This window comes from Zeus faber (assembly GCF_960531495.2).
Source record: "Zeus faber genome assembly, chromosome: 14".
Classification (NCBI taxonomy): Eukaryota; Metazoa; Chordata; class Actinopteri; order Zeiformes; family Zeidae; genus Zeus; species Zeus faber.
Window position 1 is genome coordinate 4,370,896 of NC_137200.1, and position 72,089 is coordinate 4,442,984.

The window sequence follows — 72,089 nt, forward strand, 5'->3', positions numbered from 1 at the left end:
AGAGGGGGACTCCTCGGTAGAGTTACATTCCGGTCGCTCCAACTCCAACCCTCTCTCCCGTCCTCTGCTCCCAGTTACCCTCTCGTGGGAGGATATAACACTCTCTTCCTCCGTTCTCATAGACTCCGGGGCGGATGCGCGTTTTCTCGACCAGGGACTAGCACGCCAGCTAGGGCTGACACCCGTTTCCCTCCCTGCACCGCTCGAGGTCAAGGGGCTGAACGGGTCACATCTGACCCGGATTACCCACCAGACAGTCCCCCTAAAGCTGCTACTCTCCGGCAACCACCGTGAGTCCTTGAGGTTCTTCCTCATAGATTCCCCACTGAATCCCGTGGTTCTGGGGTACCCCTGGCTCCAAACCCACAACCCTCAGATGGACTGGCGCTCGGGCAGCGTGAGCTCCTGGAGAACACACCGTCATGCCCACTGCCTCCGCTCGGCCTCAACCCCGCCGCCGGACGCGCCGCCAGGGGACCAAGAGCCCTGACCTGTCCTCAGTTCCGTCGCAATATCTGGACCTGACCCCGGTCTTCAGCAAGCAGGGGGCGCTATCCTTACCACCTCATCGCCCCTACAACTGCGCAATCAACCTCCTGCCAGGCGCCCACCTCCCCTGCAGTCGCCTGTATAACGTCTCCCGGCCCAAACAGGAGGCCATGGAAACTTACATCCGCGACTCTCTCGCTGCCGGGATCATTCGCCCCTTGTCGTCTCCGCTAGGCGCAGGGTTCTTCTTTGTTGCTAAGAAGGACAAGACCCTCAGTCCTTGCATTGACTTCAGGGGACTTAACGACATCACTATCAAAGAGAAGTACCCCTTGCCCCTGATGGACTCAGTCTTCGTCCCCATCCAGGGTGCCACCCACTTTTCCAAGCTCGACCTCCGCAACGCTTACCACCTGGTCCGTATCCGCGAAGGGGACGAGTGGAAGACCGCATTCAACACCCCGCTCGGACACTTTGCGTATCTAGTAATGCCCTTTGGCCTGTCAAATGCCCCAGCGGTCTTCCAGGCCCTAATTAACGATGTCCTCCGGGACATGCTCAACTCATTTGTCTTTGTACCATGACGACATCTTGATTTTCTCCAAATCCCTCTCCGACCACGTAGAACATGTATGCCTGGTGCTGCAGCGCCTCCTGGAGAACTGTCTGTTTGTTAAGGCGGAAAAGTGTGTCTTCCATGTTCCGTCCATTTCCTTCCTGGGATTCATCATTGGCCGAGGGAGGCTGGAGATGGACCCCAAGAAGGTTGCCGCCGTGTTGGAGTGGCCAACCCCAGCCAATAGGAAGCAGCTCCAACGGTTCCTCGGGTTTGCAAACCTCTACTGGCGCTTCATCCGGAACTTCAGCCGCATCGCGCTCCCCTCTCAGCCCTCACCTCCACCGCAGTGGCCTTTAAGTGGACCCCCGAGGCCGCATTCCTCGACCTCAGGAGCCGCTTTTCCTTGGCCCCAGTCTTGGCCCAGCCCGACGCCAACCTCCAGTTCGTGGTAGAGGTGGACACTTCAGACACGGGGGAAGGAGCAGTATCTCAGCGCTCTCCAACCAACGGTAAGCTCCAGCCCTGTGCCCTTCTGTCCCGCAGACTCACCTCACCGAAGCGCAACTATGATGTGGGTAACCGGGAACTCCTGGCCGTCAAACTAGCCCTGGAGGAGTGGCGCCACTGGCTTGAGGGAGCGATCCACCCCTTCGTCGTCTGGACCGATCATAAGAACTTGGCCTATATCCGGACGGCGAAGCGGCTCAACCCCCGGCAGGGCAGGTGGGCGTTGTTTTTTGGCCGGTTTAACTTCTCTCTATCCTACTGCCCAGGAACCAAGAACACCAAACCTGACGCCCTGTCCCGTGTGTTCGCGCCAGAGGAGAAGACAGGGGATCCAGAACCCATCCTTCCACCCCTGTGCCTTGCCGCCACACACACCTGGGAGATCGAGTCCCTCGTCACCCAAGCGCAGGAACACCAGCCCGACCCAGGTACTGGACCCCCTAACCGCCTGTTCGTCCCTGACTCCGCACGCTCCCAGGTTCTGCAGTGAGCCCATGCCTCCCGCCTCAGCTGCCATCCCGGGATCACCCGCACCCTGGCCGTCGTCCGCCAGCGCTTCTGGTGGCTGACCCTGCTCCCTGACACCCGGTCCTTCGTCTCGGCCTGTCCCACCTGCGCCCGGTCCAAGACCTCCACCCGACCCGGCTCCGCCCTCCTCCGCCCAATACCCATCCCGACTCGTCCTATGTCCCACATCGCCCTGGACTTCGTCATTGGTCTTCGACCATCCCGGGGCAACACTACCATCCTCACGGTGGTGGACCGCTTTTCCAAGGTGGCCCACTTCCTCACCCTGCCCAAACTACCATCGGCAAGGAAGACCGCAGACCTGCTGGTGGCCAAGGTGTTCCGCCGCCATGGCATCCCGGCAGACGTGGTGTCGGACAGAGGACCCCAGTTCACCTCCCAGGTCTGGCGCGCCTCCGGCTCGGCCCTAGGGGCACAGGTCAGTCTCTCCTCCGGTTTCCACCCCCAGACCAACGGCCAGACGGCGCAAGCGAGGCCATGCTCCACTGCCTGACAACCACCAGCCCCACCTCCTGGAGCGACCAGCTGCCATGGGCCGAATACGCCCACAACACCCTTCCAATGCTCTCTGGGCTACCAACCCCCACTGTTCCCTGCCCAACAGGAGGTTGAAATCGCCATACCCTCCGTCCAGGCCCACATTGGTCGCTGCTGGAGGACGTGAAGGAGGGCCCGCTCTGCACTACTCCAGGCCTCTGCCAGGTCCCAGCGGCAGGCGAACCGGCACCGTGCGCCCGCACCCACGTCCCTGGACAGATGGTATGGCTCTCCACAAAGGACTTGCCCCTCAACGTGGTCTCCCGATACCTCGCTCCCCGGTATGTTGGACCCTTCCCCATTGTATCAATCATCAACCCCTGTGCCATACACCTCCGTCTCCCTCCCTCCCTCCATGTCCACCCTACCTTCCATGTATCCCAGCTTAAGCCGGTGGTTTCCAGCCCTCTCTCCCTCCCCGCCGAGGCCCCACCACCCCACCGCACCATCGGTCACCTGGCCTACACAGTGCGGCGCCTGCTGGATGTGGGGCGCCGAGGGAGGGGCTTCCACTACCTCGTGGACTGGGAGGGGTACAGTCCGGAGGAACACTCCTGGGTCCCCCGGAGACAGATCCTGGATGCCTCCCTCATCCGGGATTTCAATCGGACTCGCCCGTTCTGGTTCCAGGTGTCCGCCAAGGAAGCGTCCGTAGAGGGGGGGGTACTGTTAGGCCCACGGCCTCCCAGCACCACTAGAGGCCACTAGAGGCCACTCTTGCCCCATCTGCAGCTCCCTACTCGAGCCCAATTGCACACACCTGGGATCAATTACCTGCACAGTATTTAGTCTCAGCTTCCCAGCCATCCCTTGCCAGACCGTCAACCAGCTTAGCTTCCAAGTTTCAAGTTCCTTGCTCCTAGTGCTTGTTTCTAGTTCTTAGTTTATGTCTCGTTGTCTCGTCTTCCATTTACCTGCTTGTCTCCTCTCGTCAACCCAGTCTGTCTCTCCAAATCCAGCCAGCCCGGTTTACCTGCCTGTCTCCGCTCGTCGACCAAGGCTGCCCGTCCTTCTCCATCCAGCCTGGACCCCTTCTCCTGGTCGTCATTGTCCCTGCCCAGCCCTGCTCCATCCCTACCTGACCGGGTGCCCCTGGCCAGCTCCACCATCCAGGCTAATAAACATCCTTTGTCTGCCTTTCGTCTCCCTGTGTCGTGCGTTTGGGTCTCTCCTAGCTCTGGTCGTGACAATCTAATGTATTTGCTATCATATACATGACTGCACATCATTAGTAATGTCACTGATTTCATGACATTTTTTCCTTCTGAGTTTTCGAGACTTATTCGGAGGAAGGCACGGCATTAAAATTCTATTGCCTATTGTATTGGAAAATAAATGACTCTGTGTCCTGTTCGTGCACCAAGAAAGATCCCATGGTAATTCTTTGGATCTGTGTCAATACAGCTGACAGGCTCACAGAAGTTCAATTCCAAAACATTAAACTTTTGTCACGATTGATCCAAGGCAAACATCCTTTAAATAAGCAAGGGAATTAGTCCGTCATTAACCTTTTGCTTTGGCTTGCTTTTTGCCAATTTGTTCCCTGTGCATTTTACGTCAGCCAGGTCCATTTTTAAATTTCTAATTAATTCCCCTGAATTTAGACATTTTAAAGAACATTGAAGCATGGATATGCCAAATGACATAAATGATGAGGCAGACTAATTTGAAATTTCTCCACAACTTTTTATTTACCCTCATGGTCCTTCCTGTGTTGTTTGGCAGTTTCTTTCCCGGTCGCCATGAGCCCCTTGTTATTTTTTTTTTACGCTGTTAGAGTCTGCTGCTGGGAAATGGCGGTGGGCTGTTCTCACACCTCGCTTCAGCAGACAACCAAATGAGTCTGTCTCTATCTCCCCACATGCACTCCATGCTGAGTGCCCTCCGAGTGTGTGTGTGTGTGTGTCTGTGTGTGTCCCCTCATGTGCATGCATGACTGTGTATTCTCCTGCCTGAGTGCCGATGGGTGTCCTGACCACGGCGATGACCCTGATGCTGGCGTGTAAACACTGAGACAGACAGAGAGTGAGCGTGAGAGAGAGAGACCGACAGAGAGACAGAAAGAAAGAGACAGATAAAGCTCAAAGCCACAGTGCTTCCCTGAATTGTGTGATGTGAGGACACGTAGAGATGGAGAGTGAGAGAGAGAGACATAGACAGGAACTAGGGAGGGAGAAAAACAGAAAGAGGTTAACATCCCAGACCCAAATGTAAATTTAAATGCCTCACTTTTTCCGCATATTTTCACATCCGCCTGTCATCGCTCCGTGTCCGCGGGAAACTGTGTGCCTCTGATGCTAAGCTACTTTTTTTTTTTGTGAGACGTTGCTCGTTGTTTGTTGCTCTCTCCCCATGTCGGACCGGAGCCCCAGGTTGGTAATTGAGAAATATGATATGTCAAGTACAGTTAAGGTTCTTTTGGATTAACGCTACTTTTAAAACAAGTGACACTCAGTCCTGGAGGCAGAAAAATAAATAAATAAAAAAGAAAAAAGAAAGTCTGAGTCTCAGAGAGAGCGACAGAGAGAGGGAGAGGGAGAGAGAGGGAGGGGGGAGAGAGAGAGAGAGAAAGAAAGTGAGTGAAGGCGAGACGGGCTTGAACTCTCGGTGCAGTTAGGAGTCAAAGTTTTTGTGTGGAAGAAGTTTCACCGCCGTCTCTTGGGAGTCACGGTTTTCCTGATGAGGTAACACTTTTTTTTTCTCCTGGACACTCGGAGGGAGAGAGAGAGAGAGAGAGAGAGAGAGAGAGAGAGAGAGAAGAGGGGTCTGCCATGCGTGATTCTCCAGAGCGCTTTGCGCTTTACAGAGGCACCGGGAGGTCATTATCAAGGGAGCGAGAGAGAGAGAGAGAGAGAGAGTGAGATTTCTGTGGACTGGGCTTAAAAAATATTCCCAAATCCAACACGTTTTTGCCACTGCAGCTGTTCACTCCAACACTATGAAGTATATCAAAAGAACTATGCAGAACAACCGACTTTTTCTTCACTGCAATATTCGTCTTGAGTTAAGATAATTATATTATATTAAATGAGGAAGTTACAGTCGACCTCGGCTGTTTCTGAGTTGCTTCTTCTATGTGATGTTAACCTTGATTTCCCATCTCAGGGCTCAGGCAAGCTCAGAGAACTCTGGTCTTAATTAACCCTTTCTCGTCTGATTTCGCAACTAATCACAACAAATAGGAATAATCTTTATTTATTTATTTATTGTTATCAGATGATTATTATTGTTCGTATCATTATTATTATTATTATTATTATTATTAGTAGTAGTAGTAGTAGTAGTTGCAGTAGTAGTATTATTATTATTATTAATAATAATAATAATAATAATAATAATAATAATAATAATAATAATGGTAATAATAATGTGTTTATTTTAGATTTATTTATTTGTTTATGTATGTATTTATTTATTGCATTAACAAAACCCAGACATTGCTACCTTGACCAAGAGCAGCCAAATAACTTGAAAAAACCTTTCTTGAAGGAAAATTAGATTTTTCCAGATAAGTGTTCTTTTGTGGCTTTTCAAAACCAAGTTTGACTTTTAAAAAGTAGATAAATGTTAAACCGTGGAGTTAAATATTCCCGTTAGATAACATGGGGAAACACAGTTCACTTACCGAGACGCTGAACAGCGCGAACGCCGATCGATCGTTTCCTTTAAAGCCGTCCAGGTGAAGATCATTCCTCCATACTCCATTTGATGTGAAGTCACAACATGAAACTGTTTTGATTTCAAGCTTTAAATTGTACTACTTTTACACACACACGGAGTCATCATTGTGGCTGTGTGCATATACCAACAAAGAAGTCATGCTGACGTCACTTCCATAAACAAGCCGAGGATCCCGTTTCACTTGTTTGTGAAAACTTTAGTCTCCGGGTTGTTATGGATCTGGAGAAGCAGGTGGAGGAAGATCTAAATCATATCGCGGACCTTAATCTGACCAGTGCGATAGATCAAAGTCAGTGTAAGCAGCGTGTGCTGGACTTCATTTTCCACGATGATAGTCAGTTCTCCGACAGCGATGCTGAATCTGATACAGTTGTTATCCCGGACTTGGAGAACATTTCAAACAGCGGGTTTCAACCTGAATGTTACAATGAAACAGAATATTTTGAAGAACCACCGGAGGAGACCGACGATACGACAGACGATACTTCTTCTGTTGTTGTTACAATGGAAGAAGTTGATGACATGATGTAGTCCATTGAGGTTGGTGATGCAGATTATGAACAAGTAGTAATGCACAAGATTCTCCAGTTTACCCGCAAATGCAGCAAAAAGAAAATGATAAGAGGCCCCAAACAGGCTCTCAGGGTGTAGCTAGGGTAGGGTTGGGGTTAGCCCCCATAATAACTCATATTATGGCATACACACATTTATATATTAAATGACACACCGAGGCTGATATACTGAGACTCAAATTATTGAGTTGGCAGAGAGTCCACTTTTCATACTCATAGGTAATTCCATTTTTATAAAATATGTATATTCTTACTGTTAAATAAAAGCCTAATTAAAAAACAAAAGCTGTTGTGTGTCGATGACGCTCTTCAACATTCCCTCAAAACACAAGAACAATGCAGAGATTGCCCCATTCAGCAGGGTGTCAAGTCCCCATTCAGCAGGGTGTCAAGTACCCATGTGGAAGTAGCTAGGCTGTGTTGGTCCTCCAACCATTTGCATTCCAGAAGCTGGCTGAATGAAGTGTGGAGAAGACTTTGAAGGTGATTATCTCAGAATCACAGTTTGCCACACCCTTGTAATTAAAAATGTTTCCTTGATTTGCACAAGTGACACCTTGTTTTGAAGCTCTGATTCTTCACTTTCAAATGATGCAAAAAAAAGAAAGTCAAAAGTCACCAAATGTACCTAAAGTCTGCGGTGGGTCACACATATTCAGCATCTACATTTAGGATATCAACGATCACTGTCCACTAGTTTATATCAGGCATATGAAAAAAACAAAAAGCATATTTATAACAATCAAAGATAATTTGTTTCAAGCATTTTGTTGAGTTTTGTGTTTCTTAATCTGCACCTGCCATTTTGCTATTTCTCTCACATACTGTATACCTTATTTCTGACAGACATGCAGTATAGAATAGATGTGGGATAAAAAGAAAAGTCACCAGATAAATTCAGTGGTTTACTGTAGCTCTCTCTCACCATCGGCCATAGAAGTAAATGATTTTCTGCTTTGAGATCTACTGGCACAAAGGTGAACTGGTAGAGCTTCAGACAGCATGGGGAAGCGGCATGTTTGATCAGCAAAGCTCAATTTGATTAGAAGTTTTCTGCTCTTTCAAACTGCAATGGTAAGGACAAAAGGTTGTGCAAAGTAATACAACCTTTACAAAAATAACACCCACATTGAGCTCCCACTTGGAATAATTTGGGAAAATGGGTCTGGTACAATATAAATCCGATATGGCTGATGCTTTGAATGACCATTTAATTTCCTCTTGTGAATTGTTGGACAAGTCATCTACAACTACTGTTTTTAATACAAGACTTTTTTTTTTTTTTTTTTTTTGCCAATGAGATTCCATGTGGAATCTCATTGGCAACCTTTCACCTTTCCTGGCCTGTCACATACTCAGATGTGTATAATGCATTGATATATTTCAGAATAAAAACATTTGGAATTAAAGTTTGAGCAATTTCTTCTGTCTCTTCGTGTCCTTTTGATTGCAATCACTTGTTCACATTTCTTATTTGACATATTCAATGTGGTAAAATCCTTCCTTCCTGCAAATCAGCTCAGGTCTTGCCACTGAATAAGCGTGGTGACACCAGTGAGCTAAATAATTACACTCCAATATCTAAGCTCTCCTGCCTGTCCAAAAGAATCAACAATCACTATGTCGCCCAAAACAACATTGTGCTGTACATTTTGTTCTTTGTTCGTGTTTTTTCAGGAGTTGAATGTATTGTCCCAATTGTAGCATCCAAGGAAATCAGGATTTTTATTTTTTTATATCATCAATAATTATTATATTATCAATATAACGTTATCACACAAACAACTCCCACATCTGATTATGACAAGTACCTGCCAATCTAAAACAAACCCAAAAACGTTATCTCATAATCTCTTACAATTATGAGCTTTCGCTGCTGCTAAATGCAAATTCAGGCACGGTCTGATTGATGGGTTTTGGCAGAGAGCTGCACGCCAGCATCTCTTTGTGACCGGGAAACTGAAGATGAATCTTTGTCTGCCCTGAAAGTAATATCTATCGGCGTGATATTAAACCATGGGGGCCTAAAAGCTAATAATATACACAGCCCTCGGCCTGTGTTAGTTAAAAGAGATAAGGAGATTAATCTCTGCCCCAGATCTCAACATAATTTCACAACAGCGCTGGCAAGAGGCCACTGGCATCAGGCAGTCAAAGAGTATCGGGAAGAAGCACCTAAAGAGGCCCTGAAGGGTCACCTTAGCATGTCTGCGGTGCCTTCATTTCTCTTTTGGCAGGTACAGGAACAAAGCATGCAGAAGAACGGAAGAACGGAGAATAAAGAATTAAACAGCCTCTATTGGCAATTTTCTTTTGGCAACCCAAAATTCTTCCCTGGCATTTCGTCTGTAAACTGTCCAACTGCACCATTCTTTCTCTTCTTTCCTCCTCTTCACGTTGTCTTTTTTCTTTCGATTTTTGTCTGGTCTTCTGCGGGTCCTTTCTGACTCTTTCCAACTCTCTTGAGCCTTCCGACCTGTTTTCTTTTCTTTTTTTTGGGCGGAGTGATTACAGGCCAAGCATCCCTCTAAATTTCCCCCTTTTCACTCTTTCCCCCCCATCTTCCTTCTCACTATTTGTTTTCGTCCTTCATGGGTCGCTGGGGCTTTATACCCCCCTCCTCTCCCTCTGCCTCGTATCAAACCGTTTACCCTCCCATTTTCCCTCTCATTCCTTTCACTCCCCTTCCCTTTTCACCATTATATTGTATGCATTCGGCTTCCTTTCATGCTTCCTTCCTCACCTCTCCCCTGGTCCTGCCATCCCTTAGTCCCGACCAAAGCCCTGCCCCAGTCTCCCCAAGACTTGTTTGTGTTTTTGTATTTTATTTGGACTCTCCAGACACATCTGCGTGGTGGTGGACGGGGGGGTGATGCTAGCCCTCATGCATGCAAACCGCATTAAAATCTCTTCCAATATCTGACCAAGCACCTGGCCTGCGCTGAGCCGCGGAGACCAATCCATTACCTCAGCTGGCACTCGGACCGAATCCTCATTCACCGAGCTCAGAGCGACCCGGGCTGTTTGGGAGCAATCCCACAAACAGCCGGCATCTAACGGGTTGAGGAAGATGGGGGGTGCGGGGGGCTGCTAGACCACAAGGGGACTGAGGGATGTGACAACTGTCCAACGGCGTACGTTAGACAGTACCAGGTACCAGGGTTGGGGACACATGACACAACTGGGGATTGAATTTGGTCAGAAAAAGACAGACAGGGAGACATATAGAGAAAGACAAAGTGTGTGTGTGTGTGTGTGTGTGTGTGTGTGTGTGTGTGTGTGTGTGTGTGTGTGTGTGTGTGTGTGTGTGTTTTGTGTGTGTGTGTGCAGTGGATGTGGGCTGCACAGGGCCAACTGGAATGAGCGTTGACTGAGCACGCATCCCATGCCCTTGAAAAATAAGACAATGATGTGATTGAGATTCAGTGGCCGGAGCCGAGGCTTTCATCTTGAACATTTTCTGAGCTGGAAATGGAGAATAAGCAGATCTGGGATGATTTATGTCAAGATAATGAAATCATTCAAATCGAAAATGGGAGAGGACAGTTTTCGCCATGTCTCTGTCTGCCACGTCCTCTCTCTCTCTCTCTCTCTCTCACGCACGCACGCACACACACACACACACACACACACACACACACACACACACACACACACACACACACACACACACACACACACACACACACACACACACACACACACACACACACAGTCTTCCGTTTCCATGCTAATATTTTTCAATTTCCGATGTGGTAATATAGAATGGAACCTGCATAGAAATCAGGCTACAATTAGGACAGCTCTATTCATGGGAAGGTGCTCTGCTGCATACAGTATGATGGAGAGAATGCATGCGCTAAGAGTTTGGCATTTGGCCAGCAGCATAGTCTGTGAAAGAAAGCATGTGCACTTGCTAGTGTGCACACATATACAATGCCAATCACGCTTGGACAGATACAGAAAGACACAAACACATGTGCGTAGGGTTTATATACACAAGCTATAATTAGATGATGGGGTACCACATGGGGGATCAGGATGGAATGGCCAGAACACTTGCTGGCCCGGTGAGGAACTGCAGAGAGAGAGCGACACAAGGGAGAGAGAGACAAACGGATGAGACTCAGATGCAGCTATGATCGCCTGTGTCCAATTCCAGATAGCGTCACAACAGTATGACCTCCACAACTCACCCTACAGTACGGACTTAAGATACACAATACTCACGTCCATGAGGAACGATAGAGACATTCAGAAGAAAGCCATTTCCAACTGCTCTGTCGAAGGTTTGAAGAGAATGAGATATTGATTATATTGTACATGAGTCATGCATGAACAATTGAAAGAAACTGGTCCCCCGTCCCATGATTCAATCATTTTTGAAGGCAACGATGCCTTAATGCACATTGATATTCAAGGTAATTCATATTGACCAAAACTCATGCTTAAGAAGTTATACTTTAGATCCTACTGTAAGGTCAATGTGTGAGCTGCATTGATGATGATGTTCATTACCAATATGTTTACGTGGTGCAGAAATGCATGTTTAAAATGTTATGAAAAATCAATGAAAAAGAAAATGAGTTATGAAAAAGAGTTGAGTGAACAGAGCATCATAGCCAATATACTTTAATGAAAAGAAGGGCAGCGTGAGAGCCTGGGGAAAAAAAAAAAAGATGAAATTCTTCTTTAAGATAAATCAGGGTGTGGTATAACGCTCTTTTGGAGATTGTCTGCACGTGGGGGATAAGATGTGTGGAGTGAAGATTGCTTGCTGCATTTGACAAGTCTCCCAGCCTCCGGCATCAGATAAGTGACTATGCTCAGTAGTATTTTGGAATCTGTAGACTTACGATAACTCCTGTTGAATCCGCTTCTGCAGACCTTAAAGATTAATGTGGGATACTTAAAAAAAAAGGATCATGACACATGGTATAATTTAAATAAGCCCAAAGCAAACCATAGGTCACCAAAACAAGGAACACTCTAAAATACTCCTTTTGGATCAATTTATATCACAATTCTCAGACGGTATGTAATGCAGTATTGCGTCCCTTTTTAAAGGGCTGACCCCTCATGTCAAATTTCAATTGCCATTACAAATGTTAAAAAAAAAAAAAGTTAAAATATTCACATTTTCTAAAAAATATGAATTTTCTTAATCGACTTATTCCTGTACAGTCCCTGAGTTCCTACCGGCATATGGCAGGCAGGCACCCTGCATGTGTCCAGTTCATCTCAAGGTCACACTCAAACACCATTTAAGAACATCTATGGGGAATTTACAGTATGCCTAGTATACACCAAAAGACTCTTGGCAGTTTCGCCTGCCACACGCCACACCATGTTTTCAGGGCCCTCCCTGTGCACAGATACACAGACGATGGAGTAGAACAATACCATTTTATTATACCGAGTAGGCAAGGTGGAACAAGCCCAGAACAGATGTACAACATGTCATGAAGGGCTCCTCTCCCGTGTGTGTGTCTGTGTGTGTGTGTGTGTGTGTGTGTGTGTGTGTGTGTGTGTGTGTGTGTGTGTGTGTGTGTGTGTGTGTGTGTGTGTATGGTTTTTTTTTACATACTTTATTTTTTACGTATACAGCCACACTGATCATGGGCCCAATTACTGAGACCCCAGACAGGTAGAAAGAAAAGAAAATGCCTGGTCTCTGAAACAGGGTTCCCATACCTTAAATTACATAATCAGTCACAGGATTCCTATACCTAAAAACTACAGACACTCATACCTTAAAATGATAAAACACTGGACTCTGACACTGTATTCCCATACTTCAAACCAACAAATACAGTATGTCCAACAAAACCGAACTGGTCCCCTTCCAGGGGACAGTTCATCGGCGACCCACCCCACGGTGATGAAGCAGACTAGCCCCTGATCCCTTCCGGAGCATGGGGCCTCGGCCTGCTGTGCTGGCTGGTGGAGGTGTAGCTGGGCTTGCCTATTGTGGGGGCTGCTTAGAGGGGTGGCCTGGCTGCTGGGCTGTTGGATGCTCCCGGCAGTGGCTGCAGGGTGGAGCAGCTAGCTGCAGGCGGTTACCTGTGGTGGTTTCTGCAGCTGCTTCTCAACTGGTCCTCTGCCGGACACCCTGCGTGCTGCGGCTGCCAGTCGGGAGAGGGTTGGTGCTGGGGCCACCCGCTGGCCCGTTGCTCCAGGGCATCTTCAGCCCTTCTGCATCCCTTAATTTTCAGGGCCCTGCGGCACAGAGACACAGACGATGGGGTTGAAAACACACCAGTTTATTGTAGCAATTAGAAAAGAGGGAACAGGCACGGAGCAGATGTAATACATGTCATGACAAGGGCTCCTCTCCCTTCTATGTGTGTGGGAATGGGGCTTTTATCTGTTGCTTGTTGATTAGTCTAACAAGCAACAGGTATATAGCCACACTGATCCTGGGACCCATTACCTAGACCCAAGACAGGTATGGCTGCTCAAAACACACCACTGTTACACCACAGACCTAAGCAAGGATTTTCGTAGATTTCAAGTCACTTGATTTGGTTGGGTATAGAATATCAGATTGTTTTGTTACATTGTTGATAACCAAAGATACACCAAAACACTTTGGAAAGACAGGACCACACATTTAAAGACTTTCATTCCATCCCAGTAGTGTACACATGGTAGGACTTAGGAAGGAAGTTTATCCCAAGCCATCACAAATCTTGGGATTCTAGCACACACTATAAGAGCAGAGACTTAAGACTTAAGATAATATCAAACAAACCTGACATTCCTGGAGAGTTTCTGACCATCTCAAATCAAATGACTGCTGCCAATGGGAGCATGCTCATAACAACCCTGAAAACAAGAGATTTAATTAGGATTTTCTTGAGATATTGATAATTTGTCTGGAACTCCTAGCTAAAATCCTTTGGTGTATACTAGTCATTAGTCTCATGGGGGGAGGATGACGTCGGGCTCCACGCAGCCTTCCCTGCAAGTACCAGGCCCACAACCTGGGAAACTAATGACGCCAACGCAACATCATACTGACAGACAGCTATCGGTGCTTCAACTCAATGTCAAGGGCCTAACACTCGCCAAACTCGATGTCATCCGCACGCTCTCCGATGCAAGCAAGGTATCAGTGGTTCCTCCTCCAAGAGACACACAAGACAGCTGACGACCACCTGAAGCTTCTGGGTTCCTTCTCTCTGGTCCAATAAACAGCAAACAACATGGTCCCCAAGACATCGACAGCTTCGTTAAGACAGACATCAGTTGGTCACCAACAAGCCAATTGACACCTGGCTCCGAAATCAAGTTGCTGGCGACAAGGGTAGACGAAACAACCGTGTTAAACATATATAAGCCTCCACCAACAGCACTGACAACGGCATTGCTTCCGCTGTTTCATGCACCAACCATCTATGCAGGTGACTTCAACTGCCAACACACAGATTGGGGTTACAATGACAACACCCAGGACAGCAAGGTGCTCGTCGACTGGGCTTCCAATGCAGAGGCTACACTGCTTTACGACCCGAAGGAACCTCCAAGCTTCCACTCAGCACGCCAGAACTCATACACCAACCCGGATTTGGTCTTCGCCATCGACAGGTTTCCACACTCCCACCCCCGACCGTCAGTCATCAAAATGCCATCGCTGGTGCAGCCAGCAGCTGGGAAGCCCGTTAAACGCTGGAACTTCCGTAAGGCCAACTGGGACTCCTTCACCACCGAGACAGAGAGAGGAACTGCTCGACTCTGATGACATGGATGCGGCATACGCAGCATACTGCAAGATCCTTGGAGGTGCAGCCAAAAAGTTATTCCCCCGTGGCTTTATCAAGACGAACATCCCGGGCTGCGACAATGAGTGCAGCCGCCTACTCCTGGACCACCAAAAGGCCACCACCTGAGAAGAGATAGCCACAGCCCTTCTCCAGAAGCTCGACGAGGTACACAGAGAGAGGTGGACAGAAACAGTGGAGTCGGTAGACTTCACACACTCCAGTCGCAAAGCCTGGCAAACCATAAACCAGCTGACAGGGAGGACGTCGATGCGCTCCAGGTGCCCAATAACTGCAAATGCCGTCGTAGCCCAGCTCCTCAGAAATGGGAGGTTCCTGAATGCAGACAGAAACTTTGCGCGCACAACACTGTGAGAAGTGTCTTCCCTCTCCAGGGCAGCCAGCGCCACTCCAACATCTCAGGTGACTTTACGTTGTAACAACAACGGAATCGTCGGTCTCCCCCGGTGGTTCTTGAAAAATTCAGTTTTATCGCCAGATTAAGTTTGAAATCCGCTGTTTGAAATGTTCTCCAAGTCCGGAGTAATATCAGATTCAGCAGCGCTGTCGTTCTCTGCGTCGCCGTCGGAGAACTGGCTATCATCGCAGAAAAATAAGTCCAGTACGCGCTGCGAACACTGACTTGGACCCCAATCGATTGTTTCCTTTTAAGCGACCCTCCAGGTAAAGATCATGGAAAGGCTCATCCATAGCAGGATCAACCCGGTGGTGGATCCAAAGCTGCCCAAGGAGCAAGCAGGCTTCCGCCAAGGAGAATCAATGGTAGACCAGGTAGCACTACTCGCCCAAGACATCGAGGACAGCTTCCAAGCCAACGAGAAAGCTGGAGTGGTGCTCCTGGACCTAACTACCCCCTACGACACAGTGTGGCATCGGGGTCTCCATCTGAAGCTACTGCAGATGATCCCTGACAAGCACATGGTGTGCTTCATCATGGAGCTTCTGGCGAACCGCAGCTTCATCTTAAACACCAGCGACCGCAAGCAGAGCAGGTTGCGAAGACTAAAGAACAGTGTGCCGCAGGGGTCAGTCCTTGAACCGATGCTATTTAACATCTACATCCACGACCTTCCAGTGACTGAGTCAAGGAAGTACGGCTACGTGGACGACCTGGCTATCTTGCTCCGAACACCGTCATGGACTATGACTGAGGATGGGCTCAACCGAGACATGGGCACCCTAGCCACATACCTGAGAAAGTGGCGACTTCAGCTCAGTATAGGCAAGACGGAGTCGGCAGCCTTCCACCTCAACAAGGAGTCAAAAAGAGAACTGGACGTGTTTGTCGACAACAAGTGACTAACATTCCAGCAAGCTCCCAAGTACCTAGGTATGAAGATGGATCATAGGCTGGGCTTCAACAACACCTAGGAGAAGTCAAGGCCAAGGTAACATTACGGGGAGCGCTCATCCGTCGACTCGCTGGTACAACATGGGGAGCCGACGCCAAGACCCTACAGATAGCAACTCAGGCCCTGGTCTTCTCTGCAGAAGAGTACTGGGCACCTGTTTGGGGACAGAGTCCACACGCAAAGAAGGTGGATGTGGCAATAAACAACGCGCTCCGAACTGTAACAGGCTGCCTAAAGTCCACACCGGTCAGCCAGATCCCTGTCCTAGCAGCGATCGCCCCTGCCGCCAACAGAAGGGAAGCCGCCACCTACACTCTGGTAAGAAAGGCCAAGATTCATAAAGATCATATGCTGCACCAGACAACAACCATGGTAACGCCCCCAAGCAGACTGGTCTCACGTCAGCCCTACAACCTGGCGGCACAGAGGTTACTCCAAGCGGCTCCAGAGGGACAGTCAAGAAGGGCATGGCACACCTTGTCCTGGATGATAGAGTGGGAGACTTCTGAGCCCACGTGACTCCACCGCCACATCTAGGACCCAGGTGGAGGAGTCAAGGGCGAAGAACTGCCACGCCAACAATGGACAACACTAAGTCCTCCATGAAAAAATGTGGTCTCTCTGACAGTGCTGCCTGCGAATGTTGGGAACCTGAGCAAACAGCGGACCACATTATCAATGGATGCGACTACCACAGTCTACCTGAAGCTGGCCTCTTCGAACTGGATCTGACAACGATGAAATGGCTACGCAATAGTGAACTGGACATATGATGTCATATGAAAGAAAGAAGAAGTCTCACGTCTTGGCTCCCATAGTGTGAGCTAGAATCGCAAGATGTGTGATCCCTCGTGATCATCTTCCTTCGTTAAATCCCACAGTGTGCACACTACTGGGCTTGGATTGAATTAAACATCTAAATGTGTGATAACACACATTTCTAGGATTTTTGTGTCTTTTGGTGTATCCCTGTCATAACCTGCAGAAAAAGGTTAAAGAAAAAGGCCAAGATGACTAAGATTTGAATGTGAAAAATCTTTTAACTTACTTTTAGTCTTTCTAAACAACGCTCAAATCAATAAGTACAGTGAAGACCAGATGACCCTTGGTTGTAAAACAAGGTCCTTCCCTGTACAGAACAGTGTTTCTGACGTCCATCGTATAGGTGAGATAATATGTGACCCACCGTGTACTTTAGGGTCATTTGGCATTTTATTCGCATCATTTAAAAGTGGAGAATTAGAGCGTCCAAACAAGTTGTCACTTGTGCAAATCAAGCAAATATTTTTAAAGCTATGACTTATTTATGACAAGGGTGACAAGGGTGTGGCAAACCGTGTTTCTGAGATAATCACTTCCAAAGTTTTACCCACACCAGGTTCCAATCGAATGTTTCCTTTTAAGCGACCCTCCAGGTAAAGATCATTCATCCATATTCCATGTGATATGAAGTCACAATGTGAAACTGTTTTGATAGAATTCAACCTTTAAATCGTTTTACTTCACTGTTGTCTCACTGCACTTTCACTGTTGTCAAACGTCACTTCCGTAAACAGACGGTTAAAGCACAGCACGAAGGTATTTCGGTCTCACTTGTCTGTAAAAACGTTCTTCTCCGTAACGTTATGGATGATGCGAAGCAGGTGGCGGAGGCTCTGAATTATATATTGGACCTTAATCTGACCAGTGCAACAGATCCAAGTCAGTGTTAGCAGCGTGTACTGGACTTCATTTTCCGCGATGATAGTCAGTTCTCCGATGGCCACACGGAGAATGACAGAGCTGCTGAATCTGATATTACTCCGGACTTGGAGAACATTTTAAACAGTGGATTTCAAACTTGTGACGATGAAACTGAATATTTTTAAGAGCCATCGGAGGGGACCGACGATTCTGTTTCGAGGACGTCCGACGATTCGAGGACGTGATGAAGTCCAGTGAGGTTGGTGCAGATTTTCTGATTTTCTGAGACTCATAATATTGATAGACTCTACATTTTGTTGTGTTGTCCGTACTTATATTCTTACTGTTAAATAATAAATATAAATAAACTGTTGGATGGCACACGTTTTTTTTCAGCTCAATAATTCAAAATCAGAAATCATATTGTTCACTCCCCCAAACTCTACCAGTAAAAATGTATGTGGCCTTGCTACTCGGTCCACAAATGTGAAGTCTGTTTCCAGAAACTTGGGAGTACTATTTGTGTCACGACCAGAGCTAGGAGAGACCCAAACGCACGACACGGGGAGACGGGAGGCAGGCAAAGGATGTTTATTAGCTCAGACGGTGGAGCAGGCTGGGGGGACCTGGTCAAGTAGGGATGGAGCCGGACAGGGCAGGGATGATGATGACCAGGAGGAGTGGTCCAGGATCCGGGTGGAGAGACGGGGAACCAGGCTGGATGGAGAAGGACGGACAGCGTTGGTCGACGAGCGGAAACAAGCAGGTAAACCGGGCTGGCTGGAGTTGGACAGACGGACTAGGTCGACGAGAGGAGACAAGCAGGTAAGGGGAAGATTAGACAAAGAGACAAAAACTAGGAACTTGAAACAAGCACTAGGAGCTAGGAACTTGGAACTTGGAAGGGAGCCAGTAGCTGTACAACTCGGGTAAGCTAGTTGACGGTCTGGCAAGGAATGACTGGGAAGCTGAGACTAAATACTGTGAGAGTGATTGATCCCAGGTGTGTGCAATTGGGCTCAAGTAGGGAGCTGCAGATGGGGCAAGAGCGGCCTCTAGTGGAACTGGGAGGCCGTTGGCCTAACAGTACCCCCCCCCCTCTACGGACGCCCCTTGGCGGACACCTGGAACCAGAAGGGTGAGTTCGATTGAAATCCCGGATGAGGGAGGCATCCAGGATCTGTCTCCGGGGGACCCAGGAGCGTTCCTCCGCACCGTACCCCTCCCAGTCCATAAGGTATTGGAGGCCCCTCCCCCGGCACCGCACATCCAGCAGGCGCCGCACTGTGTAGGCCGGGTGACCGTCGATGGTGCGGGGGGGTGATGGGGCCTTGGCAGGGAGGGAGAGAGGGCTGGAAACCACCGGCTTAAGCAGGGACGCATGGAAGGTGGGGTGGACACGGAGGCGTACGGTACAGGGGTTGATGATTGACACAATGGGGAAGGGGCCAACATACAGGGGAGCGAGTTTTCGGGAGTCCACCTTGAGGGGCAAGTCCTTTGTGGAGAGCCATACCATTTGTCCGGGGACGTATGTGGGTGCGGGCGCACGGTGCCGGTTCGCCTGCCACTGGGACCTGGCAGATGCCTGGAGTAGGGGTGGGGTGAGCCTGCGGGACAGAAAGGAACAGGGGTGGAGCTTACTGTCGGTTGGAGAGCGCTGAGAAAGTATTGCTCCTACCCCCGTGTCTGAAGCGTCCACCTCTACCACGGACTGGAGGTTGGCGTCGGGCTGGGCCAAGACTGGGGCCGACGAAAAGCGGCTTCTGAGGTCGAGGAATGCAGCCTCGGCGCGGGGGTCCACTTGAAGGCCACTGCGGTGGAGGTAAGGGCTGAGAGGGGAGCGGCGATACGGCTGAAATCTCAGATGAGGTGCCGGTAGAAGTTTGCAAACCCGAGGAACGTTGGAGCTGCTTCCTATTGGCTGGGGTTGGCAACTCCATCATGGCGGCCACCTTCTTGGGGTCCATCTCCAGCCTCCCTCGGCCAATGATGAATCCTAGGAAGGAAATGGACGGAACATGGAAGACACACTTCTCGGCCTTAACAAACAGACAGTTCTCCAGGAGGCGCTGCAGCAAAAGTGGGTGGCACCCTGGATGGGGACGAAGACTGAATCCATCAGGGGCAAGGGGTACTTGTCTTTGATAGTGATGTCGTTGAGTCCCCTGAAGTCAATGCAAGGACGGAGGGTCTTGTCCTTCTCAGCAACAAAGAAGAACCCTGCGCCTAGCGGAGACGACAAGGGGCGAATGATCCCGGCAGCGAGAGAGTCGCGGATGTAAGTTTCCATGGCCTCCTGTTCGGGCCGGGAGACGTTATACAGGCGACTGCAGGGGAGGTGGGCGCCTGGTAGGAGGTTGATTGCGCAGTCGTAGGGGCGATGGGGTGGTAGGGATAGCGCACCCTGCTTGCTGAAGACCGGGGCCAGGTCCAGATATTGTGACGGAACCGAGGACAGGTCAGGGCTCTTGGGGTCCCCCGGCGGCGCGTCCGGCGGCAGGGTTGGGGCCGAGCGGAGGCAGTGGCCATGGCAGTGTGTGCTCGAAGAGCTCACGCTGCCCGAGCGCCAGTTCATCTGAGGGTTGTGGGTCTGGACCAGGGGTACCCCAGAACCAGGGGGTTCAGTGGGGAATCTATCAGGAAGAACATCAAGGACTCAGAGGTGGCTCGGAGGTGTCCCAGCCGGCCGCAATACAGACAAGCGCCGGTCTGTATGCGGCGTGCTCGCTCCCCCGGGGAGATCCGGAGCGACCGAGTTGCCTGGGCTCGGCATCGGAGAGAGTCGGGGGACTTCTGAGGCGCCCAAGAGTAGCGGATGCTGGAGACGGGGGCATGGCCGCCCAGGCGCCCCGCGCCCTGCGCTCCTGTAGCCGGTTGTCCAGGCGGATGGCGGTCTCCACTAGTTGGTCCAGGTCCGTGGCCTCGTCCCGCCGCGCCAACTCGTCCTGCAACTTGTAGTTCAGGGTGCGCTGAAACATGTCCTGCAGGGCTCGATCATTCGAGCCGCTTTCTGCGGCTAGAGTCCGGAACTCGACGATGAGGGAGGTGATGCTACGGGAACCCTGGTGGAGGGAGAGGAGTCTTCTGGCAGGCTCCTTGCCGCAAACTGGGTGGTCGAAGACCCTCCTCAGTTCGCGGGTGAACAGATCGTAGGAGAGACTCACGGGGCCCCCCTGACTCCAAACCGCGGAACCCCAGCCGAGAGCCGCCCCTCTCAGGCAGGAGATGAGGAACGCGATGCGGGCGCCATCGGAGGCATACGATGATGGCTGCTGTTGAAAAACGACCGCGCACTGCACGAGGAAGGCGCGGCAGGTGCCGAAATTACTGTCATAAGGCGCTGGAGCCGGAACGTGGGGCTCAGGAGGGACGAGAGAGGCGCTGGGAGCCCTGGTCGAGGGAGGAGGGAGGGTTGGAGGAGGGAGGGTTGGAGGAGTGGGGGGGCCACGGGGGCTGGAGGAACCTGCAGGCTGCGGACGGCCGCCGAGATGGTCCGGAGGTGTTCCGCGATGTCCCGGAGGGCCTGGTCATGTTGCCCAAGCAACACCCGGAGCCCGGAGTGCGCGGCAGAGCCCTTCTGTGTCGGCTGGGTCCATGTTTTCTTGGCCGGACCGTACTGTCACGACCAGAGCTAGGAGAGACCCAAACGCACGACACGGGGAGACGGGAGGCAGACAAAGGATGTTTATTAGCCCAGACGGTGGAGCAGGCCGGGGGGACCCGGTAAGGTAGGGATGGAGCCGGACAGGGCAGGGAAGATGATGACCAGGAGGAGGGGTCCAGGATCCGGGTGGAGAGACGGGAAACCAGGCTGGATGGAGAAGGACGGACAGCCTTGGTCGATGAGCGGAAACAAGCAGGCAAACCGGGCTGGCTGGAGTTGGACAGACGGACTTGGTCGACGTGAGGAGACAAGCAGGTAAGGGGAAGACGAGACAAAGAGACATAAACTAGGAACTTGAAACAAGCACTAGGAGCTAGGAACTTGGAACTTGGAAGGGAGCCAGTAGCTGTACAACTCGGGTAAGGTAGTTGACGGTCTGGCAAGGAATGACTGGGAAGCTGAGACTAATTACTGTAAGAGTGATGCAGGTAATTTATCCCAGGTGTGTGCAATTGGGCTCAAGTAGGGAGCTGCAGATGCGGCAAGAGCGGCCTCTAGTGGCGCTGGGGGGCTGTGGGCCTAACAATTTGATTCTGACCTAAACCTTGAAACCACAAATTAAAAATATTGTCCAGTCCTGCTTCCTTCAACTGAGAACTATTTTATTTTTTTGCTGCTGGGCATACAACAAAGAGTATTTGTGTGCCATTGCATCTAGGAGAGAGTTAGACTGCAAGTGGAGTTCAAGTTCTCCACCTGCAATGCAACTCTTTATTAATTATTAAATCATCAAGAACTGCTGCGATAACTCTGTCCTGTGGAAGACCCGTAGAATGACAAGAGCACAGTTTTTGGTTTTAGAGAACTACCACCAACGCCCCTCTTTGGAGAACTATTTATCATGTTTGAGTCTATAAACAACTGATCACTACTTCAAGAGGGGGAGAATAACCACAGGTGAGACAAATAAACATAGAAATAAAGAACATTCACACTAAATCATAAAATTGGATGACAACATTTTGAAATACAGTTAATTAGGTCCAGGAAAACTGGAACTACAACTGGTCATGTGGCCTCTTCCTGTCATAATTATGGCAGCAAATGAGGGAGGAAAGGAGAGGAATGCAACCAGGAGGGTGTTGGGGTGCACTCGAAGCAGGTGTGGTGGTGTGTGCGTGTGTGATGGGACCGCCTGTATGTGTTTGTCTTTATGTTTGTGTGTGTGTGTGTGTGTGTGTGTGTGTGTGTGTGTGTGTGTGTGTGTGCATGTGTGTGTGTGTATGTGTGTGTGTGTGTGTGTGTGTGTGTAAGATATCCACCGGTGAGTGTACATGACTTATCCCCATTGGTACTGGTGAAGAAGGTCGGTATTATGTCACGGCGCATTTTTGTTGTATGCCCAGCATGCTGACAGCACAGGTTAAAAAACAAAAACAAAAAACCCCACAAATAAAAAAATAAATCACCACTCGGGTGGTGTGTGGCAGGTGGAACTGCAACAATGATAAAATATCACCATGGACAAATAGCACTATTCGTGAGCTTAAGAGATTGTGTAGAACAGCTGAAAGGCCATGGAGAAAATCTAAACTAGAGATCCACCATAACATTTTGAATGAGTGCATTTCAACCTATAAGATATCTGCACTGAGAGAAGAACCCACTTTTCGAACATCATTGAAGACAGTTGCAGCAACTCTAGGGTACTGTTCTCAACTATTGATCAATTACTAAATCCTGCTCCAGCCTATGACATTCTAAGCCCAGCTTTTGCCTCAAAATGTGAAGAATTTGCACAATTCTTTAACAACAAAATAACTTTTAGAGCTGATACCACATTTCTGCATATTTAAAAAAAATCTCTGGAAGATTGTAATACACAGTAAACAACTTCAACTTGCTAATTTAAGCCTGTCCCTACTAAAAAATAAAAAAATAATGTTTAATAGTGTCTGTGTCCACATGTTAAAAATAATAACACATCTCTTGAGACTGGAATATTCAACAACACAATTAAAACTGCTGTTGTGAAACTACTATTGACGAAACCAAATTTAGACTATAGTGTGCTAAGTAAATACAGGCCTACAGTATATCCAACTTTACCTTCATGAGAAAGATACTTGAAAAAGTCATTTTGTAATAAACTGAGCAACATTTTAAATGAAAACAGTATTCTAGAGAAGTTCCAGACAGGTTTTAAATCTAATCACAGTCCAGAGTCTAACAGTCTAACTAAAATAGTCAACAATCTTAGTCTCGGTTCTTATTCTCTTAGATTTGAGTGCTGCATTTGACAACATTTGCAAATGACCACAGCATTCTAATCAATTGTCTAGAAAACTGGGTTGGTCTCTCTGAATGTGCTCTTAACTGGTTCCAAACATACATTACAGAGAGACAATTTGATATTCGTATAATCACATATCAAAGAAATATGAGATTTATTTTGGTGTTGCACAAGGTAGGTCAACTTTTTTTTCATTATATGCTATGGTAATATCATCAGAGAACACAATGTTAATTTTCATATCTATGCTGATGATACACAATACACAATTAGATATTTTTGTCGAGCCGAATGATTGTAAATGCCTTATGCTCCCTAAATACCTGTCTGTCCGCAATGAATCAATGCATGAGCAATTATTATAATTTTTTTTTATTAAATGAAGATAAGACAGAAATACTCTTAGTTGGCCCCAAAGCCAAAAGAGATCCCCTTTCTAATACGTCAGAATAAAATGGAAGTAACACGTCTAGGTATGATATTAGACTCTGATTTAAGTTTTAAATCCCATATAAAGATTGTGACCAAAACAGCATTTTCCCACCTAAGAAATATTGTCAAAGTACACCGTTTTTAAGTCAACAGGATGCTGAGAAGGTCATTCATGCTTTTATCTCAAGTAGACTGGACTACTGCAATGCTCTTTTTACTGGTCTTGCACAAATATCAATTGAGAAACTACAGCTAATTCAGTACTCTGCTGCTAGACTTTCAACGAAAACAAAGAAGAGCGAGCATATTACTGTTTTAGCTGCATTGCACTGACTCCCTATATCTTTTAGAATAGATAGAAGTCCTTCCACTCCTTCCACTCCTTATGTCCTCTATAGCAGGTCTTTTAAACATTACAAAAGTCCCCCAAAATAAAGTTGGGGAAGCTGCTTCATCCACTATGCACCTTAATTGTGGAACACCGTACCAAAAAGTATGATGGAGGTGGACTCAGCAAAAGGAAACGGCAACTGAAAACATACTTTTTTAATCTAATTTATAATTAGCAAGACTGCTTTTATTATTTTATTTTTCATCATTTTCCCTTGAATTGTTTTATTCATGTATTGATATAATCTGGTTTATAAAATAATCTGGCGGTGTTTTATGCTCCTTGGAGAGAGTGGTTTGTTTATTATAGTGTGATATATTTATTTTCATTACTATTTTTGTTGTGTGCTGAAATGTAAAAGCAGTTTGAGCTGCATTCTTTGCATGAAAAGTACTAAACAAATAAAGTTTCTTTACCTGCAATAAAGTTCTTTCTTTTTTTCTTTCTTTTTTTTCCCATTTTCGGGCAGCTTTATGAAATCTCACAACAAATGATAAAGAGCGGAGGAGCAAAAAACGGTCCAAATCGTGTAATTATCCTGGAGAAAGGAAGTAACACATGCACCCATCGGTCTGGGTCTCTGCTCCCCGGAGGAGGAGGAGGCAGAGGCTGGGGCTGCGGCTCCCCGGGGATGGATGTTTGTCTGAGTTTGGCACATTCAGTGCATTTTTCCTCCAATATTTGAACCTGACCTGAATGACCTGGACATGGGTTTTACGGTGATTTATTGCTTCTTTCTGAGAGTTTTATTCCAGATGGGGAGAAAAGCACTGGACACAGTTAAAGCGGCGACGCAGACTATTTGCTCACCAGTCCCCACTTGCCCTAACCGAATAAAACAATCAATCATGATACTTAATTTTCTTGTAAACAACTTGTATTTCATTCTGATTGGATAATTATCAAGAGAATGGCTCAAGCCTTGTGTCATATTTTAATGCATACATTTTTTTTTCTCCCATGGCGGAGGGCCCTTTCACGCTCAGGGGATCCTGGGCACGTGTCCAGATTGCACATATGGTAGATCCGGGCTTGCTCATGACTCAGTGACTTGCTGTCTTAGATGTAGGGTTGTAAATAACCACATATAAGCAAACCCAAAACACACACATCATTTGTAATATAAAAATGGTCGTATGTTAAAACAGTCCTATGTCGAAGCAATTTTTCCCATATACACCACGTTCATATTTTTCTATGATTTGAAACGATCTTTATTAGTCACGCAACACACCACACTACAACACATGCTTGCACACACACACGCTTTGATGGTGGCCGGTGAAATGGCTCCTCTGCTTTTGACCCATCCTGGCTTGTCCTTCCTCCGGGGGCACAGCCAGGAGCAGTGGGCAGCATACGTGGACGCACCCGGGGACCAGGTGATAAATGTCCATTGCTGGTCAGACTCATTACGAAGGGTGAAAATAAACAAAACACACAGCACAAACACAGTAAATATGAAAAAAATATCGATAAGCCACGAACTACGTGCACACACGATTTAGGTCGCCCGCTGACTGACTGCTAATTGACTGCTGATTGACTGCTGACTGGCTGCTGACTGACTGCTGACTGGCTGCTGACTGACTGCTGACTGACTGCTAATTGACTGCTGATTGACTGCTGACTGGCTGCTGACTGACTGCTGACTGGCTGCTGACTGACTGCTGACTGGCTGCTGACTGACTGCTGACTGGCTGCTGACTGACTGCTGACTGGCCGCCGACGCGCCAACTGCAAATTACCACGGTCGTATCTTGGAGCAGTCGGTCGCAAGTCGATTCAAATTTTCGCAACTGTCGCTACTTGTATCTTGGATTATTCGTAAGTAGATGCAGTCGTAAGTCGAGGTACCACTGTACTGTTAAAGATTTTGCTGCAAACTATATATATAATTAAGTGAGCCATACAATCACTGCAGACCTTGGGAAATTGAAGGAGAAATCCATCAATCATTTTTATATGCTCATTGCCCAAATTGATCATAGCGGTGGGGGGGCGGGGGGTTCGCTCATGTTTTTCATCAATGTCAGTCAGTTTTGATTGTAGATATGGTGGGACCATGAGCATGAAGAGAAAATACATCTAGAGAGGTTTAGGCAGGAATGGTCTATTTCCTGGTCGTAAGGTGAGAGAACGGGAGGAGAACTGACGTGGCGTATATCTCATCTTCCATTCGTTAAAAGCAAATCTAGCCATGGCTCAAAGACTTCAGGCGTGTTTTCATGGAGATAGACAGATAAGAGAAAGATGGCAGGGATGGGAGCTGCTTGATAAAATATTGGTTTTATCATGGGAAAATGCAGGCACCTGTGTGGTTTGAGGCAAGAGGAGATTAAGAAAGTTGGAGGAGGGAGCAAAAAGAAGAAAAGATTGTATCAACGTTCCCTTCTCTCTTTACAGTGGCCAACAGCTTGTTTCTATGCCCTTGTTATCTCTCGTCATCTCTCCGTATCTGCTCTGGTCACTCTCTGAGCTACAAATAATGCTGCATGTTTGATGATTCCAGAAAGATGGAAATACGGTTTGAATGAAGCTCAAGAGAGAGTGAGGGGGGATTATGAGAGAGAGAGAGAGAGAGAGAGAGAGACAAAGCAGGGGGAAAGGAAATAAAGGGGTGACAGAGGGAGTTCAGAAAGAGGAAAGAGAAGACACCCGGCGGATGCATCCAGGCTTTGTTTTGCTGAATACCCTGCATGCTCTAAGCCTTTTCCAGGGGATTGTGCTCCACACCAAAAGACACACTTTTAATTCCTTGTTTGAGCAGCGCAGCATTTTAGTATGATTGGATATTTTCATCAAAGATACTTTATTTACGCCATTATATTACTCCAATTATAATGTATTATAACATTACCTCTCTAAAAATTAAAATCTGAATGCAGAAATTGATCAAAGGCAGAGCTTTGAAACAATGGAAAGCAGCATCATTCCTACAAATTGCCGAACTATAGGAAGGGCTATGGGTTGATTAAGAACTAAGGCCCCCCTCAGACTACACTGGCAAACGATTCTCTCTTTATGTGTCGTGGTCGCCAGCCAGGACTCACTCCACGTTTGGCCACGACTTTTAGTATAATAACAAACGTTTGGGGCGGAGGGAAGACCATCAGTACGGCCACACCAGGCAAACATAAAGGAAGCAAAATGTTCAGCAGCACTTGACGGTAAAGTGTGGAGTCCCTGAATGAAAACCGATGAAAACTGATGAAACACTTTGGCCATAGCAGCCTTAATCGGGTCTTGATCACACCAGGGCTTTTGTTTTGTCCCGATGCCTTTCATCGATTGGATCAGGTTCAAATGGCAGTGATTTTGTGCGGTCTGAGGGGGCAGGTTAGACAAGGCAGGGTGACATCTTTTGGATACGCTGTACTCCTGAATTGGACACTTTTGAGCCAAATCAAATGTAATGTCTGCCAAAAGGCAATGGCTCTCAGTCACAGCATAGCTTAGCCCTGGACAACATATTTGTGTCTGTTTCCCCCAGCTGTAAATCCTTAGTGTGTAGTATGCAGTGGAGCAGATAGTAACTGAATTCTAAATTAATTAACTAATTCTGAATAGAAGAGAATTCGATAGAATGGAATAGAGTAGGGTACATTACAATATGTCACCTCAAAGAGATGATCCTACAATAAGAGTATACATTAAAGTCATAAGACAGTTATGTTCCAGTAAAATCTCATGTGTTTCAGCAAATCCTTGTAAAAACAAGACAACAAACATTTTAAGGTTTTGTCTCCTATGAATTACATAACACCGAAATTAAGGGCAGAGAACAATCTGTGCATAAATGCTTTGGAACAGAATTTACATCCTTCTAGATACACACAATTTGGCTTTTCCCCAACACCGTGCAAATCAGAGGAAATTAGTTCTTCATCTTATTTAGTGGAAATAAAATGGCACAAATTCTTTGCCAAAATGATGATGGCCATTAAAGTGTAACTTCCAATTAAACATTAATCGGGCTATTCGCTGTCTTGTGCTCAATATTATCAGAATTTAAACTTTCGAGATTATGTGTCTGGGAGCCTTAAGATTCTGAGCAAATCAACATCAGACAACATTTTTCCCTCATAGGATTGCGCAGACGTGGAAGTGCGGTGTTTGAGAGGACTGCAGCTGAACCGCATCGCTCCAACATTTTTGGGTCATAACCAATTCCCTGCATTTAGTGTAGCATTGTAACACAAAACACCCAAATGCATCAAACTCCTGTGATGCTGTGGGCAAACCAAGGCTGCTGAATATTTCAGTGTCCCATGAGACCATAAAGTCGAACTTGTCAGGTCTTTTTCTGTGTCACACAAACCAGGTTTTAACAAATGGAACTGGACAAGCTTAGCTTGTCTTTATTCATCATTGCACACACCACATGGAGGCTGTGAAATGTGTTCTCCTCTTTTATCACATCAAGGCTTGTCCTTCCACAGGCACAGGCCAGAAGTGGTGGGCTGCTTACAGCACCTGGGGACCAACTTCAGCCTCCATCACTTATCAGACAACATTTCTTCTGCATGTTTTTAGTGGGTTCTTACAATGTTATTTGAAGGAAATCCCATATGAGCACAGGGCGAACATGCAAACTCCACACAGAAATCAGAAGACGCGGTGCCAACAGCACCCCATGTGGGAATCGAACCCAGGACCTTCTTGCAGTGAGGCAGCAGTGCAATGCACTGTGCCACCTTCTGTCAGAAGTGGGAAATCAGAAGTTTAACTCTCTAAGACAGTTTCTCATTCCGATTCTTCCCCTTATCCCCGGGCGTCCCTGGGGTCCTACATTCCCTGGTTCTCCCCTGATCCATTCGAATTTAAAGTCTGCGCCTTGAAAGGCAGCGAGGAGCCGCCGTATGAAAAGGGAGCGATGAGACTGGCAGCTGGAAGATCTCTCATCCTCCTCTCTCTCTCTCTCTCTCTCTCTCTGTCTCCACCCCTTTCTCTCACTCTTTCTACTGTGTCCTCACCTTCCACACATTATCATTCCTCTCCTCTCGCTCCACTTCTATTCTCTTAGTTTTCCTGCTTCCCCGTGTTCCTTCCGTCCTACCTTTCTCCCCCACTCTGTTTCTTCTGCTGACCTATATTTTGGAACTCACAACTCTCACTTGTAATCCATTTTTTCTTCTTCCCCAGTTCTCTCCATCCATCCACTGCTCTCGAGCCGTCCTTCACAGACAATTTACCAAAATTGTCCTTATTCCTTGCAGCTCTCTAGTGTTCTAACTATTTCCACCAAAATCCAACAGAAGGTGTAAACGCAACAGAAAAAGAACAGGGGTATAGACAGATAGCAAGAGAGGTGAAAGAAAAAATTGGAATGTAAACTGTGAAATGGAGCCAGGAGAGGTACCAACTGAGGTAAGTTAGCCGACGATCTGGCGATGAGTGGATGGAGGACCAGGGAATAAATACAACGGGTTCTGATGGTTGATGGATCTTAGGTGTGTGGGGAAGTGCGGGAGGAAGAAGTGGCAGAGGAGATGAACGGCCCCTAGTGGCGCTAGGAGGCTGTGGGCTTGACAGAGGTGGGGTAATGGAGGGAATTTTGAGAGTCTTATCAGCCCATCATTGTAACCTTTTATTTAAAGGGGACCTATCATGAAAACCTCACATTTCAGTGCTTGTGTACATCAATTGAGGTCTCTGATGGGCCTGCTAACACACAAACTGTGAAATAAGATAACCTATGTCAAAGCTAAGAGCTAATCATGGGAAGTGCTCTATTGTTGGCTGCACAGACCAGCACAAATCTTTTAAAAGAAATAGGAATTAATACCAACCGTTGGTGACAAAACTACAGATGATGGAAATGTAAGTTGTGGGAGTTTCCCACAGCTGAGGGTTAAGGGAGGGAGATAGTCCTTTTTGTCGTACTGCGCCAACATGGCAAGGGTTTTTATTATAGAGTCCAACATAACGGCTCACTGGCCACAATTATAAATAATAATTAATAATGCTGATAATGATGATGGTTTCGGGGGCAGGAGGAATGGCGTTCTGCTCTTGCTCCTGGTCGGCTGTCGAGCCTGTGCGCCCATCCCCTCTGCAATACAGACAAACATTAAGAAATCTCCCTGCCTTGTTGGACAAATCAGCGTCGTGTGGGCGCTGATTAGACCAAATCGAGGCAGCTTGGCGGCCACGGGAAAGGGAACCGTGCTGTCGTGCGCAGCTGGTGCTTGACCACGGCCCTTGGTCCGCCACGTAAGTATTTAAAAAATAATTGTGCTGTGTGTTTCTTTTGCCGTTCAGCACCAGATAATGTTAGTAGTTCACTTGTAACGGCCTGGTTACACTGTAATCCTATGATCAGAAGATCTTATCATCGAGGCGGCTGAAAGTGGGATTTGCACGACTAAACATTGGTGAACGGGCATGTGAACAAAAATATACATAAAGAGGAATGAAAAGGAGCGCATCGGTGCGTCTGTGCACGCTGCCTTCTTGGTGAGGTCTGACTGTGGCACAGGGTGTGGCATAAAGCGACACACACTGATATAGAGGCAGGTTAGAATGGCTAGAATGCATAATCTGAGTGTTGTTTTCAGCGAAAAAATTTAAAAACATGTTTGAGGGATCTCGAGACCTTTTGAAGACCTATATTAACTTGTTGAAAAGGAGCATAATAGGCCCCCTTAAATTACATTTAGTCATTTAGCAGACGCTTTTATCCAAAGCGACTTACAATTGTTCAAACACCGACGGACGCAGCCATCAGGAGCAATTAGGGGTTAAGTGTCTTGCTCAAGGACACTACAGCATGCTAGCAGGAGGAGCCTGGGATCGAACCAGCAACCTTTGGATCACTAAACCACCAGCTCTACCTCCTGAGCTACCATCCCCACAAATAGACAAGTTTAAATGAGTGTAGGCGTGGCCAGCGTCCATTTGATTGCATCCCAGAACCTAGAAGCAAAAGACTTTCCTAAAACGTACCGCATCATCTCTCTGTGGTGGAAAAAAGGACATAAAACCAAACTTCAAACAGACAAAGTGTAAACGTGAAACTTGTTATCCTCTCAAGGACCCAGACACTTCATTACTGTTGTAACTGTTGTTTTTGTCAGCCACATAGCAGGGAAGAGCCTCTCACTCTGTAAAATTTTGTGTACTCTCCAGTACATTCAGCTAAAGTGCACTCAGGTTGAAACCGAACGTGGAGGTAGGATCTAGAGGGGATTAACGCTGTCACACACCTCTACACCATTTGTATTTTGTTCCTCTAATAATGCACTCATCTCAGTTAAACACAAGGAGTGTGATCCTTTTATGCTGCCTAATGCTGAAAGGATGGAGTTAGAGTGAGTAATACACATAGGAGTCTTCTTGAATGGAAGGGAGTGGAACTGCACCAAGAGCTGGGAGGCCTCAATGTTTAGTCTTTCCCAGGGCAAAAGTTATAGATAGACTGAGACTGGTCTTTGCCTTTTTGATCCTTGGTCGAATCCAAGACTTTGTTTCAAATAAAGATCAATAGGACTGAAACTTGTCAAACTTGTGTGACTGACAATGGAACAGTAAAAGACCAACTGAAAACCATGACTGGATTTGAGGTATGTGGGATTCTCTACCCACAGATACAGGTTTAGGGAGGGAGACAGCGTCTTTCTGGCCATAGGGCGCCAACATGGGAGGAGTTTTATTAATAATCCTAAACAGAAAGGCTCGCTGGCAAGACCGGGAAAATAAAAGTAATATTAAGTCTCTCCGGTTCTCCTTGGCTGCTGTCTGGTCCGCAGGCGTGTCCGGTCCTGCACCACGCGATCCCCACTGCAAGACAGAACAACACATAAGAAAACTATTCCAGCCGGGTCCGATCATCCAGCGCTAATGGAGCTGATCAGGCGGACCGGAACAGGGCTTAGCCCAGCCAACACCTTCACCTGCAGACCGTGGCTTATCCACGCCTCGTCTGCCACAAGGTACCTACCTTGTGGCAGACTCTACCATTGAGGGTTAGAATTTGACTTCACTGATTTCGCCTTTTACTTTCTTACCTTTGCAATGGTTATTTTACCACAGTTTTCTTGCTCATGAGTGGAGCAGAATGTCTCACATCTTTTCACATTCCAAAAATGTTTTAACTTTAAACTGCATACGCAGACACATAACAAAGAAAAGAAAATAACAAGATCAACTTTGCCCCTGACTTTCTTGTTTTGTTGTCCTTTCCATTAAGTCCAGTGCCCCCCCCCCCCCCCCCCCCCAATAAAAGACAGTGTGAGTTCAAGAAATTGGATAAGAAATCTTTTCAGACTCCATTAATCACCTGCTTTCACTGGTGCCATTTTTCATCCACTCAAATTAAACTCATGTAAAATGATTGCAGGGAGAGCCACTGCAGGGTAGCGCTTCACATCAAAGCAAAAAGCAGGAAAAGAAATAACTCGATAAGACAAGGCAAGTCGAGGCAAGGTAGAGCAAGGACAGAAAATGAATGCAGGAGACTTGAAGTCAAGATGACGTGAATTTGTTGGTCAGAATTTGTTGGTCAGTTTTCTTTTCAACATTAATAATACAAAAACACAAAAACACATACAATATGAGAATCGAGACAAAATATATAAATTGCGTTGAATACTACATTTAGACCATATGCTGGCACCACAGTTCCCCAATTATTAACCTAAGTAATTATTGGACTTTATATGGAATCATTTCTCCTAAAGGGTGGCACTAAATCCTTAAAAGGGTTTGGAACATATATGTTAAAATCTAGTGTCTGCAGATTAAAGTTAAAAAACAAAGCTCATCTGATGCTAATCCAAATATATCTGTAATGAAGATGAAAAATTGTTGACAATAAAATGTTATGTTATATTGACATGTCTGTCCATACTGCAAACTTGGCTCGACCAAAATGAACCAACCATCTCTCCATGATATGATTAATTGATATGCTTCCATTTGACAGATATTAGACAACTTCATCAGAGATAAAGTTACAGAAACGATATTAAAACTCAACAACTTTTGTTTTCTTTTTTCATGGCGTTTATATCTATTTGAGTTTCTTGACCAAATCAAAATCACATGCTATGGTAAAATCACATAATATAATATGATATAATCACTATTATACTATGATTTTTGTTACTCATTCAAATACACAATGCTGTAAGTGTGACAGAATTCATAAAGATCACGTCTAAAAGCTGTAAAAACACCATGAGATAATCGTTGAGACATCATCGGACATTAACTGAAATGTACCTTGCCTTCTAATGGGTTAATTTGACTTGGTTTAAATACTTCTCTGTTGAGTCCTCAATTAATCATTCTTGATGAAACCGCCTGTTCATACCTGAGGGTGATATTTACAGTGTACCGATTCACAGTTGGATGTTATATTCCATAATCGATAACACCAACCTATAATTAAGCCATTTAATAATGTTAACCTAGATTTATTAAGTTTACTGGATCAATTTAAAAAGTTCTGATGACAAATACTTGGGTTGACTCCCAATGATGGAAAAATAATGTAAAAATATAATTATAATATATATATACGTATATAAAATATAAATATAAAAGAGTTTTCCTTTAAATCATACAGGCCAACATGTAAAACTTATAATCTAAAGGATTTTCATGTTACCATCTCAAAAGTAAAGACAAAGAAAGAGGATATTTAAAGTCCTATACAACGTTAGGTGTGTAGTGCATAAATTAAGGCGAGCATTGCGGCATCTGGTGCTTTACATTTCTTGTCCCCCCTCTGCTCTCTCTCTCTCTCTCTCTCTCTCTCTCTCTCTCTCTCTCTCTCTCTGTGTATTGGCGTCTTTTTTGCTAAATAAGCAGCAAAGTTGTGCAGCGTTCACTGATGTGATGGCACATGAATCAGAGCTGCCTCACCCCGATGAGACCTCCCATGAGACAGAGAGCTTGTTTTAAGGATATAGGTCATGATAAATATTCAAACAGGATGCATGTTAATAGGGATAATAATAAAATCTGCATTTTTTATTTATTTTTTTATAACCCGATGAGTTTGTTTTCCTTCCTGACAAATGGAGATTTGAGGTTTATGGAACATTTCACAAAGTGTAGCAAGGGATGTAACTCCTGTAAAAACCTGAACAGCTGCTATCCGAAATATCATGATTGAGCATGTGCCGAAGTGGCTATCTAGTGGTCTGACAGGTGACAAACGTTATGAAAAAAACCCCCAAGAAATAGAATTCAAACAAAAACAAAAAATTCAAACAAGAAAAACCCATAATTATTTAAAAAATCTAGCAATTATTTTGAAACTGGAAAGTAACAAACACTGTACTTAAGTACATGTTTTTAGTACCCTATTTAGTACCCCTTACTTTAGTATATTCAGTTTCAAAATACTTTTGACTGCATTTCTAACACAGCTATTTTAGTTCAAAATAAATAAATCTGGACTTATATTACATTTTTTTATATATATCACACACCTATTCTATATTTTTGTAAAGTGTAATCAGGATCTGCATGAGCACTCATCTTTAGAAATAAAGCTACATTAGTTAGGGAGTCTGTCCACATGTATGGTTTTAGTCACGGAGATGGAGTTCTTCTGGCAGCGGGGCGCCTACATGGCGAGAGTTTACTCAACTTTGCAAAACAAAATGGCTAAAACCGGGAACACACGTAACAAATAAAGATAATAATTGGTGTCCGTGTTCCTTGGTCGCAGGTTCGACCAATAAGCACTAAAGAGGCTGATCAGGCGGACCCGGTACAGCTGCACCGCCACAGGAAGAAGCCAGCACCGTTACCTGCAGACCATGGCTTAACCACGCCCCCTCACCTGCCACAAGTAGTACTTTATGAAGGACTATAAGTTTGGCTGTATCAGGGCACTGGATATGACAAGTACTTTTACTTTTAACTCTTTGCAAACATTTTACAGCAAATACTTTTAATCAAGCTGAAATGTCAGTGTGGTAATTTCACTTGTACTAGAGTAAGTTTGTGTCAGAACTGTGCAATGTGACCTTTTTAGAGGTCGAAGCCATTTGGGGACAAGAAGAGGTCCTTCTACTTTCTGGCAAAAAAGAACCCCTCCCTCGCCTTCTCTGTAGCCTTAGAGCTCACTCCGCTCGTTTTTTTGTTTGTTTGTTTGATTGTTTGATTGTTGTTTTCTCTCATTTTTCTTGGCCCTGCCATGTGCCTTGATGCTGGCTCGGGCGTTCCTCTAATCACAGAACAAACAGCCTAAGTATTGCGAACGCTCCTCCGCGCCCGAGACAAGCGATCTGGACCGCTATCGACTGAGCGCACGCAGAGCAATCCCACTGATGTGAGGAAAGCATAATTGAATATGAAACGCTAGTCTGCGGAGAGATTGAGAGCTCCCCAGTCCTTGCTAAGTCACACGCTGTTGTATAAACACACACACACACACGCACACGCACAGAGGGATAATGGAGACAACATATTTCTAATGGCACTGTCTGGGCTCAGCAAGTAATAGTGATATATTAGCATGCCTCGGTCCAGATTAGATTACAGATGTCGGGGTATTATTGAGGCTCTATATGAGAGAGAGAGAGACAGAGAGAGAGGGACCTCCTAAGGGCCTCCCACATTTCTGACTGCATCCTAATAGAAGAAGAGGTAATATTGGCGTTTTTGTTTTTTTTTCCATTTAAAACTTTGATTAATCTCGCTGTGTCATGCTGAGTCACTCCTTCGTCAGAGTTATTTATATCTATTGCTAAGTAAGTTATCACAGGCACTCAGGACATTTTTATTTGTATTTTTGTAAAGTACAAGCCATAATATTCATTTTTTTCCCTCCAATTACATTGCAAAAAAGACTTCCTCAAATACAAGGGTAAAAAAAAATCCCTTTCGTGCACATATTTATTTAATTATCTTGCAGAATTTGTGGACTAGTATAAAATGCCGCCCATGTTTCAAAGTGACTGGCCCAATTCAAGAAATCCTATGAAGTAATTTTCCGCATACTCGAATGACAATGACCCATGCCCTATAAGTAAGATGCACACACCACAGTAAAATTCACTTCTATTTATAATACCATCCTGCCGGCACGTACAATTGTTGCTACTTGTGTAGTGGCTAAGCCAGAACTGTCATTGTACCAACTCTAAAGGGGGTCTGCCTATTTGCAGCCTTGGTCTCCATGTGTTGAGGCTGAGGATAGCCAAACATCAGCTTTCATTGTATGTATTGTCTGCACACTAACATAGTTTACAAATGCATATATTACAGAAACACACAGTATGGATCAAAATGTTGTTTATTGAAATTTATTGTTCCAAATTACCAAGCGTTAGTCTCATGTGTGATTACTTCATGTGTGATTGCTGACAGCCGAACCGGAGCTGGGAGATTATAAAACCTTTTCTAGAGGGGAGACCCAGACTTTTACAAGTGTTGTGGATTACAGGGGCGAGGGTCTAGCAGTTCTGAGGGAATAGGCTCTTAATGTACCCCCAATCCATGTATAGTGGTAATATATATAGGTATAGGTATATAGGTAAAATAAGCTCTCCTTGTGTGCAGTATTATTTAGCCATGAAAGTAATGTCTTCATTTATTGATTGATTGATTGATTGACTGATTGTATAATGATGGTTTGTCTCTGTAGGAGGAGCTTCCAGTTGAAAAGCCTGGGATAAGAGCTCCTCTTGAGGCAGAGCTGCACGAGTCCTGCTGGAGGCAGCACCTGCTAGGGCCCAATAGCCCAGGGCCTAGCTTTGATATTTTCTTTGTTTTGGAAAATTAAGTTCCATTATGTTGTTTTTAGAAGCCTAGTTTTTTTTTATTTTTTTTATTATTTTTTCAGTTTCTTTTTTTTCTCCTGCTGAAAGAGAAAATTAAAACCACCCCTGGGCGATTGACAACTACCTCTGTGACGCTTTCTCCCACCTCTTGGCCTAATCATTACAGGTATAAATTAGAAAAATGAATTATTGCTACATACTAACTCATGACGGAATGAGTTGTTGGTAAGACAAGTCAATGTAAGTCATTACACCAAACAATTCTAGACAGAAAAGACAATGACTGTTTATTGTGGTAATAGACAAAAATATGATTTATCATCTTGTAGTTTGAGGTGTAGAGTGCAGGTCTCTCAAGACCGTAACTGAGCTTCGAGTCCCTGTCTATTTGTCTTTCCAGAACAATATTTGATTGTATGACCTCTGCCTGGGGCATATGAGAAAAATGAACTCTATGGTCTTCTTGGGACCCCAAGCAGTCACAGACACACCTAGCCTAGCAGTTAATCCTCCTGTGCCAGGACTTATCACCCACGGCAGAAGGAGGAATACAAATAAATAAAAAGCTGACATTTAGGCAATGATCACAGCCGTGATCTCAGAGGTGAAAGTTCTCTGATGAGGCTTTCACACAGGACGCGAGGTGTGCTGCGCTTGCCGCTTGATGTAGTGCAGATGCAGAGCTGGGGTGTTAACATAGGACGCACATCAGCTCGTGTGTGGCTGGATCAATTATCAGTTGGCATGAAAATGTCTACTGTCGTCATGTCCTCATGCTTCCTGAGTCTCCTTGTGCTCCCTGGGACTGGGTCATGCTCCTCTGGGCTGGGCGTGGGGGTTGCTCCACGGCCCTCTGGCTTCTCTGGGGGCCCGGGGGTCTTCTGTGGCCGCAGGGCAGGGTACCCAGGGCTTTTCTGCTGCTATAGGGTGTCCACGGGGCTGCGGAGTTCAGGGGGGCTTCAGGGCCCCCTATTACCGACCTTCTACACCAATGCCAATAGGGATAATTCATGTACACTCACCAGTGGACATCACACACACACACACACACACACACACACACACACACACACACACACACCTGCTTCAAGTGCACCCCAACAACCTCCTGGTTGCATTCCTTTCCTTTCCTCCCTCATTTGCTGCCGTAACTTTGACAGGAAGAGGCCACGTGACCAGTTGTAGTTCCAGTTTCCCTGGACCTAATTCACTGTTTTTCAATACATGTTGTCGTCCAATGTTCATGTTTTGTGTAAATGTTGTTTGTTTCTATGTTTATTTGTCTCACCGTGGTGATTCTCCCCCTCTTGGAGTAGTGATCAGTTGTTTATAGACCCAAACATGATAAATAGTTCTCCAAAGAGGGGGGTTGGTCGTGGCTCTCCATAACCAAAAACTGTGCTCTTGTCATTCTACTGGTCATCCAAAGGACAGAGTTATTGCAGCAGTTCTTGATGAATAAAGAATTAATAAAGAGTTGCATTGCAGGTTGAGAACTTGAAATCCACTTGCAGACTAACTCTGTCCTGAATGCAATGGCACAAATACTCTGTGTTGTATGCCCAGCATGCTGACAGCACAGGTTAAATAAAAATAAAAAATTGCTGTCGTCAATTTTTTCTGCAACAGGAATAGTTTTTAAGGTATTATTTTAGCTTTGTTGTCCTGTATGTAATATTATATTCATTTATTATATTTATATATGATGCAATAATATTGAGACAATAAAACCATCATCACATGAAATGTCTTTACACAACCACATCCTCAATGACAGTGACACACGGAACGGTGATGATCATATCTTGTAGGTAATATCTATTGACCATTGGTCATGTATCACTAATTTCCATTGCATTTAAACACCCCTGGTCTGCCCAATTGGTAGGAAACCGGCCTCCATGACAGGGCTTTCCTTCCAAAGTCCCGATAAATCCGTAAGTAAAGGTTGTAGAGCTCAGAGAATTTCGGACAGCAATAAAATCTGTTTCTGCTCCAGATTGCACAGAAACTTCCTGTCAGCTTCACTATTTGTTTCTATTGGGGATTTTGGCACAGCGGCCAAGCAATGCACAACAATGATTTTGAGAGTGCAGCGTGCACCGCGTCCTGCAGTATGTGAATGGTCCTTGTGGAAGGCCCTTAATGCTTTCCACAGAATCAGCGTAAAGTATTGGGCGCACGTCTGATACTTTACCTGATCTCTCTTTTCTCATTCATTTCCCCCATTTTTTCCCCTCCGTTTTTCCTCCGTTCCAGTGATCGACTGCCTCTCCTATTTGGTACCCATCCACCATTCATAATTGGCCTGCCATTACATCTGAGGGAACCAGGTTGCGATGGCAGTGGGGGGAGCAGACTGCAAAAGTGGGTTGTTATTGAATAAATGAATTTCATTTTCACTGACATAATGTGAAAGTAAGCAGACAGCAGATAGAGGGGGTAGCACACTCTGGCACGCACCCGGCATAAATAGAAAATGTGATTTATGATATATAATTCAATATGCATAATGTGACACAATGGTGAAATACTGTGTGCCCGGACTGGTGGAATTTTGTCAATCATCGGGAGGTGGATTTACATTAAAAATGACCACCAAGTCCATTGCAATTTTTACTTTTGAGCTTAACATTTTTTTTTTTTACCCTGAACTACTGAATTATGCAAGTGTGAGTGTATATAGAATTCACTTGAAGGATACTGCACCACCTGATCTGAGGGCGTATTAAAATGTTGAAATAGCATTTGCTTCACTTGTTTGTTAGTTCATTTCCTCCCCTGCAGAGTCGCAAGGCTTTTTGACTTTAAGGATTTTCTGCCAATGCCCTTGGTGTGCACTTTGGGTGCCTGGGCATCCATGCGACCAGTATTGACATGGTGGTTATTACTCTCCTGCAGCCAAGCACTATCTCCTCACTTTATCCTCTTTTGTCTGACTTTGTTGCTATGGGTTTCAGCTTGTTCCTGTGGTAATAAGAAGCTCAAGTGGGAATGAACAAATACTTTTTTTTTTTCCTGTTGCACCGATGTGTTCATCAACATGAAAATATTGTTCAAGGAACAATAACAGTTGATGTTTATTAGTACTACTTACAAAAAACAATCCGGGGTACAGTACGTTGTTTAGCAAAATCATATAGAAAAGTGCAAGAATTGTAAAACCTCCCTATATACTGTATCCTGAAGCTACTTTTATAAGTAGTGTAGAACAAAGATACATTTTCCAGTCTAAACTTCTAACTAGAACATAATCTATCCTATATACATAACTCTATTCCCTTCACTTCTATTTTGTACCCCCACTTTGAATTATCTTCTTGAGTCTTATTTTATTTTTATTTAATTTAATTTATATTATTCTATTCACTAACTGCATTGCATTTTAGGAATCAGTTAGTTTCAGTTAGTTAGCTAGGTAGGAAATAGGTTAGCTATTATGTTCAGTTTAGTAACTATTATGCATAATCTCCGGGTGCGTTGCAAAGACATTTCACTGCATGTATGAAGGTATGTATATGTATGTGACAAATCAACCTCTTGAATCTTGATAATCATACGTTATATGTAATCTCTTGGATATAGTAAAATTTCAATGATCTATAATTGAAATATTTCCCAGGCTACGTTACTGAGACTGTAACAAGTAAAACTAATTTAAAAATTATCCCCTTTATTGATAATTGATTATCATTTTTTTAAATTTAATAAACTGTGTTTATTAACGTGTGACATTTAAGTGGAAGTTTCAAATGGATTTCTGGAATTAAGAGATCTTATGACGATTTGCATGGATCTCCACTTTAAACCTGCTTATCATATTTATTGAATTGATTTTTACTCTAAAAGCTTATTTAGCGACATTCAGACTAACACCAGAAGGATATTATTGCACAAACTGTGTAGTGGATGTGGCGTGAAGACAAGACATCTTTACCTTCCCAAACTATGTTCATCACCCTTAAATGAAGTAGGGTTTCTTTCATTTCATACAGTATCAATAAACAAGGAACCCCCATTGCCAACACAATAAATATTCTCCTACGCCACTTTCCTCTGCACAGTGACATGTACATTATTGTACATGCGGTCATAGAACTTTTCGGCACGGTCGCGCGATATGCACGTTATCAATCAGACAACACTCTGCATTCCTGCATTCCGACATGGCACATTGCCCGATGCCAAGATTTTAATTCCATTGCAAGAAGATGCACAATGGGACCTTCTCAGCTTGATGGCTCCATCCTTTTTATCCCGGCCATCTGCTCGTATGGATAAATCCCCCCCTGCCAGGCGTTGTCACTATGTGCTACTCCTAAACAACTGACCTAGGCATATGGACGCTTCATTCACAGACTGAACTCAGGTGGTGCTGAGCAAGTTAAAGAGCCACTATCAGGTTACATTTTCTAATGAATTTATATTTATGGAGAAGATGGTTTAAAAAAATATAAATTAAATAAACTTTTTTACAAGCAGCAAGGGAAAAAATACTGGAACAATGTATGTGTTTCAAAGTTCACATAAGTTTGTAAGTTCACGTGCAAAAAAAGCCTTTTTTTTTTTTACATCTCGGTCGGTGACATCACGCTGGGTAAACACTGACTGCCACAGCGTAGTAGCAGGGTGGTAGTCAGTCAGCAGATCGGACAGTTTCACAGCTATTTGGGATGGTGAAGTATTGTGTTTGTGCAGGTTGCTCAAACTTTCACAACATAAAATAAAAACAAAATAAATAACACAGCTGAGGCCATGGGCCGTCAGTGCTTGCACAAGCACCTGTGAAGCAGGTGGTTGGAGTGACTAGTCTCCCCATTACAGAAGTGCAGGATTTATTATTTTGAAGTATACCAACAGGGACCACAGTAAAGTTAAAGAGAATGGAGTGCACGGGTTTTGTTTTGTTCAAGTAGGAAATGAAGGAAAACAAATGATTGTAAACAAAAACGCTCTGTCTTTTAAAACATGAGTTCCCAATTTATATTGGTTGGGAACCCAACTCATCCTCACCAACTAATCTCAGCAGAAATCACCATGCGGCAGAGAGGCGGAGCTGCATGCAGGTTCTGACTCTCCTTAGAAATAATGCGTTGGTTCTTAGTTGGTTCTCACATTAAAAACCTATCTATCCATCAGAACAAGACTGTGAAAAATTACATGTCTCCATTCATTTTAAGTCTCTTTCCCAATACAATGAGTTTTTTTTGTTTTTCTTTTGTGCTCCAACCGCCAGGTACCACGGGTTTTCCCAGCGCGCATCCTCCTGCCAAGGCCTAGTACATGGGCACAGATACCTGCCGCCTTGTGGCTCTCATAGACAGGCATCCGTTTATACCATGACACAAGGGACGTCTCCCCCTGCTTCTGATTCTGCTGTGTCAGGCGGTACTGATCTTGGGGACGTCACAACGGCTCAATCGGAGCTGCACAGCCAGGAACCGGAAGGAACGTTCCCTGACGCCTGTTACCGCACCTCTAAGTCAGGTCTGGTTCCTCTTTCTGCCATCATTTCCAGTCATGTGTGCTTGCGTGTGTGCATGCTTGCGTGGGCAATTTCTTTAGCAATTCAGAAGTACAGCATCTCAGACTCGGCAATCACTGCGTGTGAACGTTATTCAGTGGAGGAAGAAGACCTTTTTCTTAGTAAGTCAAATTTCAAGTACTGTGACACCAAATGACTTTAGTATAAGTGAAATTACCACATTGACATTTATACTTAAGTAAAAGCATATAGGTACCTGCTCTTAAATGTACTTAAAGTCTTTTCATGTCCAGTGCCCTGATATGACAGAGCCTATAATAATTCATAAAGTGCTACTGTACCTTTTTTTCAAGTCATGGTTTCCTTCCCCTCTGTTACTTCTCCATGCTCTGAACCAGTCATCCCAAGAACACCTCCTCACCCTTTCCACTTTGTTTTCTTCTGTTCTATTCTCTTCTGTTCTATTCTGCTCTCTTTTATCTACTTCTGGTTCTGAGTGATAAGACCATACTGCTACTTTAACCCTGCTAATTCAGTAATGCAGCATTTTAAAGCTGGGGCACAAAGAGGGAAAACAAAATGTCTAGGGTGTGAAATGGTACATTTTCTTCAACATCAGAATCAAATTAAATGTCCTCGTACATATTAACAAGCAAGGAATCCTAACACGAAACCTTGATCCAGACACTATGGATGGAGGCCAAATATTATTTTTTCAATATACAGATGTAGTATGTAGTCCCATGTTCATCCCTCTATTTAATCCAGATAAAACGTCCGTCACTGAGCTCCATTTACACAGGAATAAATAAGGAATTATTGTTGTGCTTAATCCTTCAGTTATGAGAAAATAATATCTGCTTGATCTCAGATCCATCAAATGGGAAGAATGCAGTTTTTATGTGAATTTGTAGTATGTGTTTGTGTGTGTGATACCTACATGCATGTACACACACACACACACACACACACACACACACACACACACACACACACACACACAGTACAAAATATTTGATTGGAGAGGGAAGGAACCCTTTTGAATGAAGGAAATGTTAGCGAAGCACAATAAAGACAAAATGTCCATTTGTTCACACGCCAAATGATGAGCCCAAAGTTTGACTCATGATGTTTGAAATCATGATGTTCATTCTACCTAAGAACAACAGTTATATACAAAGAATACTGTATATACAAATAGAAATGATGTGAGAAATGATACTACCTACAAACGTAACGGCACATTTCAATCTAAATATAGTATAATATATAATATATATATATATAATATAATTTTATAAAATATAATATAATATATAATAATATGGGGATATTATATATATAATATCCAAGATGCTACATTCATTAATAGTACAGACCTGATATTGAAAAGACCTCTCTTTCACTTGTACTCTCTCGCTCTACACACACACGCACTCACTCATAAGTTGACTACGCCGAAATAAAATGTTCGATAGCCTCCACTTTTCCACCGTGATGGACTGTTTTCGGGGTAATTGTCTGTGTGCCATGATTTCCCTCAAAGCCTTGGGACGGTGCCGCGCTGCCAGTGCCACTACACTGATTGATGCCCTCTTCTCGCCTTTTGTCACGGCTGCCATTGTGGTTAATGTGTTTTGGTTACCGCGGCTACAGTAACTTGTTGTCGCATGTGTTATTGATGAGGTAAGCTCGGAGAAACAGAAGGCGTCGGAGGGCGGGAAATTATTTAAAAAAAAGATACGTGTGGGTATTCACAAGAGGCAGAATGAAAATAGGGAGCAGCAAACCACGCTAATTCCAATTTGCATTTCCCATAAACACCACATCTCCAAAGAGACACGTAGGATATTTTGGCTTTCTAAGACCTTCATCTGATGCGTTCATTCAGAGTGCAGCCCACTCCCCCCACCCCCCTCACGGATCATTTACATTTTTTAGCATTCGTCTTCCAACGGGGCAGATGCAGCGGCAGCTGTTGGAAGGCCCTCCGATGCCTTCGGATGAAAAGGAAGAAAAAAAAAACCCATGGGAGACGAAACAAGAGTTTTGACGGGACAGGTGGCGTGAGCGGCGAGCGGGAACCTAGAGCCGGGTTTCTGTGGGAAGGTGGAAGGATGAGCCAGAATTCCTGAGCTACACTAGAACATCTTCCTCTTTTCGTCACTGAAGTGGCCGTAGTAGTGCCCCGGGGATCACTCCATTTCTCTGACAAAACTAAAATTCTGTAGGTAATTTATGTCTTGCCAGGTACGCTCCAAACCACCCAAAACAGCCTCTTAAGGCAACCCTAATAACGTCTGTAATTACCAGCCATAATAAAGTGCATCTCCGTGGCGGAGAATGGAGGGCATTTTGCGTTTGAGAGTGGTGCTCACTTAAAGAGCACTTAGCTGTGTTCTCCATGAGGTCAACTGCTGAGTACGTTGATGAATTCACACACTGTACACAGCTGACACTTGGCGACGACGCGGGGAGACGCTGCTGTGAAATACGTACTGTAGGACTCATGGCGTGCTCTCAATAATGTGGACTGGGAAAAAAGGATGTGGTTAATAATAAATTGTTATATTAAACTATGGCAGCCAGTTGCTTGAAATGCAGAGGGAGGTTGGTCACACTATGGCCATATTATTGTTTTGCATCAATCCAGAGGGAATAGGTAAGGTGTTTTTTGAATTAAATAATAATTATAATAAATATATAATTATATCTAAATATTAAATGTGTATATGGTTGATCTCGGCTCAAAACCTAAATTAACGCTACATACTGGTCTTGCTTGTAGTCACAAAAAAAGAAAAAGGGTATCCTTTCAGGTACTGCACGGAGCTAAGAATTGCCAATCAGCGAGGGCAAAATGCATCGTGCTGTAGTCGTCCTACATTAACTTAGTCACTCCCAGTTTACTTTCAAACCGTCCCCTGTTCCAAATAAAAGACACATCCATCCAGAGAGAGAACCTTCTTAACAATATAATTAAATCCAACGGTTCCCTCGTCTCCCTAAATAGGTTTTGCCGTGGCCGGCCCTTTCCCTTTTCTGGCGCCGGCAAACAGCGAGAGGGCTCCAGAAATAATTGGTCCGCCGTTAAATCGCCCGCACCAGTTTCTGTTAATAAAGCTCTGTTCAACAAAATACCCCGAAGACACGGTCTGTTGGATAATTTATACCTCTGCTCTCAGGCAACAAGTTAGCTTTAAATAAGAAACCGGGTCCCTAATTAGCTTTAGAATGTCACTCTCGGCCAGAGCTTTTGGTTGGAGGCGGATGACACACGCTGATGAACTGAGAGAACAAGAGGCAGAGAGAGAGAAAAGAGAGAGATGACAGAGAGTCAAAGCATGGCATCACAAATACTGTCGGTGTAGGATAACATCGCAAATTTGTACTGGGCTCTGGTAGTGTGCGGTTTCTTGTCCATGGATTAGATAACTTGTGTTATAGTTATTAAATAAGTTTCCCTCTGGTCCATACTTACTTTCTGGACTATTGTATATATTAAAGACTGGATGTCTTCATTACAGCATTTCCCATAATGTAAGAATGCTGATAATCACATTATATTGGTGCAGCTTCTGCTGCAATGAAATAGCACACATAAAATAGAAACAAATATAAATTAATCGAACTCCGATCTGTTGGGTACTCCCCGCATCTTTCCACTTCAGTTAAAAAAATAAAAATGTAAGAATACAAATTTAAGCCTTAAGACCAAAGAGATACATGTTTCTAACCCAGTAAGATTCTCGCTGTTGTTGCTTATTGTCATGAGAAGCTTTTGACAATCCTCACGTCCTCAAATTTCACTTTTCTTAAAGAATGTGTGTACTGAGATGTACACAAAAGGGTATTGAAAACAGTAGTTGCTTTATTGCTCTCTGTACTGTCCTGCATGATGGCTAATGGCTCCCAAGTGTCATATTTTACAACACACTTCTATAATTGACTTATTCACATCTACAATGCATAGTGCATGGCTCTGGAAATCAAAGCCACAATTATGTGAAGTGCCTCTGGTGGCTATTTTCAAAACACCATTTAACCCAGCCTATACCGATGCCATTTAATAGAAAACGGGCCAAATTAAAAATTCAAACTCATTCAATACATTTTCCCTCAAATGTTTCCGTCATTCTGAGATCTCCCAATATTCGTTTATCAGGAAATTGTTTAATTTAAGCTATTTGATGATATCCAAAGGGTGTGTGGGTATGATTTATTGACTATTCTCATTGGCGGCCTACTGTTCAGTGTGTGTGTCGGTTTACACTCTTGGTTACCATGGAAACGCTGCCCCCCTCGTGTCCGTGTTCCCAATTTGCGTCTACGGCTCAACAAGCAAGATGGCTACAATTATGCAGTTATGTTTTTGGCTTCAAAGCAGCCCTTTGTGAATAGGGTTGCGTTGTCCATTTCATATACAGCGGATTCACATTATTTGCCTTGACTTGTCCAACACAATCACACACACACACACACACACACACACACTATGCAGGTTCCATCCAAAGAGTAAAATCACTAAAAGGGCCCCCCCCCCCCCCCCCAAACCCCCTGTGGAGCCTTTCCTGAAGCTAGAACACACCTTGTCCTATCAGGGTTTACGTCCTGAAGAAGTGGGTCACCAGGCGCACAGGGAGATGATGTCACTGCACCTGTTGTTCCATTAATTCTACTGTCCTCACCCGCTTGATAATAATGCTGAATTCACAACTTCCTGCTCATGAATCATGCATGTTGGCCTCGTTGTCGTTCACTCTGCTGAAACACATAGCCCGGCATTTATTTTTGTACACAAATACAGTCTCAAACACACACACACACATACACACATACAGATACACATTTTACAAGAACACAGTTGTGCTGAGTGATGCTCACAAACCAACATACAACCTTAAAGCACACTCATACACACATACATACAGTACACTTATGGTCATCAGACACTCACACACCGACTTTTCTCACAATGTATAAATGAAACTACAAAACACTCACAAAATACATGGAGGCACACACACTTACATGTTGAAGACACACACACACACACACACACACGTGCACATAAATGCAAATGCATTAGGGGCTCATTAATTCACCAGGTGAAGACCCCCCGTGGGACCACACAACACATGAGCATGTTGTACATTTGGAATGCCACAAATAGCCTGGGGTTTCAGTCGACAAACCAGGTAATAAAAAACCAGCACAGTCAGAGTGAAAGACAAAAGACAGGGCGATTGGAAAAAAAAAATAAAAAGGAGTACACTGGAATAGAATGTGAGTAGTGATGGAAACATAAATTGTATGAGTTGCAAGTGAGACTAAATAAAGGAGAATGAGGGACAAATGATTGAGTGGCTGAATGGAAAAAAAGCAAGGGCGGTAGAAGAAGATAGGTAATAAACAAAAGGATAAAGAAAAATAACACAGGGAGGACAACTTAAGAAGAGTTAGATATAATTTATATATATATATATATATATATATATATATATATATATATATATATACACACTGTGTAAATACATCTGCTGATGCCTCTGGACACATCATCAGTGATGTTCCTGGAATCATTGGGTGTTTTGGGTCTTTCAACATCATACACCCTCATCCAGGTGACCCAGCCGGGGCTGATCCAAACCCAGCTTGTGTCCAGATGGAAAACTAACTACCATGTCTCCACTGTTCTCCTCTCTTGAGCCACAGCCATCATGAGGCCCTCTCTGCTGCCTCGGTGGTACTGCGGATGACTCTCCTCTTTCTTTCTCCCTCGATGCCTAAACTGTTGAAGGCTCTGGCCAAAGAAGGAGCCATGAAACCTCTGCATCCCACCTCCACTGGGAGGCACCTCACTCTCCATCCAGCCTGCTGACAGTCGCTGACCAGTCCCGCGTACTTGGAGAGCTTCCTCTCAAAGGTTTCTTCCAACGGGACTGTCAGCTCCAGCAGCATGGCTTGCTTGGTGGTCTGAGACACGAGGACGATGTCTGGTCGCAGGGTGGTAACAGCAATGTGGCTGAGGAGCATCAACTGCCGCTCGAGGTCCACCAACAGCTGCCAGTCTCTTGTGGAGGTCAGGATGCCTGCATACACACATATAAATATACATATATATACATATATATATATATATATGTATATATACACAAGGTAAAACAGCCCCTGTTTTATATTGTTTTCCATGATGAAACAGTGTTCTCTCACTCTTGGACGTTTGACAGAACAATCGAATTCCTAAATCAAAGTCACAGCCAAACAACAGATAAATGCCTTAATTTCGCGTGACCTTGGACCACAGCAAATAGAGTAAAAGAACAAAAATCTTCTATCCTGCCATATTTTATTGCGTAATAGCTATCTTTTCAAGTTTATTTTGCCTACATTTTGGAATTTCCGGTATATTTCACATAATCTTGCCATATTTTATAGTGTACAGTTAACGGTGAGGTTTATTGTATTGCAGTTCCGCCTGCCACCTGAACGACTTTTCTAGGTGCAAGCTGACAGAGACGCAGGCAATGATAACAAAAATGCACCAGTTTATTTGAGAAAGTGACAAGATGTAACAAGCCTGGAGCAGATTGTCAAATTTGTCATGACAAAGGCTCTCCCTGTGTGTGTGTGGGGATGGATGATTTTATCCTGTGGTCATTGATTGCTCTGATGAACAAGAGGTGGACAGCCACTGGTCCCATTTGTTCTGCTACTCCTTCCAGTGCTAGCCCGGCTCCCACACCCCTGGCAGTCTCCTTCCCGAGTTACATTCTAGATGAGTCGCAACAGGGGATATGCTTCGGGCCGAGACGGCCCCTGCCAGAGGAGGCTCCAACCATCCCAATCTTCCAGAAGGAACACACAGAGCTGACGCAAGGTTGGGAGAATCCCTTTTCGGACCATGCATTGTTGAGGGGACTTGAGGCCTATGGCTGTGTGGACCATCTGGCCGTCCCCCCAGTGGGAGGATCTGTTGCTGGCTCGGCCATGTTGGATGAGGGAAAAGAGCTGCGGAAACAGTGGAAAGAAAGTCACAGACCGCTCCCTCCACCTCACCAGATGCATGGCCCAAGCTACCAGACGTAGCATTGGAGGCTGTCTGGCCCTGTATCGGTCACACTGGTTGGGCCTAACTGGACTCCAGGACTGGGATTAGGCACCGCTGCACAACAGCCTGGTGTACCCCACCGGCGTTTTCAGTGAGGGGATGGGCCTCATGACAGCGAGGTTCGAGGAGGAAAAGAAGAGCCTGAAGGCTATTCAGTCCTTGATCCTCGGCACAGCTTCCTCCAAATGCGGCAGTAGACGTGAAGCGGAGGTGAAGCCGCAGAGACAGGAAGGGGGCTTCTGTCCCCCTCTGCCTCCTCGGAGCTCCCAGGGGTAGAAGAAGCTATGAGGCTGGACTCGTTCCACCCCACCTGCCAAGCACAGGAGAAGCAGAGGCAGCTGCGCCCCCAGGACCGCTCCTGTTCCTGAGTGAGGCTACAGTAGGGCCCATCACATATTCAACAATAAAATGTTGAAAATTTAAAAAAACACTGTGCACCAGGGGGGAATTTTTATCAGAACATATCACCCGTGAGGCATCAATTGGCCATGAGCGGGCACATGCCCGACCCATTGAGCGCTGCACACATGTATCCACAGGGCGCCCAGGCTTGAAGCACGTACACATAGGACCTGTGGGTCCAAGAACAAGCGGCTGCATGAGCACGCGCTCAACCGATTTACGTACACCCGGAAATTAAGCGGAGGTGCACCCACTCCGGTGGGCACAACAAGCTGGCTTGGTGCATGTGAACCAAAAATCCGTGGATCCGGAGGATAGTCACTGAGGCCTGAAATCATCTAATCCGCCTGCTTTGAGAGGAAAGGTCATATTGGTGATCCAGGAAGGTGAGTTTCTCTTTGCATGCGCCGTAAGCGAAACTGGCGTTTTGCATTATGGCCGGCTTATGGCGCATGCACCCATCCCAGGCATCCCTAGTCCCTTCTTGGAAATTAAAATTTCAATAGCCGTTCAAGCCCCTACACACAGCAGACATCAAAATTGTTTCTCTGAAGATGGCCTTGCTGCTGGTGCACACCTTGGCGATACGGGTAGGCAAGCTGCAGGTACGGTCTGTGAACCCATCCTGCATGTAGTTCATGGGTGGAGGTGATAGAGTGTGCTTGTCCTAATGCTTCTTTCACCCCAAAGGTCATTACCGCTCCTTTTCGAAGTTAGGTCATTGAGGTACTGTCCGCCTCTCCCCAGCCTTTTGAGTCAGAGGAGCAGGGGACGCTCAACACTTTTTGCCCAGTTAGGGTGCTGCAGTGTTATGTGGACTGCACTAAGGAATTTAGGCATGGGGGCCAGTTGTTTGTGTGCTTCGGTGCCCAAGCCCAGTGTAGGCCCCTGTCTATGGAGTGCTTTGCTCATTTGCTAGTGGAACCCATAGACTTTGCATATAGTAACTATAGTATATAGTAACTGGGCCCCTCAGGGCCTGTGTCCACACTCTGCCAGGGGAGTGTCCTCCTCTTGGGCCCTCTTTAGAGGGGAGGATATACTGTATGTCTGGCAGCATCTTGGAGCTCCCCTCATACTTTGTTCATTTTTACGTGTTGGATTACTAGGTCTGCTCTGCCACAGGCAGTGTTTGGTGCACAGACCTGAGTATGCAGGTGTTAAAGAAAGTATCCCATAAGCATTTTTCTTCACGTCAACTGACATGTCTGGGATGTCAGTGGGGGGTATGTTCTCACATGAACCTCCCTAGGGTGATCACCATACTATCACACGATGGTTCACTGTATACAATCCCGTGAGTAAAAGATTGCAGTCCCTGTGAAAGGGAACATTTACTGTAGGTTGCGTAGGCAACTATGGTTCCCTGAGGAGGGATCAGATCTATTACTGTGCTGTCGGTGCCCTTCCGAGGTGCTTAGCACCTAAAAGAGGACGAAGCGGAAGTAGAGCTGCGAACCCCCTTTTGCCTTCAGAACTGCCTTAATTCTTCGTGGCACAGATTCAACAAGGTGTTGGAAACATTCCTCAGAGATTTTGGTCCACTATATACCCGCAGGTGCGGGACAGAAGTGCGGCCTCGTCACTTCTCTGCCTTTCAGGCATGAGTGCAGAGGGTTTTGATTGGTTTACGGGATCTGATGATTAGTCCCATGAGTAATAGATCTGGTCCCTCCTCAGGGAACCGTGGTTGCCTACCCAACTTACAAGTATCCATACCTTTAACAACCACAGGTAACAAACAAAGGTGTCCAAAAAACAAACCCAGACCCCTTTTCAGGAGACCTGGAACCCCAGAACTGCAAGGTCCAAGGGAGACAAGACGGACACCCCTCCTCCCTTCTGGAGCATGGGGTCTTGGACTGCTGTGCTGGCTGGTGGAGGTGTAGCCGGGCTTGGCTGTTTTGGAAGCTGCTTGGAGGGGTGGCCTTGCTGCTGGGCTGCTGATAGTCCTGGCGTTGGCTGCTTTGAGGAGTCGCTAGCTGCTGTGGGTGATTCCTCCCCTCTCCTTCACTGGACATGCGCTGTGTGCTGCTGCTGCCAGTCGAGATAGGGCTGGTGCTGTGGCTGTCCGTTGACCTGTTGGTGGCTCCAGTGCGTCTTCGGCCGGCCCTTTTGTGTCCCAGCCCAACAGTGGCCGCCAGTGTAGCAGTTCTCCTGCCACACTACCCTTGAGTGGCTTTTCTAGGTGCTTGCCGACACAGAGAAACAGTCAATGATGGTAAAAACACACCAGTTTATTGAAGAGTATCTATCTATCTATCTATCTATCTATCTATCGATCTATCGATCTATCGATCTATCGATCTATCTATCTATCTATCTATCTATCTATCTATCTATCTCGCAGTTAACTGGTTTCTTAGTTGCATATGAACATGTTAGAGATCTTAATATTGCCTCAAGTACAGTTAAAAAAAGAGAGATAGGGTGCGACGATATCTCTGTACGGCAAACATTGAGTTTCACCCCCATACAGGCCAAAATAGATAGCACACAGTGTTTGTGTGGATGCATTCCTGTTGAAGGGAATGCCATTGGGGCCCAGAGGGCTTTACACATTCCTCATCGGAGTGTAACACGACGGCTGCTATATTGTCCACAGTCTTTGGCATGTGAGGCGCACTGAGGGAATGCATACCAACACTTGATCTTCCAGGACAGGACAGAGGGAAGACAGAGTGAATGCACGGGCCCTGAAAAGCCGTGACATTTACAGAGTTGGGCTCGGCAGCTTGGAGAGGGGTGGTCGGTGAATCTTCGGTGTACAACTGTGTCGTATTCACTCCAATACATCTACTTACACTGGGTTTATTTGAGAAATGGCAGAGGCGAGATTGGGTACAGTCATCCCGATAGACGTTTTGGACTCGAGGGAGGGCTGAATCATTATTCTGCGACTAGTAAGTCAGCATCGGCACCAGGTGCCCTTTAATTTGCGGAGTGACATTGTTTTATAGGTTTTGTGCAAAGTGTCATTGGTGGTCATAGTACTTGGTGACGTGTGAAAAGGCCAACGGGACTCAACATGAAGTCAAAGGCAGAACTGGTGGTAGTGGTAGGAGGGCAGCGGCATCGATGTGTCTGGGAGAAGCATTGATTTTCAGTTATCCAATGCGCCGCAGGTGAATGCGTCACATCGAAAGACCCCTTTTCTTCACTACGGCTCCAGGTCTTTGAAGTTTATGCCAATGAAAGGCGGAGTGTTGCCGTAACACTGGCAGCACTTAAACCGGCGTCTAACTGAAAATCAATTATACGTTGAACAAAGTCGCCCTTCCGTATCCTGATGTTGTAGGTCAGATAGGCACTCACTCTGTATCTCCATTACGTCGCCACAACCTAAATTGCCTTTTAAGGTTTGTCAAAATTATCTCTCAGAGCCCCAATCCCCAGTCCCCATCAGTTCAAAAGAAAGCAGACAATTGTTCATCTCCCAGAGCACTTCTCCCGGACAACATTGGCCTGACACACCACCTGCACAGAAAACGTGCAAAATAATGTAGCTAGGCAGGTCGCCATTCCCAATATGATTTTAGACCGACGCTGTGATGTTCGAGAATAAGAATAGTTCTTGGACAACCATTTTATTTTCACCCGCTGGAGTGCTGACTGGCCCAAGCAATTAAGCAAGACGTTCTTCACAGGAATCATAATACAATGAATCCCTTTGCGCTACTAGTTTCTATTTTGGAAGTTGAATAGACTTCATACTTCTCACATCCCTTTAGCAGCAGAGTTGCAGAAGTAGCAGCAAAATGGCAAGAATAACAGGCCGTCTTTGAGAAAAAGCCTGGGGAAACAGCTGCTGGAGCTTTGGGGGCAGGTGCAGCAGCAAAGAAAGCAGGATGGCAGGGAACATCTGCTAAAGTGCTCTCCTACTACACAGAAGCGATGAGAGGCGATGGAGGCCAGGCGGACAGCGGAGCAGAGTCAGTGGCTGGGAAAATGTCAGGGCAACGGACCGTGTTAAAACAAAGCTAGGAAGCTTTTAGCCTGCTGTGCGAATCTTATAAAAAGACACTTTCTTTTCTATGTTTGATATGTGTTCCAGACATCCCCGCCTGTGTTCCGGGGTGATGGTGACACACTGTACATTAGAGGGCACAGCTGGATCCAATTTCCTTTATGTTTTGTTGCACGTGTGCATGTTTTCACTGCTTCTCGGTCTCATATTACTTGTCTTATTTGATAGCAGAACATCTTGTACAATCAAGGAAGAAACAGTATGGAAACCCTTAACTGGATAGATTATATTAATACATTGGTCATGACACATTTGAAACAAAAATATTTATTTACTTTAAATCATCAACTACACTACAATCACAAGGTCCAGAAGGACATGGTGGGGGTTCTCAACCATTTTTGTTGCCCAAGAGTGTGTGTGTGTGTGTGTGTGTGTGTGTGTGTGTGTTTGTGTGTGTGTATTTACATTTAGAGTGGATATGTAACCTTAATCAACAACGGCCGTTTTTGATTCCAATTAAACACCGTAGTGCTAATAAAAGTAAAATGGCATTAGCATTATTGACTGGTAGGTCGAATAAAGTAGCACATATCAGCCATCGTCAACAACAATTTGATCCTGTAGTGCACTGGATAAATGACACACAAGGCAACTGTTTCAACCTATATACATATACTGTTATTAGGATTGTTTATCTTTTTTAGTGAACTGTTTTTAGTGTCAAAGTTTTATTCTATATCTAGTTTACTGTTATTTATTTTTTTGTCGAGCAGTAGTCTCCAGTCCCAAAATTCTTGCAACAACAGCAATTAGAGAGTGTGACAAATTTTCTTCTGTTTTTCCCTTCATTATTGTTTGTGGCTGGCACCACTGATTTCAATGCATTGCAGTTCACTCGTAATTCTTGTAAGCAGTTTGATGTTGAATAAGGCACTATTATGTGAAGCTGTTTCATTAGAAATTGGTATTGACTTCTTGGATGGAGCTCCACATGAATTATCTATCTATCTATCTATCTATCTATCTATCTATCTATCTATCTATCTATCTATCTATCTATCTATCTATCTATCTATCTATCTATCTATCTATCTATCTATCTATCTATCTATCTATCTATCTATCTATCTATCTATCTATCTATCTATCTATCTATCTATCTATCTATCTATCTATCTGTCTGTCTGTCTGTCTGTCTGTCTGTCTGTCTGTCTGTCTATCTATCTATCTATCTATCTATCTATCTATCTATCTATCTATCTATCTATCTATCTATCTATCTATCTATCTATCTATCTGTCTGTCTGTCTGTCTGTCTGTCTGTCTGTCTGTCTGTCTGTCTGTCTGTCTATCTATCTATCTATCTATCTATCTATCTATCTATCTATCTATCTATCTATCTATCTATCTATCTATCTATCTATCTATCTATCTATCTATCTATCTATCTATCTATCTATCTATCTATCTATCTATCTATCTATCTATCTGTCTGTCTGTCTGTCTGTCTGTCTGTCTATCTATCTATCTATCTATCTATCTATCTATCTATCTATCTATCTATCTATCTATCTATCTATCTATCTATCTATCTATCTATCTATCTATCTATAACAACAAAAAGGGGAAAATCAAGTTTCAATGGAGTTAAGAGTGAGACGTCAGATAAGGGGTGAGTGTGTTCCTTTACAGTTCTCCCGCCACCGCCACCTGATTGGTCTGGTGGCAGAGGTCTCTATCCAGAGAAATAGCACGACTGTTTGCTGATCGCTCGATACAGGACACAGAGTGATGTACTGCCTACCTTCCATCAGATGTAATGGGTCATAAATGTAAAGTGCCAAGTCGTGGTGATTTAGCACTCACATAGACTCAAGAAATAAGAAAGATTTACGCAGCTGTTATTGGACATAAATAAAGCCGGATGGGATTCTTAACTGGGGCACATTCTAGTGATGACCTCCATCACTATTGGCTTTGCATTTGCAAAAGAGAACTATATGTGGCTATGTTTGTGTGTGTGTGTGTGTGTGTGTGTGTGTGTGTGTGTGTGTGTGTGTGTGTGTGTGTGTGTGTGTGTGTGTGTGTGTGTGTGTGTGTGTGTGTGTGTGTGTTGGGGGGGGGGGGGTCTGTGCATATTTATAATCACATTAATGCACGTGAAGTAACATAATCAACGGCGGCCTTTTTTGATGCCAATTAAAGATCGCAATGCTCATAAAAGCAAAACTGCATTAGCATTATTGACTGGAAGGTAGAATAAAGTAGCACATCAAGCGTCGTCAATAACAATTTGATCCTGCAGTGTACTGGGTTAAAGCAGTAATGCAAACAATTCACTTTTCGGCAAATTTCAATTTTTTTATGTCAATTTGGGTGACTTGTGTGAATCATCTAGATCCGAAGAGGTATTTTTTGGGGGGGTTCCACTGTTGCCAACTCTTTCCCAATGAAAGTAGCTAGCACTAGCTCCAAGAGAATCTAAAAGTCACTAGATGGCGTCATCCACTCATTTGCATATTGGTGACGTCATTGCACATTCATTTGCATAAAGCTTGGTAATTGTGTAGGTTGCAGCAAGGGAGAGATCACCTTAAGCCATATAAGAGGGTAGATAGATAAATCTTGAGCCAAATAATCACAGATTCACTACAGGGAAATCGATGAAGTAAAAAAGTGAAAAAAAGAAACTCTACAAAGGGACGCCACACCTACTGACTGCCTGCGCACGGTGCAAGAGGAGAGGGAGAGACAGCTGCGCTGTTGGCAGAAGAGCTGTGGACTACAATTACTCTGCGCAGCATGATGCATGGGAATGAATTACAATATAATATATTGTATAATATATTTAATATATTTCCCGCCTTTTTCCCGATGGTCTGAATAAGTCGCAAAATTTGTCGCTGTTCGCTTTTTAGAAATAAAGTCACTAAGAGGGTCTGAAAATTTGCTAAATCTATCGAGAAAGTCACCAAATTGGCAAGACTGTCAGGTTCAGGTGGATTAGAAAGCACTCCAAAGCAGGAAGTGAGGCTGCGTTCACCGGCACTCGCAAAACTGTAGTTTGTGTTCTAGCTACTTCACAAATTAGTTAGGACATTGAAATGAAGTTCAACTACATCTTAACTACTCTCAAATCACTCCATGGTCCCCGTTACTAATTACAGACATAGAAGCGCACACACACGCACACACACACACACACACACACACACACACACACACACACACACACACACACACAGACACACACACACACACACACACACACACACACACACACACACACACACACACACACACACACACACACACACACACACACAGACAGACACACACACACACTGTAGTTAAGAGGGGGTTAGGCTGGGGGTTGCTGGCAGATTGATTAACCAAAATAGATTGCAGCTGATATGGAACCTGGTCAATGCATTGAACCGTAATGTCTTCATAATTTCATTTAGCCCTGCTTAATGTAGTAGAGCCGTTGCGCCTTCGCATCGCCTTGCATGGAAAATTAATTGAAAGTTCTACCTGGGCTCATACATCATGCTTTGAATATGTTATTCCGGGGCTGAGGTGGACATTTTTTCACTTGACTCCTGGTTTTATAAGGTGGGTGAATTAAGCTATACCATCGACTGAACGATGTTTAACCTAGAAGTTCTACCCTGGGTCATTTTATTAACGTTTTGGCACAATAAGACCGTGAACCATAAACCATGAACATTTTACATATTCATGGTTTTCATAGAACCAATGGGTATATACAGCGACTGACTGACCCGTTTTCTGTAAGCAAACCTCCACTGCGTTAATTAGAAACGATGGATGCATGAGGGTTGAAAATGATGATGGGTGTAGGTGAAGATGGCATTAAATAGCAATCCAGTATTATTTGTATCGAATCCACAGGAAGCCTCGTGAAGCTCCAGTGACTTTAATATTGGCGTGATTTATTGGACCGTCCCTATTGCCAGTAGATATGCCCTTTATGATATCTTTTCAACATCAATACGTATACACACTCACACATGCAAAAGCACACACCTACTGTAAACAAATACACACACATCCTAACAACCAATCCCTTCATACCTCCAACCTTGATTATGTCAGACATTCATGCTAGTTTGCTGTGACTTTGATAATGGTATGATTTATAAGATACCGTTCATCTTACAAATGCATGAGTCTTATAATATCTTCACCCCCTCCCTATACACACACACACACACACACACACACACACACACACACACACACACACACACACACACACACACACACACACACACACACACACACACAGCACCCACATCTCACCACAAGTTCATTCTAGGTTGATGATCCCCTGTTTATGGCCCTCAGACTAAGTAAAGCCATTATGATTCCATATGTGCTCTCCTCTCTGTGGATCGATGGTCTGCTTGCATGGCCACGCTCCGGCAGCTGCGTTATGGGGGCTTTACCTTCCACGATCGAGGTGGACGCACAGAGCCAGCGCCGCTGCTACTGATGCATTTCCCCCGGGTATACGCCCCTTGTCAGTGGGGAGCCGGCGCTGTCGCTGAAATACTGAGTGCAGCGCTGGTGAGGAATGGCTGTGTCTGTTTGTGTAACAAACAACCCCGCCCCCCACCCTCCTTACACCCAAACACATCTATATGTCTTGTGACCACAGATGAAGGGTTGAGACTATAATCAACCGTCTCTATTTTCCATTGTTTTCCATCGGACTTTATTGTTGTCTCTGTGACTGATGAGGGCCCATGGCCATGTCCGTAACTGAGAGATCATGTGATTTGTGATCAATAAACCTTTATTGGCTTTATCGAATGGAGAATCTTCGTTTTTTGGTGCTTTTAGTGTTGATTGGTTGTGTTGGTGCAATCAGACTTCTATTTTCACACAGTTATTTGTCATGCATCTCAGGAATTTTGACTGTCCCTTCACCCAGCTTTTCCACAAAATCACTCCCGTCGCTGCCCCAGTAACAACAAGTGGGCTGCAATTTTGTGATGGTTCGGGCAGTCTGTCAATGTTTTCAACCTGCATCTCAAATGCATCCCTCAGTTTGGGTCCCAATGCTAAAACCTTTCTGAGGACATATCGAACAGATTATTGATTTGTAACACTTTACTTCATCTTCATCAAATAGCACTGACATCTGTATGCTCCAAGATGGACGGCTTTGCCCACCCTTTGGCTCTCACTTTCTCACTCTGGACCCCCCCCCCCCCATCCCATCTTATTCCATCCCACCATCTCATCCACCCCCCTCAATCTGTGAGCCTCGCGGTCGATACCCATCGGAGGGTTATCGACATGAGCGATGGTCTTTCGACGTTTCTCTGTTGTTGAAACAGACGTTCTCTGCTGTGTGTCCTACATCCCATGTGGAGGTCAGAAACAAACAAATAAAGAGGCCAAAGCAAACAGAAAAGAACACAAAGTCAAAATGCTTCTCTGGTCATAGTAAGCGATCATCCTCTTTCCATCACCGTTTGGTTAAACCAGACACTACTTGGAAAAAACATTTGAGTAAAACAATCATCATATAATAGTCATATAATCCTCATCCACAGCCCACTTTCATTTTGAGTTTTTCATTGAACTGGCTCTTTTAGGCACTTTTGAGTCTTATGTTTAAATGTCCTTTATAATTTATGCTTCATGTCCTTGTTGTTATCAATGTCTTTGACAAGCACACACTAACACATTCCTAACAGCTAAATTGGCATGGAAATGTAATATTGAATCTGGATTCATTTCCTTGTTTCATAGGCCTCTTGGTTGACAATATCATTGCAAGAATAACGGATCCTCATATGGTTTCATACTTTTTAGTTATACACAATCGACCCACAAACCATGTAACCATTCAGTATAAAGCTTTTTGTTACAGGAAAAACAGGTAAGAAAATCCAGGAATTCACCATTGTCATTTATATTAATTACATAATGAACCAGGACACAATCATGTGTTTGTATGGCTATCCTTGGGGCTGGGCTCCCATGGATCTTAAGGAAATGTAGAAGTCCCTCAGAGGGATTCATATGAAATCTCCAATACTGAATATCTCAGCCAAGCACCTGAATAAGCAGATATCTGTATGACTGAATAACTTGACAGTAGCATTGATTATATATTGTTTTTACATAGACAACACTCAACTTTTGTTGTCAGATGGGCTTGGAAAATAAACAATTCACAAGTTTTTGTTTTTAACGAGATGTCATAGTGTGCCGTCTGCGTAGTGAGTTCACTCAAAGTCTTCTGTACCAAAGGGTGTTACTAACCGCAGAATGAGTGCGGGCCTTGATCCATGGCATTTTAATGTGTCATGCTTCACTGACATGTTCATTCCACACTCCGAGGCAGTGGTGCCTGCGAGGCCACAATCATTTCCCTCAACACCGCGGGCCACAACGCGTCTCTCATTCTGCAATCTGTGCTTAAAGAAGCATGAAACATCTCATCAGCTGAAAATGGCTGGCAGTGGCGTTGGTCGCTGTGTCATCCTTCCTCTTACCCAACCTTCCGCGGGGCAACCGCAAAACCTTGAGAGATGTTTCAACTTGCGTGTCACTTTCTTTTGTCGGCATCCGGCGTGACAAATCTCTAACGCCTGAATGTCACTGAAGGATTCTGTTCCTGCCCACCCCCAACCCACCCCCCCCCCGCCTGTGATAGTTATAAATAGTGGTTGTGTGCTACGTCAATGACGTCCCCCCCACCAGATCTAATGAAGATGGGTGGACCGTGGCTTCTTTCATAAATACCATATTGCATGTCAATTGAATCACTTTATAATCTCTTCCCCCCCTTTCTTGCTGTGTATCATCCTCTCTCCCCCCTCGCATTCTCTCTCGCAACATCAGGCAGAGTTTATGGGATGATCATGGGGCATATAGCATATCAAATGTGTTTCTGGGCTGCCCTGAACTTTAGATTTCCAGAGCCCATTATCACTGACACTCTTCATGGTATAGGTTTATTTAATCGTATACAGTGAATTTACAATTCAATTCCGTTGCAAACAGATCAGGAAGCCCGGCCTCTTCAAGCATTCCATTTTAATGGCAATTTAGGAGCGAGGAAGGACACTGCAAGGCTGAACATATCGTGGAACATCTCAACACATAGAGAGATCCTCCCAAATTCCAATGCATCTTGGGGTGAAATCTAAGGTTAATAGGTTTTTTTTTCTGTATTTATTTTCTTTCATGGTATATCTTGAGCCTGTAGTCACGTTCAGGAGGTCACAATCTGGATGAAAGTAACACAATAACAGTCTTGGAAAACCGCCAGTATGATTCACAGCATCAAGGTGGATGGACGTTAAAATACATGTTTCCAATAAATCATTCATGGTCAATCTTTATGCTCTGTTTGTGGGCGAAAGCCTGGTCAGGACTGAGTCTGATAGCTCAGGAGACGAGTAAAAGAAACGCGATATTAATCTGCTTATTACTTCCTTATTGTCGGGTGCTGTTGCACCCCTGCCTGTGAATTATGTGTATCCTGAGTGGAGAAAAAAGGATTATTTTTACCTGGGTCTTCCCGGGCAAATTTTCCGTGGTGAGACTTAATGCCAGGAGGAAGGCGAGAGGGGACAGGGTTGACTCCGCGTCTGGCTCCCTGAGGGTGATGGTATACAACCTGTGACAGAGGGAGGCCGTTGGGATAAAGGATTGCGGAGCGGTTGAGTTGAGACAATGGCCTTATTTGTTTGGTTGCTTTCCAGGTTCTCGCAGGCTGCGGAAGGAGGATAAGGGACAGAGAGAAGGAGTTGGAGAAGACGGACAGAGTGTTTCACCGAGATACTGTGCATCACAGTTTGTGGGGGTGGACCAATCAACCGTGGTGGGTGAGTTATCGACTTTCCGGTGACTGGAAGAAGGAGGATTGGGCCGTCAAACCATAAATAAATAAATAAATAAATAAATAAATAAATAAATAAATAAATAAATAGATGAAAAAGATATTGGCAAGGGGTTGTTGTCAATGTTTCATATGGGCCTTCCAGAAGGGATCAAATTCACTGATATCTTAGAGGACTCCCATGAATTTCCCATTGGAAGGCCAAACATTTCACAGCAGTTTGGTCACACCAGCCGCTACATAACTCGACAAGCTCCGCCAGCCATATGTTCTAGAATGATAGATACCTGACATGCGTCATGATACAAAAAAAAAAAATTCTATGTTTTCACCTTTAATAAAAACATAGCGTCTATGTAGGTTAAAAAAAAAAATAATAATAACAAAAAAATAAATAAATAAATATAGCTGTAGACAGCAATACACGGGGTCCAGTTTATTCATTTTAGGTATGTGTTCCACTTTTTTGGTTTCTGTAAAAGTATCACAATTTACTAAATTAAAAACATCGTAGAGTTACGTCCATGTTTCTGTCGTTCAGTTTAAATATTCCAGAAGAACGGTGTTATAAGAATTAATGGGATTTACAATATTGTGACTGACTTTGAGGACTGGATTTTTGGACAATGGCTTCTTTATTGTCTTGGATTTTTTTCGGCATCTGGAACAATGACAAAAACAAACTTTGTAAATACTTTTTTTACTCTTTTTATTTTTTAAACATAATAAATACATGTTAGTTGTAATAACTACTTTATTGTATTTTTTCTGATAATAATCTACAACTGGAGATTTCAGTTGAATAGATTACTTGTCTTTTGTAATGCAGACAACATGGAACTTTAACATTCATTTTGCTTTAAAATTGTTATGGAATAACTTGTCAATATTTAACGCTTTCTGTCTTTTAATTTAAATCTCCTATGTTTAGCTGTAGGAAACTGTTAATTCGTAACGTTTCTTTAAACCAAACTTTGTCATTCTTATAACTTACCTTGTGATGTGTAAGTGCATGTGTAGTCTCAGTGATGGTCGGTGAAGTTGTGTCTCATGTACATCAAGGATGATGTAATAACACATTTACATATTTACATTTTCAATAAGTTACGTTTCCATGAAACACGAAAATCATTGTAGTATTTCTGTGAGTAACTACCATTATGCGGCTTCTATTTTTCGACTACTCGCTGGATCTTGAATGCATCACTAAGTCATACATTCGAATGGACTCGACTTGACATTGGTCACAAGTTTTTGTGGACAACTTTTATTTCGTATTCTTCATGTTTCCGGCAAAGTAATGGGGACCAAAGAGATAAACTATCAATCGAACAGATCTACTGACATCCACCAGGTTAGAAAGTGAATAAATAGTTTGTAATGTTGAACCATTACAAATCACTACAAAGTCTACACAGCACACTGGACGAGATCATAATTTACATTGTGAATCAGAACCCCCACATTTATAGTAAATAGTATGACTTCCTAAAGGCTCTTACTGTAAATCTCATCTGGTTAATTTTGTTTACCAATAGTGACATGTCAATCAAGCATGACCAGCTGAATATTTGGGGTCAAAGTTCTTTGGTTTTTCGCTAATATCGCATCATCGATCCACATGCTCTGTATGTAGATCGATTTGGATGAGATTAAAACCACGAGATGCTTGTGACATACCAGTTTAAACGGCATTTTAACCGTGTTCGTAGCTTATGTCATTGCTCTGTTACAGATACTTTTAGCCGGGTTGAACATATTTTGGCGTCAAACGCATTGGATCATGTCTGCGATATCGATCAAATTTGGTCGGTTTTTCACTCATTTCTGCTCCATATGTGGATCCAGTGGGATGAAACTTCCACCATGAGGTGTTTGTCAAACAAGACGTGAACAGTGTATGTAGCTTCTGCCGTTCTTCTGTTTAAAATAGTTTTTGGTTTCAAAATTCAGAGAATTTTCCCGGAACAATATGCGGGCTGGACCCCTTATTATAATTATAACAATAATAAATATAGCTGCAGACAGCAATACACAGGGTCCAGTTTAGTTGTGTTGGGTGCTTTTTACAGTTTCTCGGGTTTTCATTGAACGCAGCATGGGCTCCTGTCTGTCGTCTCCTGGTTGCTCATCTCGTGGAGCAACCACTATGTGGTCTACACAGCACAACCCTCCTGTCTTTAAAACTACCGTGTCTGCCTATAAACCAGAACTTCTCATTGTTATAACTCATCGTGTTGTCTGTGGAAATAGAGCTACAGAGAGTGACAGGTGGCCATCTGGTGGCGTGTCAGGCACATCATTTATTTATTGGTTTTATACTTGGATTACGTTTTCAGTAAGTTACGTTTCCATGACATACGAAAAGCTTTGCGGTATTTCTGTGTATAATTACATTTGCACTTCTTTTTTCCCCGACGCCTCGCTGGATCTTGAACGCATCACTCAGTCGCACATTCCAGTGTTTTCGAGTGGAAGCGCTGACTCATTTTTAAGAATTACTTTTTCTTCTATTTGTCATAAATCCGGCAATGTAATGTGGACAATTTAATTAAAACATCAATCGAACAGATCTCCTGACATCTACTGGGGAGGAAGGTACATAAATATACACCTAAATCGATTTGGTTTGGTAACGTCGAAACACTACATAGTGACAGAGTCTAGACTGCACACAAGACACGGTCCAACTGAATATTCACAATCTGAATCTGTACCTTTATAGTGCATAATATGATGATGTCATAAAGCTTCTTACTTAATCTCTTCTTGTACATTTTAGAATGAGATGTTTGACGTGTCAGCTAACCAAGACCAGCTGAATATTTTGGGTCAAAGTTGTTTGTTTTTTCAGTCATATCTGCTCTTTATGTGGATAAATGGATTCAATTTACCCCACAAGATGCTTGTGACATAGCAGTTTAAACAACACCTCAACCGTCCTTGTAGGTTATGGCAAAGTACTTCTCCCAGATAGTTTTAGCCAGGTTGGACGTATTTCGACATCAAATGCATTGGCTCGTCTCTGTAACATGAATCTGAATTTGGTTGTTTTTTTGCTAATATCTGCTCCGTATTTTCAATGATTTGGATGAAACTTCAACTATTAGAAGTTTGTGACAGTGCGGTTCAAACAAGACGTCAACTGTGTTCATGTGTTATGCTGAAGTTTGTGTTCCAGATAGTTTAATGCTTCAAAATTTAGAGAATTTTCTCCCCAACAATAACAATAGGGGCTGGATAGGCAGGACCCCTAATAATAATAATAATAATAATAATAATTATAATATAATATCAATTTGAAATGTTTACAAATTAGGGCCCACCCATCTCCCAAATCCCAATCTCTGTTTATATATACTGTATATTTATATACTTTTTATATACAGTTGCTACGTTATACAATTTATGTATTGATTGTTATATGTTTACATAATAAACCATTATAAAATAATTATATATATATATATATATATATATATATATATGTGTATGCAGTTTCATCAATCTATAAATACCTGCAATCAAATATTGATTTGTCAGATTTATGACAGATTTATGTCAATAATATGAATCAAAGGTGTAGAGTTGAAAAATATATGCGACACCATATTGGTGTCGCACAGGAGGAAGAGGAGGGAGGGGCAGATGGAAGCGATAGATGAAAGAAGGCTGGAAATGTCCTCGGCCTCAGCTTTCGAGTCCTGCGGTCCTGGTCGGGGGGCGTCTGCTGTACTCTTCAACTGGGTCTCTTGATCCATTATTGAAGCAGCGAGATTAATCTTTCATGCACAGGAAATTAAAGAACACAGCGGAGGAGGAAAAGCAATGAGGAGAGAGATGGAGAGAAAAGAGAGCGAGGAAGATGGACAAGCAAATGGGAGCGCAATTGTGTGTGTGTGTGTGGGGGGGGTGAGGGGGGCTGAGGAGAAGTGAGGATGTAAAAGAGAGTAAGCAAACTTAATTCAGAGAGTGATCGAGGTGAGAGGAAGAGGCAGAGAGAGTCTGTTATGAAGTGAGAGATAGCAAGATGGTGTGTGGGTGTGTGTGAGAGAGGTGTAGATGAAACAGGACACCCTGTTGTGATGGCTTGGTTCACACATCCGAACAAACAAAGTGGAACGCTCTCTCCCTCTCAAGTGGGTTTCTTGTTTAACACTGCCGGGATCAATGAGTATGGATCATACACGGTGACACATTTAAGGCCATACTGGACTCCCATGGATGTTTCAGCTATGACACGGAAGTTTTTATTTATTTATTTTATATATATATATTCATATATATATGTATGTGTGTGTGTGTGTGTGTCTGTGTATATATATAGGTATTCACAATTCCAAATGTCCTTGTCCCTGTCCATGTCCTCCCCTAGCTATTCCACCCAGTCCACCCTGATCTTCACGAGTTACTGTTTTTAATAGAAGGTATACAGTCATTTATTCTTGAAATTAGCCTTTTTGAATTAAAAGACACCTCTATCATATTATCTAAGCCTGACACTGAAGCTATGTTGAAAGAATGTAAGAAAATGAAAGTTAGGGTCATGGCGCTGAAGGAAGTGGCAGACTTGTAAATATAAAATTAAGCTGCACCTAGGAAGGCCGAATTTGTCTGATACTGTAAGTCATCAAAGCTTGCAAATACACAGTTTATGTACATAGCCTTAAATTTAGAAATGCCTTGTCTTTGCCAAAGAGAGAATGCAGAGTCTAATCTAGCTAGGGGAAAAAGGTCATTATTGCATATAGGACTTTGTGGGAGTCTCGACCCACCAGTAGGGGTTTAGGGAGGGAGACGGAGTTGTCCTGGCAGTGGGGCGACGTATGGTTAAGAGTTTTATTTATAATAATAAACAGAAATGCTTGTTGACCAAAACAATAAACAATAACCTGTTATGATCAAGGCTAGAAGGCACCCAAATGCACGACACAGAGACGGTAGGCAGAAAGGGCTAAACGAAAGGAGGTTTATTTGGGGACACAGTAGAGATCACAGAAGGGGTCTGGTCGGGTGGGAATGGGTCCGAGCTGACAGGACTATCGGACCAGGTGGAGCAGGACAGGACCGGTGAGAACTGGGACAACGGGACCTTCATAGCGGGGGGCGAGTTTATGGGAGTCCACCTTGAGGCGCAAATCCTTTGCGGAAAGGCACACTTTCTGGCTGGGGGCGTACGGGGTGCAGGAACCCGGCGACGTTTCGCTTGCTGCTGGGATTCGGTGGATACCTGGAGCAGGGCAGAACGAACCTTGTTCCACGTTCTCCGACATTGGCGTATATGGGCCTGGACCGAGGGCACCGCAATCTCCGCCTCCTGGAAAGGAAACAGAAGGGGTTGGTAGCCCTGGGAGCAGTAAAGACCAGGGTGTTGTGGGTGTATTCGAACACGGGAGCTGGTTGCCCCAGGAGGAGGGGTTGGTGGCCAGGAGGCCATGAGAATGGCCTCCTGGCTCCTCCTCCAACTCCTGGTTTGCCCTGGTTGGTCTGTAGGTGGAAGCCGGAGGATACACTGACCTGAGCTCCTAGGACCGAGCAGAAGGCACACCAGACCTGGGAGATGAATTGTCACCCTCTGTCTGACAACACGTCTGCAGGGATGCCATGTCACCGGAACACCTCGGTCACCAGAAGATCAGTGGTCTCCTTACCCGACAGCAATTTGGGCAGGGCGAGGAAGTGGGCGGCCTTCGAAAACTGGTCCACCACTGGTAGTGGATGGTGGTGTTGCCGCTGGATGGTGGGAGGCCGGTGACGAAGTCCAGAGCGATGTTGGACCAAGGGCGACCAGGGATGGGTAGGGGACGGAGGAGACTGAAGTGTGGTTGGGTGGAGGTCTTATTCCGGGCCCACAGGGGGCAGACGGAAACGAAGGACCGGGTGTCTGGAACTAGCGTCAGCCGCCGGAAGCACTGTCGGAAAACGGCCAACGTGCAGGTGATAGGTGAGGCAGAATGAGTGATCCCACTGCAGAACCTGGGACAGGTAGAGTCAGGATCAAACAGGCGGTTGGGGGTCCGGTACCTGGGTCGGGTTGGTGCTCCTGTGCTCGGGTCACCAGCGACTCGATCTCCCAAGTGAGAGTAGCGGCAAAAGAGGTTGGGGGAAGGATGGGGTCAGGGTCCATACTGTTCTCCTTCACTGTGAACACGTCGGACAGGGCAACGGGTTTGGTGTTCCTGGAACCTGGGCGGTAAGACAAAGACAAATTTAAACGGCCAAAGAGTAGCACCCACCTAGACTGCCGGGAGCCGCTTCGCCGACTGGATGTAGGCCAGGTTCTTGTGGTCCGTCCATATGCCGAAGGGGTGATTCGCTCCCTTGAGCCAGTGGCGCCACTCTTCCAGTGCCAATTTAACCGAGGAGCTCTCGGTTGCCCATTTCATCGTTTCTTTCGGGTGGGGTGAGCCTACAGGAGAGGAACGCACAGGGGTGGAGCTTACCATCGTATAGGGGGGCGCTGGGACAGCATAGCTCCTACCACTATGTCAGGCCGGGAGAGGTTGTATTTTCAACTGCAGGGGAGAGGGGCGCCTGGCAGTACGTCGATAGCACAGTCGTAGGGGCGGTGAGGCGGTAGGGACAGCGCACCCTGTTTACTGAAAACCAGGGCCAAGTCCCGATATTGCTCTGGAACGGAGGACAGAACAGGGTTCTCGGAAGCTGGAGGAGTGCCAGACAAGGGGGAGCGGAGGCAATGGCCGTGGCAGTGGGTGCTCCACGTAGTAATACTACCGGTGGGCCAGTCAATCTGGGGTTTATGGACCAGGAGCCAGGTGTACCCCAGAATCAGGGAGTTTTCGAGGGAGTTGATGAGGTAAAACACCATGGTTTCCCGGAGTTTTTTCCAGGACAGTAGCAGCTCAAGGGGGATAGTCTGGTGCTTAATCCGGCTCACATGTGACCAAGTCAGTCCCTTGACCTCCAACAGTGCAGGGAGAGGAACGGGCTTCAAGCCCAGCTGATCTAAGAAGCTCTCATCCGTCCCGGAGTCTATCAGAGCCGAAAGTGGAAGACTCACTCCTTTCCAGGAGAGGGCGGTTGAAAGGAAAGGAAAGGGTCGGAGGGGGGACTGGAAATGGTTTGACTGGAACGTACCAGTAGTCGGACGCTTCTGGCCGGATCGGGCAGGTGAACCAGAGGTGTCCCGACCGACTGCACTACAGTCAAGAGCTGGTCTGCATGCGGTGGGCTCGTTCCTCAGGAAAGATCTGAGAGCGACCGAGTTGCATGGGCTCGGGATCAGAGTGGCCCAGGATACTCCGGAGGCGTTCAGAAATGGTCTGGTTGTGGCCGACCAGGCAGGAGGGGCTGGACCCCGCCCCCCTCTCGCGCCGGCACTCCCGGGGCCAGTTGTCCAGTTAGATCGCAAGGTCCACCAGTTGGTCGGCGGGCCCGTCCCAGCGTGCCAACTTGTCCCACAAGTCATCGTTGAGGGCATGCTGGAAAATCTCCTGAAGGGCTCCATCGTTCCAGCCACTCTCCGTGGCTAGAGTCCTGAACTCGACGATGAGTGCGCCGACGCTGCAGGGACACTGGCGGAGGGAAAGGAGCCTCTTTGTGCGGCTTCCTTGCCGCAAACCGGGTGGTCAAAGATCCTCCTCATCTTGTGGGTGAAGAGCTCATAGGAACGGCTCTCTGGAGGAAGGCAATGCGGGCGCCGTCACAGGAGTAGGACGAGGGCTGTTGTTCAAACACCACGGCGCATTGGACCAGGAATGCCCGGCAGGTCCTGAAGTCGGCATAGTAGGGAGCCGGGGTCAGGACATTGTGCTCACGGGAGACGAGGGGGGAGCTGGGAGCCAAGGTACGGGGTGAAGCAGGAGCCGAGATGGTCCGGAGGTAGTCCGCGATGTCCCGGAGGGCTTGGTCATGCTGCCCTAAGAGCACACCCTGGTCCAGGAGCGTACGGTGGAACGCCCCTATGTCGGCTGGGTCCTGTTTTTTTTGATCAAGGCTAGGAGGGACCCAAATGCACGACACAGTGACGGTAGGCAGACGGGTAAACAAAGGAGGTTTATTTGGAGACACAGTGGAGATGACAGGAGGGGTCTGGTCGGGTGGGAACGGGTCCGAACCGGCGGGACTATCTGACCAGGTGGAGCAGGACAGGACTGGTGAGGACTGGGAAGGAGAGATCCAGATTCTGGCTGGAGGGACGGCGAACTGGGCCCAATGAAGCAGGACAAAAGTTCAGGTAAGTTAGCTGACGATCTGGCGATGAGTAACTGTGGAGCCGGAGAATAAATACAGCGGTTGATGATGATGATGATGATAGATCTCAGGTGTGTGTGTGTGGAGTTTGCCGGAGGGAGGAGCAGAAGATGAGGAAAGAGCGGCCTCTAGTGGCACTGGGAGGCCGTGGGCTTGACATAACCAATAATAATAATAATAATAATCAGTTGGGGCGCCGGTGGAAAGACTGCTTCCCTAGCTCCTGGTCGGCTGACAAGCCCCATGCACTGTTCTCCCTCTGCAAGACAGAAAACATTAAGAAAGCTCCCTGTCCCGAATCAGACCAATCAGCACTGCTTGGGTGCTAATTCGGACGAATTGGGGACAGCTGTGCAGCCTTAGGAAGAATCTGCGCTGCCGTCTGCAGCCACGGCTTAACCATGCCCCTTGGTCTGCCACAGACTTATGTTAAGAATATGGTAAACCCAAAATTCTGTCTAAATTGAAACCATATCTTGAGGGTATTGATGACGATTGGGTTATTAGTAAAGCGTAGGGAGAAAGAAAGGGGAAGACTGTTGTGATACAAGATGTAGCGTCCAAGTGGCATCAGTCTGTATCTGGAGTATGAAGCTAATAAATTATTTTTAGAACATTTGAGGCCCAATAATAGAAGCAAAATTTCACCCTGTAGTCCACGCATGGTGTCGCCCCCGTCGCCGACCAAGAGACCTGATGATGATGATGAGTTTAGGCCCCATTCCATATAAATGAGATGAAAGTTTTATCACTAGATTGATAGAAAGATTTAGGAAGATAAAGTGGGATGCATTGTAACAGAGGAATTTGGGGAGGACATTCATTCTAATACTTAAGTGGTTAAGTGGTTTACATTTCTTCAGGTCTAGTTTGACTTTTTCAAATAGAGGAGATTCCAGAGAGGGCCAGGCACTTTACCCCTTTGCATTGCAATTATTGCATTAATGATTTCTGTATGTTGTAATGGTTCGGTCTCAGTCATATGCATTATCTTATAGAAGGAGGCCGGAGTTGCTGAAGAAATGTGCCATATAAGTACGGTTAAAGGTTTGAGTAAAATAAGGTAAATATTTAATTAATTTCTCCTGGTTCAAGGGTTAATACGCCATTTGGTTTCCTTATTTGTCAGATTTTTTGAGCAACTGATCGGCACTTAAGTTTGTGTGCTAAAATATGGCCAGCTTTCTCGTCTTGCTCATAGACCTAGCCACGTGATTTTAACAAGAGTTGTTCTGTCTTTCCAGTTGATAAATTGTTGACAAATTCTATTAAGTTTGGAGGTTGAGATTTCTTTTATAGAGTTCAGAGGAAGGGGAGATGGACTACTGAGCATCCACTGTATTTATTGATTTAATGAGCTGATCTTGTTTAAAGCAACACTTTTTTTTACCTTAAAATAACAGCTTCAGAATAATTTTGATGGTACACTGATTTGTAGCATTGATTTTTAATGAGAATCGCACTTCTTTCCCCCCCCCCCGGACGCCTGTTTTTGCACTATGTAACTTTGGTGTTTGGGTACAAAACCGCGGCAAAAGGGCGTTATGCCTCACAACACTACATCATTTGCTGGATGTTTGGCTCCATTAATTACTGTTTATTTGCCTGGTAAAACTAATATAAAAAAAATTATAATAATTATAAACTTGCCAGTCAAAAGGTTTGATAATATTGCTACAAAATGTAGCCGCTCCACCTCCCCGACGGCGCTACTGAGATGGGCCAGTGGTGCGCCTGGCACCCGCTCCTCGGGTGACGTGCACCGGCCATCACTTTCATTGCCCCATGGGGTTCGAATCACCTTCTGACTTACAATTGTGAGCCGATCTACAAGGCTGAGCACATCTGGTACCTACACCAG

General features: G+C 45.0%; 1 long non-coding RNA gene across 1 annotated transcript; it reads right to left on the minus strand.

Annotated features, from left to right (window-relative positions):
- Window positions 1-12,347: 12,347 nt before the first annotated feature.
- On the minus strand, window positions 12,348-24,956 carry LOC307239780. The gene is made up of 3 exons (XR_013844488.1): window positions 24,832-24,956; window positions 18,319-18,491; window positions 12,348-13,092 (listed from the first exon to the last, which is right to left on the minus strand). It is a non-coding gene; the product is annotated as an uncharacterized lncRNA (long non-coding RNA).
- Between the last annotated feature and the right edge of the window lie 47,133 nt (window positions 24,957-72,089).